At 43.4% G+C, this 72,089-nt stretch overlaps 1 protein-coding gene across 2 annotated transcripts; it reads left to right on the forward strand.

Annotated features, from left to right (window-relative positions):
• Window positions 1–294: 294 nt before the first annotated feature.
• On the forward strand, window positions 295–39,888 carry Ppp4r2 (protein phosphatase 4 regulatory subunit 2). 2 transcript variants are annotated; one of them, XM_052174439.1, is made up of 9 exons: window positions 296–575; window positions 1,394–1,475; window positions 21,722–21,892; window positions 31,395–31,488; window positions 33,153–33,190; window positions 34,379–34,453; window positions 34,769–34,912; window positions 35,597–35,889; window positions 36,193–39,888. In XM_052174439.1, the coding sequence occupies exons 1-9, from the start codon at window positions 542–544 to the stop codon at window positions 36,504–36,506; spliced, it is 1,245 nt and encodes a 414-aa protein (XP_052030399.1). In that variant the 5' UTR covers window positions 296–541; the 3' UTR covers window positions 36,507–39,888. The 2 variants fall into 2 exon arrangements, with proteins under 2 accessions (XP_052030400.1, XP_052030399.1); XM_052174440.1 differs by lacking the exon at window positions 34,769–34,912 and having other exon boundaries at window positions 295–575.
• Window positions 39,889–72,089: the final 32,201 nt, after the last annotated feature.

The following is a 72,089-nucleotide window of genomic DNA, read 5'->3' on the forward strand; positions in this document are numbered from 1 at the left end:
GAGCCCTAGTAATGACAGTAACAGTACACAAGGGACCACAAAAGTGGTCGGCACCAGCGCCTTCAGGGTATGGATGGGTAAACGGAGGCTCAGAGAAGCGATGTGAACACACTCTTTCTGCTCGGCAGCATCTGCAGCGTGCAAGGACAGCCGCGGGCTCCGAACTCGCGCCTCAGTCCCTCGCGCCTCCGCAGCGCACGCGCACTGGGCGTGCCGGGAGCGAACCTGGGCGTGTGTGGGTGTGTGCGCGCGCGCGCGCAGCGGGCGCGAGGACGACAGCTGTGGAGAGCGTGCGCGCGCTGACGTGCCGGGCGCCATGTTGGAGGGCTGGTGGTAGCGGCTCGGGGAGGTTCTCGCTCCGTCCGTCTCGCTCCGTCTCTCGCTTCCCCCCGGCTCCCTTCGGGACCCCCCTCCCCGATCGCCGGCGTGTGGCGGAGTGTGTGCGAGGGCGGGGCGGGCGTCCGGGGGGCGGGGGGCGGGCGCCGCGGCCCCCGGGACGGCGGCCGAGGGAGGCGCCGGCGGCGAGGGACTGCGCGGCGCCATGGACGTCGAGAGGCTGCAGGAGGCGCTGAAAGGTGGGGGTCGCCGCGCTGCCGGCCGCGCGCTCGGGCGGAGGCCGCCCGCGCCTGTCCGCTGTCGCCCGCGCCGGGCTTTGTGTGGGCTGCGGGCGTGGGGGGAGGGGAGCGCCTAGCACCGGCGCGGCCTCGTCGTCGTCGTCGTGCGGCGGCGGCGACGGCCTCCGGGCCTGCCGAGGCTCGCACTCACCGTGCTGGGGCCGAGGCTTGGCAAGCAACAGGCTCGAGAACACGGCTTCCCAAACTTGGAACCGCGGGGCCCCGGCGTTCTGAGGACTCCCCTCCCCCGCCCCCGCCTTGGACGTGCAGGGGCTTTTGGAGGATGGCGGCTTAGTTGGGTGGCTTTAGTGACTTGGGGCTGGATTCATTCAGATACACGCTGCGGAGGTCCGGGCTCGGGTCGGATGCCGGGGCTCCCCGGCGCCACTCTTGGGGAACACTGAAGGATCGTCGGTGAGGTGGAGTGCCCCCTTTAGGAGAATTTGCACTGCCGGTGGCAAAGGGTGCTATGGAGGTAGGGATTCAGGCGTGCGTGTTTGTGGGTGAGAGGCTGATTTTCTTTCTTAAAAAAATATTTTTTGAGACAATTTTTCTGTGTAGCCCTGGCTGTTCTGGAACTCGCTCTGTAGACCAGGCTGGCCTCTAACTTAAGAGATCCGCCTGCTTCTGCCTCCCAAGTGCTGGGATTAAAGATGTGTCCCACAGGCGCCGAGCTGAGGCAGATTTTCTTAATTGTTTGCAAAGGTATAGAAAGAGTTTGAATGAAGTTTTCCTGGCGAGGACATAGTGATAACCCTTCTTTTCTTTTTCTTATCTAGATTTTGAGAAGAGAGGGAAAAAGGAAGTTTGTCCTGTACTGGATCAATTTCTCTGTCATGTAGCTAAAACTGGAGAAACAATGTAAGTAGAGAACGTGGGTTCATTGTCCCAGACCTACCTGTCATTCACAGTTGCTCAGGAATGTGGGAGAAAGAGGATTTCGGAAGGCTCCTGTAATAGATGTGTCAAAATGGGAGGCCCTGGGGATAGGTGAGATAGCCTAACAGGCTAAGGTGCTTGATACCAGGCCTGAGGACTTGCCGTTGATCTGGGAGAGCCACATAATAGAAGAGAGCTGACTCCCAAAAGTTGTCCTTTGACTCATACACAAATCAAATCAAAAAATGAATCTAATGAAAAAAAATGGAGATGCTTTAAAGATAACAGTAAAGGTGAGAATCCTGCGTATTGCATAACAATTGGTAAGAATTTATCAGAGTTTTGTAGATTTCTGTGCTTTGGCACAAAGAATTTTGCTTTTGGCAAAGTTGGAAAGAACCTAAGAAAAAATGTTCTATTGTGTGGCTTTGATACAGTTTCAGGGATTTGTTGTGGACTTTTTTTTTTTGTACTGTTACTTACCCAGCCTTTTGTTTTCTTACTGATCCTTGTGGTTGTTTGAAGTCTAGCTTGTATTTATTGCCTTGAGGACTTAAGGTGATTATCTGACACATTCCAGATGGTGAGGTTGTCACTGTCCTGACTTTCTAGGTTAGCTAGCTTACATATGCCCAACATCTTACTAGGCTCCTTTCCAAATGTTGATCAACTTATACTGTATTTTTTTCAAAAGGAAGAATCTGGTTCTATAGCTTGTGTGGGAAAAGTTGCTTTCACAGTTTGGCTCGGTTACTCTGGAGGATAACCCTTCTTTGTACACTACTTCGAGTAGTGTGGGGGTGGGGAGCAGGAAAGAGGAAAGATTATTTTGGGTTCATTGTTGGTGAGCTGTTTGCTTAGTTTGAATATAACACTCAGCAAGTGATTATATAGCTTCTCTGTCATCACTATTTAGTCATGGCCTGTAGCCCTGGCTGGCCTCAACCAACAACTATGTAGACCAGGCTGGATTTGAACTCAGTGGTCTGTATTGCACCTGCCTTCTTAATTAAAGTCTTCGGTATCCAAGCCAGGCTGTTTTTATCCTTTGAGAATCTTTGCAATCTCCATTTAGCTCAGATGGTTTGGAGCTCATTAGGTAGCCCAGACTGAGTTCATACTCTAGTCAGTCTTGTCTCGGCCACCAAGTGCTGGGGTTACAGATGTGACTGCCACCTCGGCCCCTCATTGTTGTCGCCAGCGTCTTAGTATTATGACCAGAGGGCACTGGAGCTGGAACTTAGTGCTTCATGTGCTAGACAGGAGCCACAACACTGAATTACATTCTCAGTCCCCTTAAAGATTTATCTTGAATCCTTTAATCCCAGCACTCGAGGCAGAGACAGAAGCAGAGGCAGACACAGGCGATTCTCTTGTGAGTTCTACAGAGTGAACTTGGCTCTACAGAGTGAGTACTGGGACAGCCAGGGCTGCACAGAGAAACCCTGTCTCGAAAAAAAAAAATTGAGAGTTGCCCACTCTGGCTTTGAACTTAGGGTCCTTCCGCTTTTTTCATCTCTGTAGTGCTAGGATTGTATGCATGCCCCAACACGCTCAGATCTCTGTCTTTATTAACAAGTACTCATTCGTTAAAGATTCATTTATGGTTGTAGTTTAGCTTTTTAATAACTAGCTGCATTTTAGGAAGAAATAGCTGTTGTAGTGTATAATTTAGTAGTTATAAAGCAGAACCTTTTCAGGGGGTTGTTAAAATCTATGTCAACCGAATGTGACTATGATTCGTTCACTTAATATTTCTTTGCATATCTGTTTTAAGAATGGGATCCTTGCAGGACATGGTGAACACCTTTTGTCCCAGAAGAAGATAAAAGGCACAGACAAGTAGATTTTTTTCCAGTTCAAGTACAGCCTGGTCTACAAAATTCTATGATACCCAAGGCTACATAGTGAGACTCTGTCTTGATTGGGGAGAAGGGAACCCTTTAGTGAAAAAAATCATTTATCAGGGTGGAGAGATGGCTCAGTGGTTAAGATCTGACTGCTCTTCCAAGGGACCCAGATTTGATTATTGGCACCCACTTGAAGGCTTACTAAGTCTCTGGAACTCCAGTTCCAGGGGATCTGATGACTTCTGGCCTTCAAGGGCACAGAACACATATGGTGTACATTGAAACATGTAAGCAAATACTCAAAATGAATGCAAGTCACTAGTTATATAGGAAAGCCGAAAAATGACTAGGTAGCATTTTTCAAAAGTAATACCTAAATGAGTCCCTAAAATATCATTGTTTATATTGCCTCTCTACTCTTGAGCTGTTGACCAGACTGAATTATTTCAGTGTCATCACAAGAAAAGCATTTTATTTCTTGAAAGTTGGTTTTTTTGTTTTGTTTTTCTGGTTTTTTTGTTGTTGTTGTTGTTGTTGTTGTTTGTTTTTTTTTGTTTTGTTTTGTTTTTTGACAAAAGATTATCTTAGCTTTGCGCTGGTGACTACTCACACCTTTGATCCCAGTACTTGGAAGGTAGAGGCAGGTGGATCTCTTGAGTTTAAGGCCAGCCTGATCTACAGAGTGAGTTCCAGGACAAAGCAGAGAAATCCTGTTTGGGGGATTGGAGAGGGATATCTTATACAAATTGCCTGTAGTTGATCTGCTCTGATTTAGAAATTGAACTTTCTACTCACTACATTGTTGGGATATTGTATATTTAGATGTTTGTTTTAAAATGATTGGTGCTTTTATATTCTTTATTATACTTAGTGGAGTTTGGACAATATGCATATTTTTTTCCAAACTAGGTGTAGCCCTTCTTTGCTTGCTTGTTTTTCACTAGTTCTGGGGGTGGAGCCTGGGTCTTGCATATGTTAGCCCAGTGCCCACCCATAGAGTCGCAAGTGCAGAACCAGAGAGCAATTACTCTAACTGGTTCTGGAATTGATATTTATATCTTTCTGTGTGCCAGGCAGGTGCTGTACCGCTGAGCAACATCCCCAGTCCAATACTGAGCTTCTCCCCCTCACAGGGTTTCTCTGTGTAGCCCTGACTGTCCTGAAACTCACTCTGTAGACCAGGCTGGCCTTGAACTCAGAAATCCACCGGCCTCTGACTCCCAAGTGCTGGGATTAAAAGCTGTCAGCCTTTTTTATGAAATTTGTCCACAACAAATTCCCTGGTTCTGGAGATTGAATGATTGGATCAGTATATCTCACAATTACTATATGAATCTATTTTACAGGAGAAAAGGTGGAAATAATGCTAATGTTACTTCCACGAAACAAGAATGTTAAAAATTTTTAAGGTTTATTTAATTTGTATTTTGGTTTTTCAAGATTGGTTCCTGGCTATTCTGGAAAACATTCTGTAGATCAGGCTGGCTTCAAGCTCACAGAGATCTTACTGCCTCTGTTTCCCTAGTACTGGGATTAAAGATGTGTGCCACTCCTTGCTAGGCCTTAAGGCTTATTTTTAATGTGTATGGGTGTTTTCCCTGCATATATCAACGTGCACTGTGTGAATGCTGTGCCTGCCAGGATCTGAAGTGACTGTCTGGAGTTTCAGGGGTTTGAGCTGCCCATGGATCTTTGGAGATGAATTCAGGTGCCCTTAACTGACAAGCATCCTAGCTGCAAGAAATCTCCAGCTCTAAGAAAGTTATTTTCTAACAAAATGCACCCACTTGGTAGTGCTTTCTGCTCTACCTGTTTTAAGGCAGGGTCATATTTAGGCACGCTTGTCTCTGTATATGGGGTTGGTTTCTGGACATGAGCTTTGTTATTGCCACGTTTAGGAGCTCAGTGAGCACAAGTGGTCCCTACATATCTTCTCTAGACTCACTGGTGGAGTGGCCAAGAATATTTCATTTGTAACTGCTGCTCTCAAGTTGGGCTGCCATGACTCTGGTGATACCTGTTGGACCTTGTGTGTGTGTGGGGGGGGGGGGTGGAGTGGGGGAGAGAGATGATTCTTAGTTGAAGGCTTTGACCTCTGTAGCATTGTTTCCTTTTGAACAGGTAGGTCCCAGCAGTGCACAGTTTGTTAGCTATTCTTGACCCTTTGGGGTTTTTTGGCTTTTTATTTTGCTGTCTAATCTGTCTGACGGGGACTTTGAGAGACCAACAAAGCCAACTGCCATTCTTTTTGGTTTCTTTTTTTCTTTTTCTTCCTTTTTTTTTTAAAGGAAAACTTAAATTGTTGCTAGACCAGTGTTGTGTGACAGAACTTTTCCTGGGGAACAATCTACTTACCCCCAATAAAGGAGTCCACAACAGACCAAACTACAGGTACCACCAAAGTCCCATTTGGTGAACCAGTGAATTTTGTTGGGGTTACTTAGGAACAGAATAACTCAGAGACAGCTGCATTACTACCAAGGCCCACCCCAGGATGACTTGACAGCTCACAAAATTTGGTAAACCTGGAGCACACTGCGGAGCCTGCAGGCAGTACAACAGGTTGGGCAGTGTACTTTCCTTGGGTTTCAGTTGCTCTAAACCTTTTCCAAGCAGCTCTGCTGGCTCCTGCTTCTTCCAGAGAGCTGGTCTCAGAGCCTGTGAAGCTCAGCTCCTCCCTGAGGGACTCACTCTCAGCTTTATTGTTTACTCAGTCAGGGATTGGCCTGGTGAATCTGGTCGGCTTCAGGGAGTTCTTGCTTTGTTTACCTCTTTGTTTAAAGAGCTTGCCTGCAGCATGGAATGTTTTGGTCATGGAGGAAACTTACACAGCAGCCAGTTAAAATAATGCTAGTACCTCAAACAGTATGGAAATAACATGCAAAAACTCAGACCACTACTTGGTGATAAATAATAGCTGTCATACAGCTTGCAGTGTGGCTGTGATGGGAATTAGAGGTAGTCTAGCAATTATCCAGGTTAGCCTGGAACTTACTTTATAGTGTAGGTTGGCTCCAGCTGGCAGGCCTGTCTAACCCTCCTTATGTTTATATAGTTACTACTTCAGGAAGGAAATAAGTTAGGTAACTTAAAAGTAGTCACTAGTCACTAGGAAGCTCTGATCTACAGCATTACAGTGTGAAGCTGGTAGGTCTTTTATAAATTTTAAGGTGGGGACTATTTTGTCTGTACTGAAAATATTTTTAACTTATTAGTAATCATGTAATGCTGGAACATACTGATTTTTCAGTCTTAATTTTTTTTTTTTTGATATATCACACTTAAAGTGTGGAAGTCAGAGGACACCTTGCAAGAATCAATTATAATACTTTTACCACGTGGTGCCAGAATCAAACTCAGGTTGATTGTGTTCTATCTTACTAGCCACAGTTTTTGTTTTGTTATTTTTTGAAAGAAACTATAGATTAAAGGCTTTGTTCCCCCCCCCCCCCCTTCCTCAGGTCTGTTAATTTTCCCTTTCATTTTAAGGGTGTAACATTGAATTCAGAGATCCTGTCTCTGCCTCCCAAGTGGCTGAGATTAAAGGCATATGCCACCAAGTCTGCCTGGCAGTTTTTTTCCCCCTTAGGTAAAACTTTGCTCTGTAGCCCAGACTGCCCTTTGACTTGTGACTAAGGTTTAGCCTCCTTAGTACTAAAATTGCAGGTGAGCATATGCCTGCTTCTAGTGGGAACTTCTGCTTTGGGTTAACTGTTTCCCACAGAACCTCAATAAAGACAGATTTCATGAACATATTTTGTATTAGACATCAAGTATTTCCTGTGCATAACTTGCCTTAGTCTTTGTGCTGTTTTCTGTGAAGTATGTATTGTTTAAAATGGGGCTAGGCTTACAATTATATGTATAGACGATAAGCAGTAGTTATCCTTGGGCATGGACAACAAACAGTATCAGGTCCTATCAAAACTCATTTCTTGATGCACCACTTGTGCTGTGTTCACTTGTGTAACATCTTCCCTCTTCACTGCAGCAATCCTACTTAAAACCACCATTAGAATTTATTATCATTGTTTGAGGTTGCCATTGCTTACCTAAATTGACTTCATATACCTACCTGCTTTCCTTCCTTTGTGGTACATATAGTACATGACCTGATGTCTGAGCCCTGTGGATGGGATGGGTGTTGGTGCAGGTATTGGAAGGTTGTGTTTGGTGATGCTTGAACAGTTTGGCATCGACCCATGTGCTCTTAACATTTTTATTTTGACATTACTAGTAACTTCAAAGCCAGAACACTTTTGTGTAAATTTATTTATTTATTTTTTTGCAGAGGCATAAATTTGATATGACATTGATGATTAGACATGCTATTTTAGTTTGTAAACCTAGCTTATTTTATGAAAAAGGCATAAATTGTGGAAATAATTGAAATTTGAGGGATATGAGAGGTTTCACTGATATTGGCATAGGTTTTGCTCTACTGTCTCTATAAAAAGAGAAGATAAGGTGACGTCTTATCAACCATTATCAAATTGTCTTTTAGGTTTTGCATGCTAACAGGAATTTGTTTTTTATAGATTTTTTTTTAAAGTTATGCTTGTATTTTAGGGATATTTGCACAATACTTTGTAGTTATTTGAGATTACTTTATTCTATATCTACCAGTTCTGGGCATGGAGACTGGTCTAACTTTTTAAGGGTTTTACAAGCAGTATTTCTTGATAGAACAATCTTGAATGTAGGTAGAATTTTGAGCTTTTTTTTTTTTTTTTTTTGAGACAGTATCTTGTAGCTCAAATTGGCTTTTTTGTTTGTTTGTTTTTTGTTTTGTTTTTTTTCCGAGACAGGGTTTCTCTGTATAGCCCTGGCTGTCTTTGAACTCCCTCTGTAGACCAGGCCAGAATCAGAAATCCACCTGCCTCTGCCTTCTGAGTGCTAGGATTAAAGGCATGCACTACCACCACCCAGCTTCAAATTGTCTTTGAACTTTGTATATAACCAAGGATGGCCTTGAGCTTCCTGCTTCCACCTTTGTAAAGTCGGGATTAGAGGTTTGTGCTACTGTACCTGGACTATATTTGAAGGTATTTATTGAGTCCATGAGCTCACAGTGCTGTTGTCTTCAATTTTGGTATTTTCTAATCTTTGCTCCTATTTGATAGACTCATAATTTCTTTGTTGCTTGGCTTTCTTGTATTTTCTATGGTCTGTGGTCTTACTGTACCACTCACTCTAGGATAGGATTGAAATCATTGGCACAGCCCGAGTGTGGCAACTTTAAAAACATAGTTGATGGTTCTAGAGAGATGGTTCAATGGTTAAGATAATTTATTCTTGCAGAGGTCTTTGTTCACTTCCTAGTACCCACATGCTTCAAAAAACATTTTTGTAATTAGTTCCAGGGGAGCGTACATCTGACCTCCATGGGCCCTGCATTGTGTGCACATGGTACATGTGCATACATGCAGACAAAGCATTCATACTGATAAAATAAATCTTATTTAAAACTTAAAAAGAGTATATGTTATCAATATTTTAGGGTTTTCTTTTTTTCTCCCTGAGACAAGGTCTCTGTGTAGCCTTGGCTGTCTTGGTACTTTCTCTGTAGACTACTAGGTTAGACTCTAAGCCCAGAGATGCACCTGCCTCTGCCTCCTGAGTGCTGGGATTAAAGGTATGTGCCACTACCACCCAGCATATTTAAGACTGTTCAAAGAGCTCTCTACAAACAGTCCTGCATCACTTGATGGCAATATTTTTCTGAGAACCTTGTTGGGAATTGATACTATTTTTAAACATCAGAGATTGCACTTACAAACATAGGTGGTGGAGGTTCTCTTGGTGTCTGAGTCTGCAGCTGGCACTATGCAGTTTGCTGGTATATAGTCAACTTTAGCTAGACTAGCTTTAACTAGAGACATTCTCTAGCAATAAAATATATGTAGGCCAGTGAGTCACATGTTCTTAACAAGAATTATGTACCATAGTAACCATAAATGCATTACTGTTCTAAACTACACAGTGTGGTGGGCTCTTGGGAAACTCATGGACTATCCTATCCCGCCTGTGTTGCATTATTTTGATGGCATGGCTGTGCCATCATACTAGGCAATAGGAATTTTCTTATTTTCATTTTCATTTCATATTTCTTACTCTGTTGATGACTAAGCCATAGTTATGTATGGTGTATGACTGAATTTACAAGCCGAATTTTTTATGGTTGTATTTCTAAATAGAAACTTCCATGAATATATGTGTTGATAGTTTTTTTTTAAACTCATGGTTCTGTAACTGAGTGGGCAGAGCTTGACTTGTTCTCCAGTGTGGCACACAGCTAGGTTAACAGAAGAAAAAACTTAAAAAAAAATGTACGTTGAATAAAACTCACGTGCATAGTAGTGCTGAGAGGTGTAGGGGGGAGGGGTTGATGCAGATGTTGGTTTTCAATGGCTATCCACATATATCTATATCTAATCCTTACCTGATCAGTAGATAGGTAGGTACTTGGGTAGATCTGGAACTCACTATGTAGACCAGGCTGTCATAATTCATAGAGAGCTACCTGCCTATGTGGTTGCAGTGCTAGTATTAAGTGGCCACTTTTGACTTTTGAGGTAAGTTCTCTTGCTGGGACCCTGGACTAATTATGGTAGTGCTCATTGCTTAGGTTAGGTTAGGTTGCTGACTACAGGCCCTAGGAATCCTGCCTTCATCTCTCCAACACTGGGGTTACACAATTACCCATCACAGTGCCTAGTTTTTTCTCCAGACCCAAGACAGTATTTTAACTTCAGAAAACAATAGAAAATATCTGAACCTTGACTGTGTTATGTGTAAATATTTGGAGATAAGTTTGCCTTGTTTACTTTCAAGTTCTGTATGTCCAGAATCTGTCCATTCTTTAATCAGTTTATTCATTTCTTAGACCTTAGATTGTCAAAGAATACAATGATCTTGCCTGTTAAAATCTCATTTTACTGTGTTATATTTTGTATTATGAATATTTTGTTAAAAACATGTCTCAGGCCAACCCAGTCTCCTTTGGCTGTCTGATAATTATCATCAGGGGTGTGTGTGGGGTGTGTGTGAGTGATTTTAGTGGTTTTTCTTTTCTTTTCTTTTTTTTTTTTTTTTTTTTGAGTCAGGGTGTCTAGTCCTGGATGGCCTGTATTGCTGGGGTTAAAGCACGCACTACCGCGCTTAGTAGTTTTAGAATTTTTATTGGACCTGGATCTCTTGTAGCCCAGGAAGACTTGAACTCTTTGTCCTTATTTGCCACCCATAGTCTGTCTTTAGCTTCTAAATTCTAGAATAATAGGCTTGTATCGCTTTATTTGTGTATGTGTTTATTTGGGACTAGGCTTATTTTGTAGTCCCAGCAGTCCTTGCACCTGTTAGGTTTATGCAAGGCTGGCCAAGAACTTGTTATAACTTTTGTTGCTGTCTCTCCAACGTTGTGATTATAGGCGTGCAACTACCATATCAAGCTGGGATCGTGCTTTTTGTATTATTGGTCCTTTAAAATGAAGACTTAACTATTTTAGCTTGAGCTGATATAACAACATAGAGGCTGCATGGCTTAGTGAGCAGGTCTTTTTCCCAGTTTCTTAGACTATGAAATCTAAGATGAGGATGTCCTGTGATGGTGAAACTTTGTTATCTGCCTTGTCAGTATTTCATCACACTTCAGAAAATGTCAGCTTCTCATGTCTCTAGGCTCTAACCTAATCATGAAGGTCCCATGCAGATGTCCTTAATTAGCTGTCTCCACAAGTCATTGCATTGAAGTTTAAGGGCTTCAGATTGTGAATATTGTAAGGTCTCATAATTGAGTTAATACTGTGCAGTGATTGAACCTCAGGTTTACTGATTAAATTGGAGTGTGGGTGCATTGTTGAAGATGATTTTCTTGCAAGTTATATTGAGTTGTGGAAACATTTTAGCTCTTCCTTCCTCTGTCTTTAAAAGAGCTATGAGAAGGGGCTTGGATTTGTTGAGTATAATCTGTGTGGCTACTTAGGTATTCAATAGCCTGTACATGTGTGATGCTTTGTAGCCCTTGATTCTCCTACCTTTGCCTCTCAAGCAACTGCTATAGTAGATGTGTGCCCCTGGGCCTGACCAAAAATGTAGTTCTTTAAGAGAAATGTTTCACATAGGTTTTTAGATGAGTCTAGGACCAGTTCCCTACATTTATATAGGGAGGAGTGTGTGTGTGTGTGTGTGTGTGTTTCTGTCTGTCTGTCTGTCTGTCTGTCTGTCTGTCTGTCTGTGTTGTATATGGTGTGAGTATGTAGGTCAGAGAATAACTTAAAATGTCTGTCTTCACCTTGAGGCAGGGTCTTTATCACTGTGTAGACCAGGGAAGTTGGTATCTTAGGGGCTTGGGAAGACAGATGCTTAGTGAGTCAGTGTCATGTTGTCTGTATTAGCCTAGCATTCTAAAGTGTCCACGTACATAACAGGGGAAAATGTAAAATTGAAATTAGCTTTAAATATTTACATTTATGAACTTTTCTTCTGTTTATGAATATTTATGTAAATTCTTCTATGATTTTGACATAATTATAACTTAATCCAACAATGGCTTGTCTTAGGGTTTCCTTCCATTGCTGTGAAGATCCATCATGACCATGGCAACTCTTAGAAAACATTTGATGAGGCTGTTGGCTTGTTTGTTGTTTAGGGATGTTCAAAATGTGTGTGTCGTTTCAGGTTAATAGGGTTTATGGGGAAAATCTTAATTTGTGACTAATTGAGATTGTACAAAGTGCTACATTAAAGCTCAGACTCTCTGAATGCTAAGTGAACCTTTAAGTTAGGTAATCTGCTAGGGTGGGTGTTTAAATGGCTCATTTGGGAGTGTTCACAAAGACTGGAGTTAATGTGATAGTTCCACAACATGTTTAGTATTAAACTATAGGAAATAAAATTTTAAATTGTAATGGGAAAGTCAGAAGAGACCCTCCACCTGTCATTTCTGGTTGAAACAGAAGCATTCTAAATGTTATCCTAAAAGAGTTTAGAAAGTACCATAATAAGTTTAAGGACTTTTGCATAATTTATTTTGATTGACTTAAATCCAAAAGGAAATAAGAAAAGAGGAGAAATATATTTTGTGGAAGGAATCAGGCCTTGGGTGAGGGGAGGAGAAGGCACCTGTGGAGGACAAGGCATTGGAGTCCGGAGAGCTGGTCCTTGGGCTGCTGCCTGGAGGCTGGCTGGTGTGCTTCAACCGCTTTTTCTTTCAGTTTCCTTTCTGTTCCACTTTCAGAGGCAGTGATTGATCCATTTGCCTTAATCCACTTTTTTGAGGGCATCTGGTGTTTTTTTGGGCATTTTTTAGGGCATAATACCACCAGAATTCAAGAGAAACAGCTGGCAAGGGGTTGGGGGCAGGGAGCACGGGAAATTCCCATGTTTAAGTCTTTCCAGAAGAGTAGTGAGTACAAATGAGTTGAGGAGCCAACTCCTGTATATACACTGTAGCCAGCTGTGCAGAGCGCTCAGTTGATCACTAAGTAAAGTCCATCAGTAAGGGTTACAGTTGCAACTTTGTGGCAGTGAGAAGAGCAGAGTCTGCCTTGAGGATCCAGATACAGTCAGAACCTCAGTCTGTAGAAGTCTTTGAGTTAGTGGTGTGTACTTAAAGTTTTTATGGCAAGGATGTTTCCCCTAGAAAGTGTCCCCCACCCCACCCCAATGAAGACTGTGCTGACTGGAACTCAGAGATCTGCCTTCCTCTTCCAAGCACTGGGAATAAAACTGTGAGCCACTTAGCCTAAGAAAGGTAGTGACTTTCTCATACATACTTTTTAGAATCAAGGTATCTGATGTTTTTTAAATTTCATTTATTTTTATTTTCATTTATATGAGTATACTGGAAATGTCTTCAGATAGAGCAGAAGAGGGCATTGGATCCCATTACAAATAGTTGTGAGCCACCATGTGGTTGCTGGAAATTGAACTCAGGGCATCTGGAAGAGCATTCAGTGCTCTTAAATGCTGAGCCATCTCTCCAGCCTCGTATCTGATGCTTTAACAGAGTTACAACGTGTGTTTCAGTAAGTAAATTGGGTCAGGTTCCTGGGAAGAATTAGCAGTTTTTACTAGTTATTACAAGGAAGTGGGGGACTACAGTGATTAAGAATAAATCATGAAATGCAATGCTACTGATTGCTGTGGGCATCAGAAATTTTAGTAAAGACATTGAATTTTTAATGTAGAAAGACTAGAAGTGTTGCTTAATGATTTTGTGCAAGAAAGAGAATCCATGGCTTTGTCCTTTGGAATCTTAGAACATTTAGGAAAAAACATTCCTCAGGAAACTACTATGGTGTGTTAAGTTTGTGGAACTGAAACTTGCAATAGGGGAAATAAGATTATCAGACAATTTGGGGTTTTCCATCTGGGACCATTCCCTATACACTCTTCCATTGTTTTTTTGATTTTTTAAAAGCTCAGGCTTTAAAAAAAAAGTCTTTGTGAATTACAGTTTCATTTGCTCACTTTAGACATCATATTGAAAAATCTTCATGAATTCTCTGAAGTTTAAGTGTGTGTGTGTGTGTGTGTGTGTGTGTGTGTGTGTGTGTGTGTGTGTGTGTATGCCTGCTTAAGTTTTGGCTTTCTGTTTTCCTGTTCCCTCATCACAGTGACTATATACTTCTCCTTTCTGGGTGCCCAGATTCAAAAGCATTCTAAAGTCTCTCTGGAAACCTCCTTTCCCATGTTATTGCTTATGATAGGACACTTGATAACTTAGTTGTGTGTGATTAGCCGTGCTGATGCTTTTGGTTTAGAGTGTGAGCTTCATGGAGCCATCTGGACCCTTCACCTGTAGTTACAAGGTAATGTAGAGATGCATACTTTTTGATGTTCTCCTGTACTTAAACTGTAGTTGGAGTGTGCAGCATTTTCACTGACTAGGGAGGGGCTGGAGTGGGATGACCATGACATTATTTCTGACCTCTTGAAAACTTTACTCTTAGTGAATTGAAATCCATGTTTGAAACAGAGACTGCATTAACAAAGAAATTGAACTGTGAATGGTTGTGCTGAATTTTTAGGTATGGTAAAGGAGATGTGGGTGCTGTTGATATTCTTTGTTATTTTCTCCCCTTCATTGGAGCTTTAACTGAACCTAGCACTCAGCACAACTGTACACAGCTCTACCACTGAGCTTGCAGCCCTGTAAAGGCACAGCTTGAATTCAGGCTAAAGAATAATGGTGCTTTGGAATAAGTGGCAGCCAGAGGTAGTAAAAATTGGTTTGTGTATATATTTTCAGACAGGGTCTCATTGTGTAGCCCTGGCTGCTGTTGGTAGAGCAGACTGACCTTGTGTCTGTTTCCTGAGTGCTGAGTACCACCATACCCAGCTTTCTGTTGTGCTGTTTTTGAAACATTTTCAGTGGCCCTGACTGGCTTATCATTTATAATGTACCATATAGTTCAGGCTGGCCTTGAACTTCCAGAAATCCCCTAGTTTCTGCCTTACAGGTATGTACTATCATGCTTGGGTCTCAGCTATATTCTTTATATGTTTTAAAGATATAAATAGATGTTTTGACAGAAAGATATGATGGGGAAAGGAGTCAATAGTGAATTAGGGATTTCATCACAGGGAGAAGAAAAATATGCAGGAACTATTGATGGGAAAAACCCAGTTTGGTGTTGGACACTTTTAGCAAAGTGGAAACATGGTTTCCAAATGTGGTTGGATGGATGAGTCTTAGAAATAAGGTCTGATTGACATATGTAGGTATAAAAGCCAGGCTGGATGAAACCTTTATCATAAAGAAAAGGTAGGCTGTGCTCCTGAATACTGCAGCGCTGAACATTTGAAAATGAGGAAGGATGGTAACTTTGCAGAATGCTCCTTGTAGAACAGGGAAGTTGAGGTGTTAGAATTAACCACTGAGGCCTGGAAAGATGGCTCTGCAGTTAAGAGCACTGGTTGCTCTTCCAGAGCAATTCCCAGCAACCATATGGTGTCTCACAATCATTTGTAATGGGATGTGATGTCCTCTTCTGGTGTGTGAAGACAGCTACAGTGTACTTATATAAATACAATCTTACACTTGATCTTAGCCAAGATATAAATACAATCTTAAAAAAATAAATATAATCACTAGATATAGCAACATGGAGGGTGCTGGTGATCCTGATGGGGACAAATTTGATTTAGTGGTAGAGCTAGCTGTAAGCCTGATGGGGAGATATCACTATGGGGATTTGGCTACATAAGACAATGAAGAAATGTGGTGGGAACTAGGAGAGGACCGTAAAGGAAAAAATGAAGATGGGAGGAATAGGTAGGTGGGGTGATTTACCAATGAAGTATTATGTAGGTATGTGATAAGGGGGAGATTGCTCATTGTTGTGCATTGGTGAGTATGTAGAAAGCTGGGCATTTCTTCCCTAATGCTTCAGTTTTAGAAAAGAAACAGGAAGTGAAGCCATCTAACTGGACAATAAGGAGGTTGTTTGAAGTACTACTGAAAGAGTGACAATAGGGTGGGTGTGAAGTACATAAATGTCTTCCCTCATCAAGCACTGTAGAAGTAAATTTCACTGAGTTGGACAAAGCTAAGAAGACATTTCTTTTGGTTGTTATTTTCTGTACTGTCTGTCATTTGACATATTGCCTTTATCTTTAAATAAAGAAATATAAATGAGTTAGGAATCAATACTGAGAATTTTCTCCTTAATAAAAGGGAATGCTTACAGTGCTTCCGAAAGTATTTCTAGGGCAGAGACTTCCTGAAGTTACCTATTATGTGACAGTATGTTATGACCTCAACAAGTCTATTTTGCTGGGTGGGGGTGGCACATACCTTTAATTGCAGCATTGGGTGGGGAGCAATCTGATCTCTTAAGTTCAAGATCAGCCTGGTCTAGAGTGAGTCCCAGAACAGCCAGGACTACACAGAAACTCTGTCTTGAAAAACAAAATATAAAAAAGTCTTTAACTGACCCATTTTACTATTATTAATGTCATCTCAAATGTTACCCTCAACCCCAAGTTCTTATATTTCTTTCAACTTTATTACTTTTAAAATTTTATTTTATGTGTGTGAGTGTTTTGCCTGTATGTATGTATATGTCCATGCACCACATGCATACCTGGTGTTGTAGAGGTCAAAAGAGACCATCAAATCTCCTGGTATTGGATTTACAAATGGTTGTCAACCACAGTGTGAGTAATGTAAACTTAATCCCACCCTTCTGCAAGAGCAGCAAATGTCAGTAGTCTAATAGCTAAAGAGGGGAGCATAATACGTCTTCTTAAAGTAGTGGTTTTCAACCTTCCGAATGCTGTGATCCTTGGATAGGGTTCCTCATGTAGTAACATTCAAACATGAGATTATTCTCATTGCTACTTCATGACTGTAATTTTGCTACTATACTTAGGCAATCCCTCTGAAAGATTCATTTGATACCCCCTACACCAAGGGTCATGAACTACAGGTTGAGAAACACTGTATTAAAGCATATTCATTCCTGTTAGATATATTCATTATTTAACACATCAATCTTGAGGTGAAACATGCATCTGATAAAAATATAAACACAATTTAATTAGGAGCCATGGTTGACCACTTTTAGTCAGTGTCATATGTATAGACTGCTTCTGCATCATTCCTTGGCTTTTGTGATCTTTGGAAAGGCTGGTCCAAGCAGCCCCATTATACATGCTTGAGGCAGGATTGTCTGTTAGGATTATAGGCAAGGGCTTCCATGCTTGTGTGATGGACATAATGTGTAGTGGAAATCAGGATAACTTGCAGGAACTTATTTTTCCTGCCTTGTAGGTTCCAGGGATTGAACTCAGGTCATCAGGCTTGGCAACAAGCTCCTTTACCTGTTTATCTTGGTGACAGAAAGAGCCATTCTTGATTGTTTATTTCAAATTGATTGCCTGGAGATTTTAAATTCCACCATGTCATAAAGATAGGAATCTTCATCTTACAACTAAGCCGACAATTTTTATAATAAAGGTACTCTTAATAATTTTGATTTATTTTTGATCTTCATTTTTCTAGGTACTATGCCATCACTTTATTTCGTTGAGCAAGTGAATGCTAGAGAGGAAACTGGTTTCTGCTTTCATTGTTTAAGTGGTATCACCTTATGATGCTGGATAGTTTGGGCATATAGTTAAATCATCTCTGGGTTTGAAGGTGTCTTCCTATTCTTCTTATGACATTGACTTTTTATACATCTGAGGTCCTCTGACAGTGTTTCATCAGTGAAATATCGGGGTGCTTTTTGTAGGGTTCAAGATAATGTACTTTATATTGTGCCTTGATATATATATATATGTGTGTGTGTGTGTGTGTGTCTTGTCAACTCTTAGTGTGGCTACTTTCTTTTTTTGTTTGTTTGTTTGTTTGTTTGTTTTTGTGTGTGTTTTTTGTTTTTAGAGTCAGGTTTTCTCTGTGTAGTCCTGGCTGCCCTGGAACTCACTCTGTAGACCAGGCTGGCCTCAACTCAAAAATCTGCCTGCCTCTGCCTCCCAAGTGCTGGGATTAAAGGCATGCGCCACCACTGCCCACCTTTATTTTTTTTTTTTATCTTTTTTTTTAGTGTGGCTACTTTCACTTACCCTTAAACTCTTTGAATGTGAAAACTGATAGTCATCCTTTGATGTCTTCAAGGTATTGCTATAGGAGCCCTGTTGATACCAAATTCTGGATGATCAAGTTCCTTAATATTTATTATGTTCAACCTACAGACGTCTTTCATGTGTTGCTTATCTTGATGACCTCAGTAATGTGATAAAATATCCTCACCTAAAGCAACTTAGTTTGGGTTATAGTGTCATAGTGACACCTTGTGGTGGTGCAAGGGCATCACAGGCAGACTAAGGTGGATGTTTTTAAAGGTCAAGTGCTAGAGTATTTTATTTTTGTTTTTGTTTTCCAAGACAGGGTTTCTCTGTTTAGCCCTGGTTGTCCCGGAACTCCCTCTGTAGACCAAGCTGGCCTCAAACTCAGAAATCCACCTGCCTCTGCCTCCCAAGTGCTGGGATTAAAGGTGTGTGACCCCCCTTCCAGAGTATTTATTTTAAATGAACCATCTATACTTTAGAATTTATCTTTTCACCTGTATGTTATGTCTCACTGAGATTTCAGTTGGAGGTTCTGGGTTTCCTGCTTTCATTTTTCATTGTAGTCCTCAGCAGAAGGGATTAAGGATTGTTGTGGTTCTTAACCGGTGGCAGTTCATTTAGCAGTGTCTAGAGGCACAGTTGTTACTTCTGAGGCGTGACTGGTGCTCCTGGCACAGGTGAATAGTGGTTGGCCATGCTGCAGAAAATTAAATCACATAAGGCAGCTTGTCATAACATAGGAGTCTGTGGCCCACAGTGCCAACATGGCTGAGTATGAGAAATTCCTTTTTTTTTTTTTTTTTTTTTTTTTACTTCTTATACTGGCTTTACTCAAGTCTTTGACCTTTTCGGTTTTTTGTTTTTTTTTTAAGCTCATCTTTTTAAGGGCCAGCCTATAGTTTGGACTGTGTCCTGACGGCCTTGTGCCATAGTTCTAAATCACTTGATCTTTTTGTAGCTTCTGTTTATTAGCACTAAAATCTCTGTTGTGAAAAGTCTACTTATTATTTAAAGTCTTTTGAAGTTAATTTTGCTAATTATGGATCTTCCTCTTCTATTTCTTCAGGAAATTTTATGTTGAGATATGCTAGCCTGGAACTAGGTTCCAGTGATCTCAGCCTCTTGAACTGAGATCACAGTCTGTGATACCACTTCGGGACTCTTTAACTGCTCTTGACCTTGTTGTGGGTTGTTAAATGAAAAGGATGGGGTGGCTTATCTCATATAGCCCTTGCTGACCTTGAATTTCTGATCTTGTTTTCCATTTCCCAACTGCTGGGGTTATAGATCTACGTCAGCATGCCCCACTTATGTAGTTTTAGGGATCAAGCTAAGGGCATCTACCGCATCTCCAGCCCCAGATTTTAAAAAAAAAACAAAAAAAAAACCAAGACCGAGTTTCTGATAGTACTGTTAGTGTAATTTCGTACGCTTCTGGATTGCTGTTAGGTTGTCATCAGTTCCATCCATCATTGCTTTCAATGTCATTATTAATTAATACATCATCAACACAGTGAAGATGCCTGACTCCTGATTCAAGACTTGACCTTTTGAATCACTTGCTTACAGAAGTATAGATAGAGGGTATACACTACTCTCCTAGTTTACCGGGCAGCTAGAAAGTTGTATGTCTAGCATTTTTATGTATGTATGTTATAGTGAATTATTACACTATTTTATAATTATATTTAAGCAGTGGACTTAAATGAAATTACTGTCTGCACAAGAAAATAAGTAATATCCCTAACTTTTGTGTCTCCTAAAACTTAAGATTGTTTGTTTAGGTATCATCTTCATTTTCTTACACTAATGATAAAATGTGAGGATAAAAAGGTCTGGTACTATTCCTAGGGGGACATGAACGAGCCTCTACTCATGCTTGATTAGGAACCAATGTCAGATCAAAGTAAAGACTACCACCACCAAAGTCCAGCTTGGTGAGCACTGGCTCATTTACACATACTGGTTGTTTAATCAATGTTCTACTGCTGTGAAGAGACAACCATGACCATGGCAACTCCTATAAAGGAAAGTATTTAGTTAGGGGTTGCTTATACTTTAGGTAGTAGTTCTCAACCTTTCTAATGCTGTGTCCCTTTATAAATAGTTTCTCATGTTATACTGATCCTCAACAATAAAATTATTTTCCTTCCTGCTTCATAACTGTAATTTTGCTCCTGTTGAGTTGTGATGTAAATCTGTTTTCTGGTGGTCTTAGATGACCTGTTACTTGTGAAAGGATGTTTAGTCCCCAATGGGTCTCAACTCACAAGTTGAGAAACACTGGTTTAGAAGTTTATCCATTATGAGCTTAGTGGCATGCAGGCAGGCAGAATGTTAGAGAAGGAACTGAAAGTTCTATGTTACCATCCACAGGCAGCTAGGAAGAGACAGACACTGGGCCTGGCATGAGCTTTTAAAACTCCAAAGATTTACTTCTTCCAACAAGGCTGCACCCACTTGAGCAAGGCCACACTTCTAATCCCTGTCAAGTAGCAGCAGTACCTAGTGACCAAGTATTCAGATACACTGATCTCCACACTGATGGTACTTAAAGAAGTATGGAGGAAGGGCCAAAAGCTCACCGCAGGATGGGTGGCTGGTAACCCATGGACCTGGAAATAAAGAATGTACTGTGCTGACTGTTAGCACAGTCAGAGGGTGTGTCTTCCAGGCAGTGTGGCCTTGGAGTGAGATTGTGCTAGAGAGATGGCTTAGTGGTTAAGAACGTTTGTTATTCTTACACGAGGACCTGAGTTTTGATTTTCAACACCCATATGACAACTCATAACTGTCTGCAAACTTCAGTTTCAGGAAATCTTGACACACTCTTGTGGCCTCCTTGAGCACCAGGCACCCAGGGGGTTCACAAGCAAACATTCATACAAAACACCCATATATATTAAAAATAAAAGTTGTTAGTGCTTATATGAGCTTGGGAGAAGTTGGTCAGTGTTAGGATTTCAGGTACTTGTGAAACAGCTTGAGTTGTTTATTGTCTGGGTCTCAAGGGGCATCCCTTAACAACTTCCTGAGTCTTAACAGCTTCCTTCAAAGATGGAGGAACATTTTATCCTGGAGGAAATTACACACAACAATGATTAGAGATGGAAAATGCTTATTTTTCCCATTCATGTGTGCATATTTGTGTGCATATCTAAGGATGATGTTGGAATTGATTTTTCCACGTTATTTGTTGAGTAGAGCAGTGTCTCTTGTTGAACCCAGAGCTTGCTGATGAGACTTAACAGGCTAGTGAGCTAGCTTCAGGTATCCCATCTTTACCTTCTAAGTACTGTAAGTACAATAGGCAGGCTACCATACCTACCTGGTTCCTGGTTCTGGGAATCAAAACTCTTGTCCTGTTGCTTGAGCTCTTGGTCCCTTAAACACTGAGCCATCTTCCCAGCTTAGGCAGTTGTGCTCTTTATTTATTACTGTGTCAGACTGGCTGGGGCCAGCACCCTGAGTACCTCAGGTGACGGCTGACTGACAGTGTCAGGTGGGGTGAATTAAAGTTATTTTGGCTTATTTTGGTTGGTTGTTTATATTGTGTGAGTCAAGATCTCACTGTATGGCACCTGATTGGCCTGGAACTTAAATTGTAGACAAAACTGCCCATAAACTCAGAGCTCTCCCTGCCTCAGTCTCCCGGGTGCTGGAATTACAGGTGTATGCCACCAAACCTGACATATTCTTTACTTTAAGCATTATAGCAAGGAAATTATGAACACCTTTATAATGTCTGTATTTGTGTTTAGTGTTAAGCAATTGTTAATGTTTTGTGACTTTTTTTTATAGGATTCAGTGGTCCCAATTTAAAGGCTATTTCATTTTCAAACTGGAGAAAGTGATGGATGATTTCAGAACTTCAGCTCCTGAACCAAGAGGTCCTCCCAATCCTAATGTTGAATATATTCCCTTTGATGAAATGAAGGAAAGAATACTGAAAATTGTCACTGGATTTAATGGGTATGCACATAATAATAGTAATAATAATATTTTCAAGAGTTAATTTTAACAAAGATTTTTTTCTTAAGTTTTGCTATATCTGATTGATAATTGATTTTTATCTTTAGTGATTGCCAAATATTGGTTCATAAATATTTTAAATGTTTACAATCTTGAAAAAAACTTAAACTGTTATGAGTTTCGAGGGTGTTCAGACTTTAAACATGCTTGATAGCAGTGATATTCCTTTATCAAAATATATTTTAGTATTTCTTGTGTTTACTTGGTATTATCTTGATATACTTGAGAGGTGTGTTTATACTTAAGAGGTATGCTTATTTTAGAGATTATGTGTCCTCCTATCTTCCAATAACTAAACACTTTTAACCTTTTGTAAAACATTGAAAACACCAGGAACACTGAGTGTGATATTTTAGACACGTTGCTGTGCTTGATATCCATTGCTGTGTTTTATCTTTCCTGAAGGGAAGATGACATTTGTGAGGTTGAGTGGCTGAACAGGCTGCATTTGGCACTGGCAATTTGAAGCTTGTGATAACTGTGAAATATAGTGAATTGGTTCATGTTATTAAAGTTCCTGTTCACTGGTAGGATTTATGTGAAGAAGTTTTAATTCTATGTTTTCATTGCCAGAAATAGCATGATTCTTTTGGGGGATGGTATTTGGGACAGGGTCTTACCATATAGCCCTGGCTAGCCTTGGAAATTCACAGAGATCCACTGCCTCCTTATCCTTTGTTGAGATTTAAGGTGGGTACCACCATTCTCAGCTGATTATTCCTATTTTAAATTTAGATATTTGCCTACAATATCAGAAGTTTATGCTTTGACATTGGGTCTATTAATAAAACTTATTTTTCCAGGAGATACCATGCCTGGTGTTTAGTGTCATCAGACTAGTTTTCCCTGGGACTCTGGAATGGGAGGAGACTTATCTTGACCATGTACCTGTAGTTGTTATTTAACCACATGCCTGGTCATTATGAGTTTAGTTGGGACTTAAAAAAGAATCACATACCAGGAAGAAGCCACATGTTATGTTTCTTTTATTTTTGAACTGGGTGTATGCAGAATAAACAGACTTCCTTTGTAGAATATTTGTGTTTGTGCATATGTGTACATACACAAAATGCATAGACATTCCAAATATATGGGAGTTAAAATGAATTATACCATCGTATTGTGAATATTGAGCTAACTTATGAATTAGTAAAAGCAAATATTCTTAATTGTATTAAAGTTAGACTAGATATCAGATAAGCAGGTTATTAGATAAAGCTAAAATATTTATAATTTTTAACCTGTTGAAACATATATTCATCTACTTCAGATGATTTGAAGTCATTAAATGCCTAAAAGCGCACTAAAGCATAATTGCTCTTACAGTGCTTCTCATCTTTGAGCCATAAGTATTTTAATTCCAGTTTTCAGAATGTCTGTTTTTGAATCATTTACTCTAATTAAGAGGATCTAAGTTTTAATTAGTTACCACTAACTATGTTATGAATTTTCATTTTATACCTGCGTTTTTGGTTTATAATTATATATTTACAAGTTGAAACATGATAACCTTTTGTTTGTAAGTTCTGAATATAGATTTTGATAGATTAAAAAGCATACCTTTTTGCTTTCCATCCAGTTTATTTTCTTTCTTTTTTAATAATATTGTGTTTGTGATGTGTACCTATGTGTATGCTCATCTGTAGTTTCCTGTGGCCACCAAAGGTCTGTCAGAATGTCATCTTCAATTGCTTACTAGCCCTGGAATTCATTGATTGGCTAGTGATAGAGCTCCGGGGATCCACTTGTCTCTGCTTAGCAGCATTTGGGATACAAATGTGTGCTACCTACCACCTAAGTGTGCTGCCTATCCAAATTCAGGTCCTTGGGTTGAAGCACAGCAAATACTTTACCCACTGAGTCCTTCCCCAGGACTGTTCATCAGTTGGGAATCTTCTTTCTAGTATACATTAGTTATGTTTTAATAGGTTGTTTTTGATAAAAGTGATGTATCTTTAGATCCCCAAATACCAGAAATATGTATAGAAAATGTATTGGAATCATGGTGTATGCTAGTTGTATATTCATTTTACAAAATATCTGATACCTCCGTGATCAGTAAGTATATGTATAGCCAGTGTGGTGGCTCATTACATTTGTCATCCCAGCACTCAGGAGGCTGGGATGATTTAAGACTGAATGCTGGGGCTGGAGAAATGGCTCAGCAGTAAAGAGCACCGACTGCTCTTCCAGGGGTCCTGAGTTTAATACCCAGCAGCCACATGGTAGCTCATAACCATCTGTAATGAGAATATGATGCCCTCTTCTAGTATGTCTGAAGACAGTGACAATGTACTCACACACATGAAATAAATAAATATTTTTTCTTTAAAAAAAAAAAAAAAAAAAGACTACTGACCAGCCTGTGCTACATGGTTAAGATCTTCTGTCTTAGAACCAGAAAGGAGAGGGGCTTGAGCCATGGCTCAGTTGTTAAAAAAGTGTACTTCCAGAGGGCCACAGTATGGTTCCCAGCACCCATATCAGGCCTTTCAAAAACCACCAGGCTGTGGTAGTCCACATTAATCCAGCACTTGGGAGGCAGAGGCAGGCAGATGGCTTGAGTTGGAGATGACCCTGGTGATATCCCAGTAGAATGCACTAGCCAATCAGTGAGTTCCAGCACAGACAGACTACACAGACAAAACCTGTGTGTGTGTTTTCAGGGGACAACCATCTGCAAAACAGCTGTAACTCAAGAGGGTTGGATGCTTTCTTTTGGCTTCTACTAACATGCCCATGCGTATATGCACATGTACACACAAATTGTTGTTTTTTAAAAACCAAAAAGGAAAATATGTAAACAGCTCAGAATATGCCTTTTTCTCTCTAGAGATAGGTAGGCTTTAAAAAAAAGAAGGTTATGTGGGGTCAGGGGAGCAGTGCTGTGAACCATGCTTGTTTGTAGTATCGTTTTACAGAACATCTGTAACTGATTTATCGCTCTAGGCAAGGACATATCACAAACAGACTGTTACCTTTGTGTGTGTGCTCCTGATGCCACAGATTGAACTCAAGCCCATCGCAGATTCTGGGCCAGCACTTTACCACTGAGCTACCTCTTAGCCCTAGCACAAAATGCCCATGTATACATGCTCTGTGTCAACTGAAGTTACTGTAGGTTTGTGTGTATCTCTTCTGTCTGCAGTCAAGGTGCCAGTTTGTACTTTTGTAAAATAAAAAAAAAAATTCTTACTTAATTGCTTTTGTGAATGGGTATTTTGTTAGCATGTATGTTTGTACACTGCATGCATGGTGCCCTTGGAAGCCAGAATACTGCATCAGAATTCCTAGGACTGGATGTTTATGAGTTTCCATGTGGGTTCTGGTCCTCTGCAAAGCAGCCATTGATCTTACTGCTGAGCCATCTCTCCAGCCTTGTTCTGTTCGTATTGCTGCTGTGCTTTCAGTTTTATTTAAAAGCTAAAAATTAAGTGCTTTATAGAATCTTAACACATGCCATTATTTTCTAAACTATTATTGTAAATTTTGATTAATTTTTGCTCTTTGAATTGCAAGTTGTCTATGTATTTTAATTCTTTTATTGAAAGTAGATTGTTTTCCATACAGTATATTCTGATTATGGCTTCCCATCTCTATTCATACCATTCTCTTTAGTCTCTCCTGAGAAAACAAACAGGCATCTAAGGAATAATAATAAAGTAAAATAAGATAAAAAACAAATTTGAATAGGACAAAACAAACAGTAGATAAAACAAGGAACACATATACATATACACTCACACACAGGGATCGCATGAAAAAAGAAAACTGTAAACCGTAATTTTATATATTCATAAAGGACCTCTAAAATTAAAAAGAAGGCCCTGACACAACATTATGAACAACTTCTCAAGATGATATTGGGTTCATTTTGTGTTGACCCGCTGCTCGGAATGGGGGCCTATCCTTGCTTTGTTTTCTCCAGGGGAGTCTCTCTGAAATGAAAACTAATTTTTAATTTGTAAGTGGCTATCAATTGCAGATTTTGTTTGTTTATTTTTGTTTTGTTTTTTTGGAGACAAGGTTTCTCTGTAGCCCTGGCTGTCCTGGGACTCACTCTGTAGACCAGGCTGTCCTTGTACTCAGATATCCGCCTGCCTCTGCCTCCCAAGTGCTGAGATTAAAGGCGTACACCACCACTGCCCTGCAGGCGGATAATTTTTTGGTTAGGGATCAGGGTGTGTATCCAGTTCTCCCAGTTCTAGGAGTTCTCTGATGCAGACTCTACCTGCTTCCACAGTCTGTAAATGTACAGCATTCACTCAATTTGTGTGTAGAAGGCCTCAGTTCCTTGGTGTCTTCCAACTCTTCCAGCTCTTACCACTCTTTTTGGTAAGTTCTCCTTCAGAGTTCTCTGATCCCTGAGTGGAGAGATTTGATAGAGACATTCCCTTTTAGGGCTAAGGGTTCTAAAGTCTTACTCTGCACATTGTCTGACCATGGAACTCTGTATTTGTTCTTAACTGTTGGGGGGGGAAGCTTCTCTGATGGTGGCTCAGCATGGTACTACTGATTCATGAGGACAGTAGAACACCATTGGGAGTCATTTTATTGCTGTGTTCTTTTAGCAGAACAATTGGCTTTTCCAGTTTAAGATAGACCAGGTTCTTGGCCATCCAAATGTTGTCGGGTGTGGGTTCCTGGGTTCCATCTCATGGAGTAGGCCTTAAATCCAATCAGGTATTGGTTGGTTGCTCCCCACAGGCTTTATGCCATTAATGTAGAAGTATATCTTAAGAGTAGGTCACCATTAACATTGTAAATTGAAAGGTTTGTAGCTGGGTTAGTTTTTCCTTTTTGGTAGGATGTAGAGTACTTTGTGGTGTCATGAACACTAGTTCATACAGGTAAATGCTCTAGGTGGTATCAGCTGGTCTTTGTTAGGTGAGTCACGCGGGTATTGTCTTCAGCAGTAGGGATTTACCCTCTGTTTTATGGAAAGCAGCCAATAGCCTGGGTTCTTTGGGGGTTTCCATGGGGTCCCTTCGGCCAACAACTTGATTAGATGTAACCTATCCTTAGAACTAGAGGTTTATTTGGGATGATGAGCTGTTTAAGTGGGGCTTTGTCTCTCCTGGTTTTTGGTATTTCATTTAGATTTTATATGTGTATATTTTGTGTATATTTCAAGAAGCTTTTACTTTATGGTTATTTTTTAAAGATTTATTTATTGTTATATGTAAGTACACTGTAGCTGTCTTTAGACACACCAGAAGAGGGCATCAGATCCCGTTACAGATGGTTGTGAGCCACCGTGTGGTTGCTGGGATTTGAACTCGGACCTTTGGAAGAGCAGTCAGTGCTCTTAACCACTGAGCCATCTCTCCAGCCCACTTTATGGGTTTTTGTACCTCTCTCTTTCCCCTCTCCCTTCCCATTTTATCCTTATTTTAGTAAATTTTGTGTATGTAAATTTTTTGTTCTTTGAATTTCAAGTTGTCTACTAACTTTTCCCTTTTAAAAATTAGAATAATAAGACTTATTTTTTTAAATTACCTGAACTCTTGGCTTCTTTAAACAAGGCCATAGAAGACTGTAGATCTAGACCGACTGGTAGGTTCTCAGGTGTGCTGAGAACCTGGATAATTGTTTTTTGTGTACGTAACAGCATCAGTGAATCTATTCATTAAAATGTACTTAGTTTTTCTCTTCCTTTTTTGTGGTATAATTAGTTAAGAATTGGTATAATTTGATACTCCTTCTTATCCTATTCCCTCACCTTGCCTTGTGATGATAGGTCTTGGTATGATAATCACATAAAATTCTTAAAATTGGAAAATAGGATTTATACAAAGCAAGTTAATATTTGGTGTACTTTAGAGTACTAAAAGCACTTGTAGCGATGATTAACTTGGTTAAAAGCTTTGACATACAGAAGACTGATTTTGTGATTTGGGCTGATACAAATATTAATGTACTTGCATCCTTGGCTTTTTGCCAATTGGTTCATTAATTGCTAAGCCTTTGTATAGAAAGAACATGCTGCTTCAAATAAAGATAATGTTATTAGGCTTGTGATTCTAAATTGTATGAGATAATAAAATTAGGAATCTATTCAGCTTTTATTTAAGACAGTACCATATATGGAGTGAGATTGTGAGTGAATGTGTTTGACATGACAAGGACCCAGGAGAGTGGTAAAGTTCTAGTAAATGTGCATATATGCAGAAAGAATCCATAGTAACTTTCCTCTTCTGGATATTTATGGCCTGAAGACAGCTCTCCTACAGACTGTTTTCCTGAGGTTAAATACCTCCTTGTTCCCCTGTAAATACTAATAAACATGAGCTTCCAGGGTGCTACAGCTTTTCTCTGAGAGCACAGGCCTCCTGGTCTTACCTTTTCTGTGTCAGTGTGTCTTTATGTTTGTCCTTTCATTCCTCACTGCTCCCAGTCAGGCTTGTGCGGCCGCATCCTACACAGCTTACATGGTATCTTCCCGCTGTGTGTCTGGCTGGTCTGGAATTTGCAGCTCCATCTGCTTTGCTCCTGAGAGCTTTTAATGTTGTGCCCTGCCACACCCAGCTTCTGTTTAGTTTTTGATGATATTTGTTAGATAGACTGAGTAGAAAAGACAGACATACTAAAAAGCTGCATGCTACACATAAAGTAAACAGATCTTTGGGCCTTTTTTCCCCTGAGAATTTACATACAAAATCACATTTACATAACTTTCACCTCTTTCTTTCCTCCTGAATTTCCTCTCAAATTCATCACCTTTTTGTTTTCTGGATTTTTTTTTTTTTTTTTTTTTTGAGACAGGGTTTCTCTGTGTAGTCCTGGCTGTCCTGGAGGTCACTCTGTAGACCAGGCTGGCCTCGAACTCAGAAATCCGCCTGCCTCTGCCTCCTAGAGTGCTGGGATTACAGGTGTGCATCACCACCACCCGGCTTTATCACCTTTTAGAGTGTGTGTGTTTGTGTGTGTACACACAGCATACTAAGTTGATCTACTGTTGCTCCTATATGTATGCGTTTTGGGCTAATCACTTGGGATTGGATAATTTATCAGGGGTCTCATTCCTGGAAAAGACTGATTTTCTCTTTTAGTATCCCTTTGTTGTCTGTAACTTTTTATTTTTATTTTATGTGTATATATATGTACCTGAGTATAGGTTTGTGGACCTCATGCATGCAGGAATAGTTTAAGGTCAAAATCCAGATCTTTTGCTCTTAACCACTGGGTTTGTCTGTGCTTCTTCATCTGGGGGAAGGGCCTTGTATATATTCCCCCATTAGTGTGGGCACATCTGCTAATGTTGACATTATGCAAGTCTTGTTTAGACAGCAATACTGTTGAGACTTAATGATGCAGCTTCCCTGTTAAGTCTAGAAGACCCTGTTCAGCAGCAGATATTTTTGTTCTCTGGCTCTTGAAAATCTTTCCACCCCCTCTTCTCCAGTGTTCCTGATCCTTAGGTGCAAGGGTTGCATTGTAGATGTATCCGTTGTGGATTTTGTATTTTGAACATTTGTGAATTTCTGTAATGGTAATAGGGCAGGGTAATAGATAATGGGTCTAATTTCAATTTTTCACATGTGGACATTCAGTTTCCCAGCACCATTTGTTGAAGATGCTGTCTTCCTATTCATTGTGAAGTTTTTGGCATCTTTGTCAAGTATGGGATGACAGTAACACGGCACACATTTGGGTCTTCTGTTTTGTTCCATTGATCTACATGTCTGCTACTGTCAGTTTGATGTTTTCTCATTAGGCTGGCTGATGTCATGGCCATCTGCCTGGCTTTGTACTCAGGTTGTTTCTTTGGTGCACTTGGCATTGTTTTATGTGTCAGGCAAGTTGCTTCTTAGTTTGCATTCTTTGGCAGAACAACTTTCAGATGACTGCTGATTGAATAAAGATAGAGCCTTGGATTTTAATCAGAAAACATTTGCTATATTATGAACAACATTTCCTTTAAACATTTTCTAATCGTACTCTGATATAATGCAAGAAATATTATTGGTTCTAAGAGTGTAAGTTTTGGCAGGTGTGGTCATGCATTGCATACCTTAGTCTGAACTGGGGAGGCAGAGGCAGAACTCTGAATTCAATGCCAGCCTGGTCTGTAAAGCAAGTCCAGGCAAGCCAGGGCTCTGTTACACAGTGAAACCCTGTCTTCCCCTTTCCCCCTGAAAGAATGCAAGTTTTGCTAAGTATGGTGGCACAATGTTTTTAATCGTAGCACTGTGTATGCAGAAGCAGGCAGATACTGAGTTCGAGGTCAGCCCGGTCTACAAAAGTGAGACCTTGTCTTTTAAAAAAGCATGAATTTAAGTGTAGCTTACTCAGTAAACCACTATGATTTGTATCAGATGTGTGAGGTACAGCAAAGATGTGTTGGTTTTGAAGTTAGAGAAATTGGGTTCAGGTTATGGCATCGTCACACATTACCTGCATTGCTTGTAGGGTGACTATTGTGTGTGAAAATGAAGGCACTGTGAACATTGTGCATCTGAGGCTTTGCAATTCTAGTCATAAGCAGCATAAGTAGGTTTTAATGGAAAACACTGAAATCCAAAGATCTATTTTGTGCATTTTTCAGCATGTCATTTGAAGTTATATTACACTTAGCTGTAGTTTTGTTGATTGCTAATAATTCTGTGAGTCCAAAACCTTTTTTTAAAATGTATTTGTTTGTATATGTTGTTTTGCCTGCGTGTATGTCTGTGTACTGCATGCATACCTGCTTCTCACAGAGACCAGGCAGTGTTATTGGATTCCTTGGGACTAGAGTTATGAACTGCTGTGTGGATCCTGGGAATCAAACCCTTCCTCTGGAAGAGCAGCCAAAGCTCTTGACTCCGTTTTTCGCATTTCCTCCAAACTCTTTGTAAAACGATTATTATTCAAAGTCTTATTTCAAGAATTTCACTCTTTTGGGTTTGCTGTAATTGAGGGAAAACTGCGTTCTGGTAAAAGAGTTTGGTATATTTAACCCCACAAGTTCTTAGAAAATAGTAAAGTTTGACTAAATGTATAATATGATATATATAAAGTTGTAGTAATGGAGCAGAGTCTATTTAAAATACTTTTTGTGTCAGTACTAATTTATTATACTCTAGTCACAGAAACAACCATTTATAATGTTCAGTAAAATGTTTGGGAGCAGGAGAAAGTTTGAGAAACTTTCTGTTTGTAAATAAACTAACAATTATTACTTAGGTTATCTCTTTTATAAAAAAGTTCAGATTGAGTGGTCATAGTTTAAAATATTGTACTAATCTTTTTCTGGAACGTGTTTTAAAGCATTCTGTTTTTTGTATTTTTTTAAATTTTTTTATTTTTATTTATTTATTTATTTTTTGCTCTAAGTGACTCTGACATTCATTCTTCTGTAGCTTAGCACATATGACTTGATAAAGCTTTGATAGCACGTGGTACCTGTGAAGCTCCTAATTTCTCACTGATGGCCTCAAACTATAAAATTATTTTGCAGTATCCCTTTTACTATTCAACGACTATGTGAATTGCTAACAGATCCAAGGAGAAATTATACAGGAACAGACAAATTTCTCAGAGGAGTAGAAAAGGTACGTATTCTCATGAGAGTTAAGTCTGAAGAAAGCGGCTTATTTACTTTTTTTTTTTTTAAAGATTTATTTATTATTATATGTAAGTACACTGTAGCTGTCTTCAGACACTGGAAGAGGGTATCAGATCTCATTACGATGGCTGTGAGCCACCATGTGGTTGCTAGGATTTGAACTCAGGACCTTTGGAAGAGCAGTCAGTGCTCTTAACCGCTGAGCCATCTTTCTAGCCCCCGGCTTATTTACTTTTATTTTGCTTTTTATTATTTATTAAGCATGAAAAACAAAACAAAAAAACAAACCACCAGAGAGACATGAGAATTAATAGTACACTGTAAATGTCACTGTGACATTCCAAAAGTCAGAAGCACACAACTTTGGAAACTTGAGTATAAAACCATTTAAGTGATAGACATTGTCTAGAAAGATCCAGTTCAGATTATGGGTGGAAGGTAACAAAGGAAAGACTATTTTGGAGAATGGAAATAATACACAAAAATATGTATGGTAGTTGAGTTTTAAAACTTAATTCTACTGTTCATTATAATTTTTGTTTGTTTCAAAATCAGTCCTTTTACTCTGGGAAAAGGAGCCTAAGACCATTATTAACTTTGGGAGTTTTCAGTAGTTAGGGCTTATCAGACTCATATTTTGCAGAGTCTTTATGTTATCTAACGAAGGACAACTTCAGGGTTCATTAGTACTTCAGCTTAAGGATCCAGAGTAATTGTGTTTTGAAGGTTTTTATTTTCTTTGGATGAACAGACAGGGTATCACTGCCTGCATTTGCCAAATCAGTGTTATGATATTTTACATTCTGAGCCAGGGATTTAAACACAATTGAATGATAGGGCTGTGAGCCTACCTTAAAAGTACTTTTCTGGTGTAATCGCCAAAGGAGGTTTGGTTTCACTTTGGGTTCCAAAATATGGTTTAAAAAAAAATCTAAGAATTATTTAAAAAACGAATCAACATTCTTCCTTACAATATGATGGCGAGTTTCCAGGGGTCATAATGCCACTTAATCTGATTTAAATTATTGGAATTGTTCTTCCTGTTAAGAAACACTTAATCATTTTTTAATTAATTTATTTTTATTTGATACATTCTTTATTTACATTTCAAATGATTTCCCCTTTTCTTGATCCCCCTCCCCAAAAGTCCCATAAGCCCTCTTCTCTCCCCCTGTTCCCCCATCCAACCCTTCCCTCTTCCCTGTTCTGGTATTCCCCTACACTGCTGCCCTGAACCTTTCCAGAACCAGGGGCCACTCATTCCTTCTTCTTGGACATCATTTGATATGTCATTTGATTGTGTCTTGGGTGTTCCAAGCTTCTAGGCTAATATCCACTTATCAGTGAGTGTATACCATGAGTGTATGAATTCATGTAAACACTTAATCTTGGTGTAGTGATATAAGCCTCTAATTCCAGCCCTTGGGGGTCAAGATAAATGAGAATATGGTGGAGCAAGCCAGCAGCTGTTGCAGTCAGACCTGCATGTTGCTGCTCTTACTTTTTCCTTTATTGGCTTTCATTTTAACCAGTTGCTTTGAGTTGAAGTAAATTTGCCCATGAGGCTGATTGTGAAAGCCTCCCACAAGGGGTTAATATTTTATGTTCTGTATTTTCCTCTTACTGACATACTGGTTTCTGTTATTTCAGAATGTGATGGTTGTTAGCTGCGTTTGTCCTTCTTCAGAGTAAGTATAGAAGAGTTTTTTCTGCTTTTGATATTACCATATTCTAGTTATTTTAATAGTGTTATTTAAATAATCTGTATTTAGTTATTTCATACGTAACTAAACATGATAGCATTCATTGTGAAATCTACCACCTGGTCCCTGAGGTGGAATGTTGCCAAAATGCTGTTCAGTAATGTTTCCAGTAGAAAGATTTGAACCAAAGAGATGGTTCTGTTACTCCAGTTCTGGATATATAGATTTGTTCCTAGGGGTGACAGGAGTGGAATAAGATACTTCATGGTATGCTCCGTGATGGACAAAGTATTCCTAATTGTCAAAATATCTATATCCAAATTAAGGACTTGGCTCCAGGCATCTGTTAGCCCATGGCCTTGTTAGCATTTAGGGCACGTGCATAATTCTTTGTTGCATGTGGATGTCCTAGAAATTGCAGAAGGCTAGTGCACCCTTACCCCAACCTCACCCCAGCACAGTTAGAGACTGGAGCCTGACAAGGGCTAGGAAGAAGACACTGCTGCTTGCATAGATCCACTGACTTACTTAAAAACCAAAATTTTATTTTTAGAACTCTTGACTTTTCTTACTAAATCAGATACTGAGATAATCCATTGATGCTTCTTGGTAGACAAACCAAAATATTATGCTATAAAATTGATTTCCTTTTGAATGAAATGTTTTGCTTTTCTAGTATGTGTGTGTGCTGATGTGTTTGAATTTGACAGCTGTGTTACAAAAGATCTTCTAGACTTAGATTTTTCTTTTTAATGTATTTATTTTGCTTCTTATGTATGTGAGTGTTTTTACCTGAATGAATGAATGTATGTATGTATGTATGTATGTATGTATGTATGCTTTGAGTATGCCATGGAGTTCAGAAAGGGGGCCTTAGCTCTTCTGGAGAAGGGGTTAATGGTTGTGAGCCACCATGTAGGTGCTGGGGACAGAACCCAAGTCCTCTGGAAGAGCAGCTTGGGCACTTTCTGTTGAGCCATCTCTCCAGCCCTATACCCAAATTCTTACAAATTGCCATATACGACCCTCCTTTCTTCTCTTTCTTCCTTTAAGGTGATATTTTATTTTGAAGCATGGTCTTAACTCACAGAGCTTCACTTGCCTCTGTCTTTGAGTGTTAGGATTAAAGTCATGTACTGCCATGCTCACCTGAAGTGTTTTCTTTTATTACAGGAAGAACAATTCTAATAGTTTAAATAGAATGAATGGTGTTATGTTTCCTGGAAACTCACCAAACTATACTGACAGGTGAGTGTATTATGGTTTGTTTTGTTTTGTTTTTTAAATTGTTCAGGGTGTCTGTTTTTTGGTAGTATTTGAATTAAGGCTCAGTATATTTTTTTAAATACATATTTTATGAGGAAGATATATGATATATGTTTATCTTAGACACCAGGCTACATTTGCTAATATAGGATAAGGCACAGATCCAAAAGTCAAAATTATTACAGATACTTGTGATGTGTACTTTGGAAGGGGTGATTGTGTGTAGTTATTTTTATTGTTTATTACTAGATTTTTATTTCTAAAAGTAGAAAATTATGTTCATTTATTTCATTATAGGTCTAATATAAACGGGCCAGGAACACCTAGGCCACTTAATCGACCAAAGCTTTCTTTGTCAGCCCCCTTGACAACAAATGGTTTGCCTGAGAGCACAGATAGCAGAGATCCAGACCTGCAGCTAAGTGAAGAGAAAGGCCACAGGTTTGTGTGTTTTGTAGTTAAAGAGAGAGAAACGCATAGAAATCTAACATCCGTTAAAGGTTTTATAGCACTATTTACTATTCACAAGGTGGAATGGACCTTCTGTACTTAATGGGCTCCATTTATGGGTTTGAAAGACTCAACCAGAAGACCAAAAGTAATTGGGGAAAAAGTTTTCATCTGTCCCTGTTAGGTGTAGACTTTGTCCCCTATGCCCAGAGTGTTAATTTGCATTAGGTATTATGTCACCTAGCATTGATTCACATCTAAGGGAGATAATATGATTCTGTGTGTACGTATAAAGGAGCCTCTGTGCATATACTTTGAGGTCTTTAGGTTTTGGTGCCCTGGGGGTCCTGAACTTCTCATGGGTCCTGAGGGATGGAACAGGCCTTAAAGTGACTGAAGGAGATAATGGCTTCTGTATTGCATCAGTACAGCTGAAGGTGAATAGAGACAAGATTTTCCAGAATTTTCCAGAAAGCTCATAGAATCTGACAAATTGGTCCTAATGGGAATATTCATGAAACAGAAACAGTTTGAGTTGCTTTGGAAATCATTTTCTTAATACAGATACTAATATTTAATTTCACAGTCAGTTTGTTAAAGTCTTTAAAATTAGACGTAAAAATGTAGATTATGCTGAAAATAATTTTATTAATGACACTAAAAAACCATCTGCAGTGATTCTTCAGCCTCTGAATCAGAAGTTTCCTCACTGAGTCCTGTTAAAAATAAACATCCAGATGACGATGCTGTGGAATCTGAGGAGCATGAGGTGAAAAGACTGAAGTTTGACAAAGAAGGTGACGTCCGAGAGACAGCTAGCCAAACAGTGTCCAGTGAAATCTCTTCAGTTAGAGCAGAGGAAACAGAAGCAGCATCTTCCCCCCCTGAGAAGGACAGAGAAAGTCGAACCAGGCAGCATTGTACAGAAGAGGAAGAGGAGGAGGAGGAGGAGGAAGAAGAGGAGGAAGGTGAGAGAGGGGGTGGTGATCACCCCTCCTTCCCCAGGATGCACTCGGGGCTCCTCAGCTGCCTCTGGGCTCGTGTCCCACCTGTGTGTGCTTGCTGCTGAGTTTGAGGAGCTGTAGACACAGGAATCACGAAACTTGGCTGGGTGTGTCTTGAAATTTTTGTTTTGTTTTTCAAGACAGGGTTTCTCTGTGTAGCCCTGGCTGTTCTGGAACTCCAGACTGGCCTGGAACTCAGAAGTCTGCCTACCTCTGCCTCCCAAGTGCTTGAAAATAAATTTAACTACAACATATGCTTATTTCTAGAATCATTTATGACACCAAGAGAAATGGTCCCAGAAGGAAAAAATCAAGAAAAGGAATCTGATGACGCCTTAACTGTGAACGAAGAGACTTCAGAGGAGAGCCATCAGACGGAGGGCTCTGGTGTGTCTCCAGCTCAGACAGACTCCGCTTCAGAAAGGAGTGACAGTGCAGGGGCCTCGAGGAGTGGCTCTGACTGCCGGGAGACACAGGAGTCAGGGCCTCCTCCTTCCAGTAAAACTGGAGAAAGTTTGTCAGTCCTCATGGAAAATGTCGAAGCCACAGAAGTCACAGATGAACCAATGGAACAAGACTAACTACTTAAAAACACGTAGAGGCAGTATTTTACAGGCAGTTCTGGTTTTACACTGTATAAAACTTTTAAGTAATAAATAAAGTGGACCTTTAGTTTTACAAGAGAAGCAGGCTGTAAAATAAAGAACCTTAAGAGTAAACCCTGACAGTTGTCTGTGGGAGAGCTATGAGCGCCAGCTCCTCTGGGTCCCGCTCAGTGCTGATTTTCTGGTTTTGTTTGGTTTTTTGTTTGTTTTTTCCTGGTGTACTCAAATCAGTGGTTTGTGTATAGATTTTTTTTTTAATTTAGAATTAAAGTTTTTAAACTGGAAGATAATTATAATTTTCAAAACTTTAAAGATGATCTCATTTGGCTTATATATACACAAGGAAGATTTTTGTCTTGTCTCTAGCAGTTTCCATATTTTGGTCATAGTTTAAACATGTTAACATGTGAATTATAGGGTTTCATGTGGTTTCAGATTTTTTATTGTTCGACTATACAATGGAACTTTAAGTCATATATACATATATAGATTATCCTAAGGGGAATGTTATATTTTTCTGTTTCTATAAGAGATGAATACAGTGGATACTTTTTTATTGGTAATGACTGAGTTCACTTCTTTCAGAAGACATTTTCTTTCTCTTCTGAGTAATTGAGACAAAAAATCTGGCCCCTGTGAAACCCTGGGAATCTTTAAGTGTTGAAATACCAGGTTAAACACATTCCAGGAGACCTGTGCAAACTGAATCCCTTTGTATACTTCTAAGGTGCCTGAGAAAAAGACTTCCTTATTTATGAGAGAGTGTGCTTTATCTTGGGAGTTGCGCTCAAGCATTAGCTTACTGTTTGCAGAATGAGTGCTTAGGAGCCTGACATGAAACCATCTCAGAAGAGCCCACAGGGCAGTCCCATGACATTCGATTGCTTTTCTGAACATTGTCAACATTACATCTGTCTTTCTGAATTATCCTGTACGCGCATGGCACTGGTGTGAAACATCACTGTACTGGAACAGTAGAGTACTTCAGTAATGAACCTGAGCTAAAATGACTGGAGCTTTAGAGGTACACAGAAACCACCATGATTTGTATAACATTTTGAAGTAAATATTTTTGGACATGCTTCTTCAACAGCCAGTGTTATATTTTTCAGATCAACACAAAGCACAATGGTTACTACTCTATAAACTCAATATTTTCAAATTCACATATTTAAAGTCATGCAAGCTGCAACTTCCCTGTCAGAATTACTGGCTGCCAAATTTATACCTGTTTCTTCAGCTGTACTTTTTGATATTTAGAATTTTTAAATTTCTGTAAAGTAGATTTTGTAGACTGTAATGTGTTCACTGCCTTTGTGAAACGGTATATAATTGTATAATTTCGTGTGTAACTGAATGCTTGGGCTTTCAATACAGTATTCATATAAAGCAATAAATATTAATGTTATGAAATATTGGAGTACATTTTTATCAAAATACAAAAGAGTCCGTTTTTAGTTTCAGACATCTGAGGTACAGGGATGGACTTAATAGCTGATGCAAACAGTTTCTCACACTGTATCCTAAGTTTCTGGTGATTCCAAGGGAACCACAAGGTTTGGATTCTGACCTCTTAGACATTACTATTGCTACAAAGATAATTGGCTCCGTTTGTTCATAAAGTAATATACTACTGAGACCTTCAGGTTCACAGCAGCTGGGGTGATATAGTTATGAATCTGTCTAGTGAAACTGGATGTTGATTTACTGCACCTAAGAGGCGTGAAAATCAAATGTAACTTCAAAGTTTTTGGTAAAAATGTTAAAATGGAGCAAATTTTAAGTGACAGTCATTTGTAATGGCCTCTTACTCTATTTAGTTGAGGGATTGCCAGGAAGAGCAGATTTTAAACATTTTAGGTTTAGAGTTTTTGAGATTTTCCGTAGGATATCTATGAGGTTGTCAATAACCCTGTTCTCTAAGCTCCTGTGACCTTTGATAGTCTTTATTTATGGTGCCACGGGCCATTCACAAATCAGTTTGCTGCTGGTTAAAAGTTGAAGATTGAGCATCGGGAGTGGAGGTCTGTGGTTTCATGTGTAAACTTGCAATTGCTATCTTTGCAAGGGGAAATTATTTCTTTATTAAATAAAGTACAATTAATAATGGTGAATGTACCAAAATGACATCACTCAATTCTATGAGAGGTCTGCATTTTAATCTATAGTTTAATAGCTTTAATATTTATTAGCTATTCCTATGTTGATCATAGATGAAAGTTGTTGCTGTTTATACAGATACACATAGGATATTGATGAAGGGTCTCTCTGGGGCAGTTGCAATATTTCATCAGGTTGTAAAACCATGTTCAGGCTGTGGATGCATTGGCCCCTTGGAAGTCCATTTTCACAAGTATTGTTAGATGTACTAACAGGAGACTGCAGGAAAGCATCCGTTCTAACAAGAAGTGAGTCATTAGTGGATGATGAAAAGGCGCATTTCCTTAACGGAGAAGACCCAAGGGGGGCAGGGTCAGGATGTGGGTGGCCGAAGTAACTGGCCCTCAGATGTTGACCAGATCTCTAACCTGGTTCTCCATTCCCAAGCCTGACTCGAGAACTGGGCAATGCCACTGAGGAGACAGTAGAAGTATGACATGGTTTTGCCACTTTTCCCTTTTAAAAATGAAAACATTTTTGAAAACTCTTCAGTTCTGAAAATGTAGCAGAACAGGAGTAGTGAAAATATATTTTGAGTGTTACAGATAAATTTAATCCACTTAATATTTGTCACAACTACAGCCTTCCCCTATGTAGCCAGAGCAATGGAGTTACAACTCTTTGGCTTTGGAAAGCTATTCCAGAAATCCTGCCTCAGAAAGTCTTAAAGCATTGAGATCCCTGTGTTTTATTTTGGCAGTGTAGATAGGCATGTATTTATGCATTTGTAAAATCAAATTTTTTCAAATAATGTGTGTAATGTACTAGCTTAAATGGTCCTGGGCAGAGCCTAAAGCTGCTGCAATATTTTGAATGTGAAACCTGTATTGAGGGTGGAAATGTACATGCAGAGCCAAAGCAGATTATTCTGGGGAGTGTTTCAAATTGTCTTTTGAGCAGGAGTTTCTTAGATCTATTGGTTTTGACAAACTGAGGGTCAATTCTTGAGATTTGTGCTAATCATAAGATGAATGGATGCAAAAACACCTTGTAATTTCATATGGAATTATGAAAATTAGCTTGATGGGGGTTATTGGCCTAGCGAGGATGCTAGTATGTACTGGCTAGTATACATATATTTCACATTTAAAAAATAAATTCGGACACCAGAATTTTCTTTCAATTTGGAGCCTAGATCGATCACTTTGCCAAATAAATGTATTATTTTCATAATGCAATAAAGTGTAAATTAGAAGAATGTTTTCATGTGTGGAATCACTTTATTTACTATTCTGATATATCTGCTTCTTCCCCGTTGTCCTTCAGTTGAGGAGCCACAGGGAGGAAGTCTAATACATGACTTAAGTACTCAAAAGCGATGGGCGGGTGCTGGCAGGGAGACAGGTAACCTGCATGGGCGAGCCGAGGCCTGTGTGCAGGTCTTTGTTGACGTAATGTGCATTAGTTTGCAGGCACTGACTTAGGTCGGGGGCGGGGGATCTGAGAAAACCCACCTTAAGGCACCTGGTTGGATGCGAGCATCCGGATTTCTCATTTCTCATTCCCACTTGAACTTTGTGATGCCACAAAATTGGCACTAATAGCAGAAATTTAGAGTTGACTTGTACTACCAGGAATTGGGTGGCCTTTGACTTCCTAAGGTGAAGCTAGTGAAACTGGCTTTAGTTTTAGAGTTTATGGTCTTTGGGTTCAGTGTACAAAATTTCACTACCCAGAAATGAGTAGTGAAAAATACATTTTAAATGTCGATTATTAGATACTTTTAATCCTGGGTTCAGTTCCTAGCATCCATTTGTTGGTTCACAATCATTCCTGGGGAGTGGGGGGTCTGACTTCCTCCTTATTCCTATTCCTCCATAGGAATGTGGTAGAGACACATGCACACAAAACATCTCTACACATAGAAAGGGGGGCAACTAAGAATTAGGTAGTTGGATGTTTGGTTATGAGGGAGGGAGGTCAGGATAATCTGCCCTCATGTCTTGTCAAGAACACAAGATATGTTAAGTCTCTTCAGCCCCTCTTACCCTCTGGTTTCTGGATAGCTTACACCCAGCAACAACATAAAACAACAAATTGAATTTCTGTCTTGATGCTTTTATGTCCACATATCTCACTTAAACCCTTCCCGGCCAGCATATGCCCTTACCCAGGGAGCACAGCACCAGGGATGTGGGATGGCCAAGTGCAGGGAAGGGTTTGAATTCTAACTGCCACAACTTGTTGCCTGTGCAATCACCGAAAACAAGAGGGCAGTCTGTTAGGAACCATAAACGGCTCCAGTGCTGTAAAGTGCTAGTTGCTATGTCCATGTAAGGTCAGGCCTAGCACTGAGTAGTACTGTAGTGTGTTCACACAGAGTACTCATGACTGCCTGCTGGGACTTGCCGTAGGGAACATGTGGCACACATTGAGGACCCCCCCCCCCCCCACACACACACACACTCCTTTTATCCAGTAGATCTTTGTGAAATGTCTGAATCGGTGCCTAAAAGCTGCACCCCCCATCATTTTAGCAGCCCTTTACCCACCTCATAGTCACACAAACCATGACTTCTGCAGTGTCCTGTTAAGTGGTTTTGTGGTATTTCAACTTGTGGCCAGCTCAGGCAGCTTAAGCAGTCCCTTCCCTCATTCCCCGGACAACTGCAAAAGCCATTAAACGTCATTGCTTAGAGAATGGTTCAGGGGGCTGGAGAGATGGCTCAGCAAGTAAGAGCACTGATTGCTCTTCCAAAGGTCCTGAGTTCAAATCCTAGCAACCATGGTGGCTCACAACCATCCATAACGAGATCTGACGCCTTCTTCTGGTGTATCTGAAGATAGCTACAGCATACTTACATATAAGAAGAAATGAATCTTTCTGGGGCTGGAGCAACCAGGGCCATTGCGAGCAGAGCTTCTGCGTTCAATTCCCAGCAACCACATGATGGCTCACAACCATCTGTACAGCTACAATGTACTCAAACACATAAAATAGAAATGTCTTAAAAAAAAAAAAAAAAAGAATAGGTCAGGCAAGATGTGATGCAACGTCTATGGTGGAAAGGACGGAGACAGCTTATTATCTATCTGCATGGTAAACCCAATGTTATATTTCACCGTATGTGGCAAGGTGCCCTGGTATTTAAGTGTAATGTACACTAGCTTGCTTCTCTGGTGCTGTGATCAGCACCAACTAAAAGCATTGTGTGGGAAGAAAGGGTTTATTTTGGTTTCAGGTCACTGTCCACCATCAAGGGACACCACAGGAGACAGGACTGAAGCAGAGACTGTGAAGGAACACTGCTTGCTGGCTGGGTCCCCAAGCCCCAGCCTGGTCGGCTATCATTCTTAGACAGCTTGGGCCCAACTGCCTAGAGTGTAAACTGTCCACAGTGGTCTGGGCCCTTCAGCATCCACTAGGAATTGTAGAAAGTGCCCCACAGACATGGTCACAGGCCAGTGTGATGGAGATCATTTTCCAGCTGGGGGTGCCTCTTCCTAGGCAGGTCATGTTGAAGATCAAACCTAGCCTTCGCAATAAGAATGTAACAGGTGGCCACTTGCCTTCCTGCTGTCCCTCCATACACCCCAGCTCGTCAGCAACCCCAGCTCACCATGCTGGTCTCCTAACATGACAGTCTCACTTCTTCTGAGAAATCTCATTTTTTTTTTTTTTTTTTTTTTGGTTTTCTTGTTTTGTTTTGTTTTGTTTTTTTCGAGACAGGGTTTCTCTGTGTAGCCCTGGCTATCCTGGAACTCACTCTGTAGACCAGGCTGGCCTCGAACTCAGAAATCCGCCTGCCTCTGCCTCCCAAGTGCTGCGATTAAAGGTGTGTGCCACCACTGCCCGGCTAGGAATCTTTTTCCATTGCTTACACTGGTTTGTCATCTGAGGAATGACCCCATAGGAAAGCAAAACTTGGTGGTCAGTGTCCTGTTCTTAGGTTCTGCAACTCATGGCTGCTGCTCGTTAAGAAAACCCAGAACTTCACTCACTTGCACAAAGGCCGGTGCCGGGCTTTACCAGTGGCTCTGCCACTCCTTGCCACTGTTGGATTTTTGGAAATTGGGTTAACTCCTTGTCTCTGGAGAGAATCTTCTAGAAAACATGGTCTATGGTGATTCTCCTCGGTACACATGCTCCACCAGCTAGAGCAACTCCAGTGTGAACATTGTGCCTTCTCTAGGTGGGACCAGCTGTGAGATCTAGAGACATGTCTGCATTTCCAAGTTGAGATTTGGGACTTAGGTTTCTCTAGAATAGCCAACGATTCGTGTGACAGACATTCATTGCTTCATAATGTTAAATCCCAGCTGGGAGATTCCAGAGTTACTGGTAGCCAAAGGAGATACATACATGTTAAGGTGGCAGTGAGTGAGCCGGGCGGTGGTGGCGCACGCCTGTAATCCCAGCACTTGGGAGGCAGAGGCAGGCGGATTTCTGAGTTCGAGGCCAGCCTGGTCTACAGAGTGAGTTCCAGGACAGCCAGGGCTACACAGAGAAACCCTGTCTTGACCCCCCCCCCAAAAAAAAGTGGCAGTGAGTGCTTGACCCTCAACGTGAGAGCACACAATGGAAAGTGTCCTTCTGTAGGATGCCTGAACTAGCACTCTGAGTACAGTGTGACTGTCCTCCATAAGTACACAGAAGAGGGCGTCGGTCGGATCCCACTGCAGAGGGTTGTGAGCCACCGTGTGGTTAATGGGAATTGAACCCAGGACCTCTGGAAGAACAGTCAGTGCTTTTAAGCACTGAGCCACCTCTTCAACCCTTACCTTTTTTTTTTTTAAAGTATTTATGCTGGTTTATTCTTTGTGGGGGTGGGGAATGAGCTGTTGTTGCATGCAAGTGGCGACTAGAGAGAAACTTGCAGGAGTCCCGTTCTCGCCACTTTCTGTGGAGGCTTCAGGGATCAAACTCAAGGAGAGGGCTCAGGCTTGAGCAGCAAGCGCCGTCGCCTGCTGAGCCACATTTTTGAAGATGCTTGTATGTATTTTAGTCGTGGAGCTGATGGCGTGTCCACCAAGAGTTGGTTCTTAAATCCACCCTGGCTGCGAGGTCTGGGACGAATGGCGTAAACAAGAACGATAATGCTTTCCTCGGTTCTATTAAAGCTGGCACAGAAATCTGCAACGTGGGAGACTGAGGCAGGAAGGGTTAGAGTTCGAGGTCAGCCGGGGCTGCACAGTGAGACCCCGTCACAAACAGAACAGAGCATTTGCAAGCGTTCCTGGTGTCTTCTGAGTAATGGGAAAGGGACCATTTTATAATGCACAGACGTGATGTCATTTTACTCTTAGAATTGACAGCAAGAAGTTCCACTTCTTAGCTACAAGTCATGTAACCTGGAATAAAGGTCATACGGTAGCTATTTTGCAGGAGCACGGTGAGGTGACCATTTTCTCCTTACCCACTTCAGCCCCAGGAAGTAGATACTGCCATTGTCTCTACTATAGAGATAAGACAATGTCTCAGAGAGGTCGATTCATTTCTCTAGTGACACACACAGCTGTATGAACACTGAATAGGATCTTATGATCAGTTTTTCCTTTTGTCTCAAACTTTTCTTGCCTGTACAAGGGATAGTTGTCATCATCTTGTGCTTATTAAAAAGCTCTTTCCAGTCCCCTTTTCCCTATTTCTTCCAAACTCATCAACTGATCTTAGTAATGGCATTATCCAAGTCCCATGGGAAGTAATCAATATATAAAAATAGGTGGAGTCAGATACCTCTCTACTGCTACAGAGGCTTGGTTACTCCTCTCTCTCTCTCTCTCTCTCTCTCTCTCTCTCTCTCTCTCTCTCTCTCTGTCTGTCTCTCTCTGTGTCTCTGTGTCTCTGTGTCTCTGTCTCTCTCTCTCTCACACACACACATGCGCCACCACAGGTATGCATACCTGGGCATGTATATGGAACTAGAGATCAATGCCTGGTGTTTTCCTCCATTGTTTCCGCCTTGCTTTTTGAGACATGGTCTTTCTCTGAACCTGAAGCTTGTTGCTTTGCGGAGAAAGCAAACGCCCAGCGATCCTCCTGGGCTCCGCTAGGCCCCAGGCTGCTGGGATTACAGATGCCGCGCCTGGCATTGATGAAGGTGCTGGGTATCTGGCTGACCTCAGGCCCTCCTGCTCGCAGGTGAGCATTTACAGACCCGTGAGAACCAGCGTCCACAGCCAGGTGAGCATTTACCGACCTGTGAGAACCAGCGTCCACAGCCCATCTTCACTCCTTTGAAGGTTCCATTGAAGACAGACTTTCTGAAGGCTTCAGCTGACAGGATGATCAGTTTCTTCAGTGGATGCTCACTGCTGTGCATTTCACCCAACTGTGACATAAAAACAAACTCAGGACAAAGACTGTTTGAATCTCAGTCGTTATAAAGCCTCAGACACCAAGAAGAAATCATACGTCTTGTTACTGTTATCACTGTCCCAACAGGTAGCTTCTTAGCCTGCCTCCCCAAATACGTGTTCCCACTTTGAGTTTTACATTTTAGACAGAGGTGACTTTTTAAGAAAAGTCGCCAGTTTTCCAATATACCAGATGGAGCAGATGCATGGCCTCGTGGTGCCCCCTTGTGGTCATAAATCTATCTGCAACATGGTGTTGGTTTTTTTCTTTTCTTCTTTGTTTTTATTTTATTTACATTTCAAATGATTTCCCCTTTCCTGGCTCCCCACTCCCAGAAAGTCCCATAAGCCCTCTTCCCTCCCCCTATTCCCCCATCCAACCCTTCCCACTTCCCTGTTCTGGTATTCCCCTATACTGTTGCACGGAGCCTTTCCAGAACCAGGGGCCACTCCTCCGTTCTTCTTGGACATGAATTGATATGTGGATTATGTCTTGGGTAGTCCAAGTTTCTAGGCTAATATCTGCTTATCAGTGAGTGTATACCATGATTGATCTAAAAATGAAGAACAGAAGGAATAAAGGAAGGAAGGAAGGACGAAAGGATGGGAGGGAGGGAGGTCTTATATATGTTTTTAGTCAGCACATTTTAAGGTGTGACAGACCCACCAAAACAATACAATTCATCCAACTTTAACCTCTGCACAAAATGGACAGTTTCCTCCGTGTTCTCCACTAGTCTTACGGGTGAGAGCTGCCAAAACATTTTGAGTGGCCACTATGAGGCAGCGAAGGGAAGCCGCGTGCATGTGTGAGAACCAGGGCCTGGACCCAGGAAGCCAGCGGAGAGGTGGAGAGGGTGTGAGCACAAGGACCAGGGCTGGGCTGCGCTCACTGCGTGCTCACTGCGTGCACAACGCAAAATGAGATTCGAGATTCCTTCCTTGTTGTCTGTGCACCGGGCCTCTGCTATCACAGGGATCCGATTTCAAAGACAGAGAGGCGCAAGTAAGCAAAACGCAGAGAATAAAGACAGTTTCAGAAGGGGAAGTGCAGGAGAGGGAAGGGAATAAACCTGCGAAGTTTGTTAACAGGACTGTCCAGACCCTCAGTGTGCAGTTAGAGATGACCCCTGGGCTGGTGAAATGGCCCAGGGCATAAAAGTGCTTGACCTGCCACCCTGGGGATCCGAATTCCACTTTAAGAAGATGGTAGAAAGGGAGAACTGACTCCTAGACGTCTTCCTCTGACCTTCACGGGTGTGCTGGGGTGCTCGCACCTGAATTCACACATACACACACATCCTACATCGCCTCTCTCTGTCTCGTGGTCTGTCTGTCTGTCTCTGTCTCTCTCTCATACACACACAAATTTTAAAAATCAAAGCTGAAAAGTCCTTCCCTCATCAACAGCCTTGTGACACTTGCCATTGCAGAGCAAGCTATGAAGAGAGTCTTAAATCTAAAGCTACCGTCACGAATAGCCCCTATAATAACATGGAGAAATCAAGCGCCTCCTCCCCGGAAGCGCCACCCGACTGCAGCTTTCACGGTGCTGGAAGATGCAGAGCATACTTCTGGAGTAGAAACGTCATCCTCAGACTCATGCCTCTGCAGACTCTTTAAGCTAAGACAGCTGCAGGAAAACCCTGTTTGAATAGGTTTGCCACGCCCCGCCCCCCGCCCCGCCCCGCCCCCGCCCCCGCCCCGCCCCAACCCCTATACTCAGGGGTCTGATTGCTTGGCTCACAACGAGTGCCACTATTAGGAGGCGTGGCTTTGTTGGAGGAAGGGTATCTCTGTTGGGGTGGGCTTTGAGGTCTTTAGGCTCAAGTTCTGTCCAGTGTGGAATTCTCCGTCCCCTTCTGTGGATTAAGATGTAGAACTCTTGGCTCCTCCAGTACCATGCCTGTCTGGATGCTGCCATGTTTCCAGCCATGATGATAATGGACTGAACCTCCGAACCTGTAAGCCAGCCCTAGTTAGATGTTTTTTTTTTTTTTTTTTTTAAGCGAAGCCTGGGTCATGGCGTCTCTTCACAGCAATGAAACCCTAAGTAAGACACACTCACCAATGCAGTAGAGGCATAAATGTTATGGGGGTAGCCAACCTCCTTTTGTTTGTGTCTAAGGCCTGTTCTATGAGATGGAACTCATACTTGGCACCATTAGTAGGGTCACAGACTGTGGCTAGATGGACCGTAGGTCCCGGAGGGAACCTAAGACTACGGACATAGTATAATATAGCAAGCACTCCCAGTACTCACTGTGTCTCTCAGCCTTCAGAGGAGCCTCTTCTCGCAATAGATGGCGATTGATTCTAAGACACTCAACTTAGTCTGGCCCATGCCTGGAGAAGACGAGATTGTGGAGTGTTTACCCCTAAACGGGACGTATCTATCACACACCTATAGCCGAGGCTCCATGATCTTCGAGGGACAGGAGGCAGAAAGATTGTGAGAGTCAGAGGTGTTGGGCAACCAAGAAAGCAGCCTTTTCCAGACACATCAGGAGAGTTACACGGATAAACTCACAGTAATTGTGACAGCATACACAAGCCCTTCATAAACTCAATATGAACTGGAGGTGGATGGGAGTCCCACCTCTAGCTGAGGGGAGTCAGATATCTTTCAAGTTGTTAACCCTGGTAGGGTGAAAAAACACAGGGCGGTTCTCATGCCCAAGAGTACTCAGGCAACAGAAACTGAGTCAGATTTCTTTCTCTTTTTTTGTATTTTTTTTTATTCGATGTATTCTTTATTTACATTTCAAATGATTTCCCATTTTCTGGGTCCCCACTCCCCACAAGTCCCATAAGCCCTCTTCCTTCCCCCTCTTCCTCCATCTACCCCTTCCCACTTCCCTGGTATTCCCCTATACTGTTGCATTGAGTCTTTCCAGAACCAGGGGCCACTCCTCCGTTCTTTTTGGACATCATTTAATATGTGGATTATTTCATGGGTATTCCAAGTTTCTAGGTTAATATCCACTCAAGTTGTTAACCCTGGTAGGGTAACAAAACAGAATGGTTCCCATGCCCAATGGTACTCAGGCACCAGAAACTGAACTCAATGGTTTAAAAAACAGGAAGAAAACTAAAAACTGAGTTTAGGAAGGTGAAGATAGAGAGGGTGGATCTTGGAGTTGGGGGAAGAGAGGTCAATTTGATCAAGACACATTATATAGGAGAGATGGCTCGGTGGTTAAAAACAAGAGATGGGTGTCCACAGGGCGGCTCACAATCACCTATAACCCCAGAACCAAAGGGTCCGACACCCTCTCTGGCCCCCTCAGGCACCGAATGCGTGTAGTACACAGAAAATGCACACTCATGAAACGCCCATACACACAGAATGAACACAAACAACTCTTTAAAAATACATTGTATGGCATTCTCAAGGAATTAATTAAAACCTTGCTTAAAAACTCTTTCTCCAGGGCTGGAGAGATGGCTCAGAGGTTAAGAGCACTGACTTGCTCTTCTAGAGGACCCAGGTTCAATTCCCAGCAACCACATGGTGGCTCACAACCATCTGTAATGGGATCTGATACCTCTGAAGACAGTGACAGTGTACTAACGTACATAAAATAAATAAATTAATAAATACAAAAAATAACTCTTCATCCATATGCAATTTGAATTTCCCTCCGTGTACTGAGCACAGGTGTGGGAAGGCGCGGGTGGGCTAGCCAGGCCACCTTTGATGCACTCTGTGAGGGGAAGGATCCAGGAGTGGGTCTGTGCTGGGGCTGCCCGGGGCTTTCTGAGGGTCTGTGGATGAGTGTTCCCTGCCTGCTGCTTCCTTCTGGTGTCCGCTTTCCCACAGCCTCAGCAGACACACCTGGTGACAGAGGGCAGCCTCCCAGGTGTCTGAGCAGCAGGCTATTGGGAAAAAAACCACACGGGCTCCTGCCCAGGTTCCTTTGTCCATGGCTTCCGTGTACACCGGCTCACTGCTGTTTTCCACAGTGGCAGAACAGGCTTTGCTGACAAAAAGGGACCTTCAGGGACTTCACCCTTAGCAGGCGGAGCAGGGTGACTCCAGATCTGGACCTGTCTGGAGTGAAATCCCAGCTCTTATTCTGGAAGGCCTGGAGATTTCAGAGAGAGAAATGTCTGCACTTGGCCTGACTTAGGTAAGGCTGATAACACCCCAGTTGTCAAGTGGGGGTCATCCTGTCCTGGGAGAGTCATCTGAGGATGAAGCAGTGCAGGGAGTGTGACCCCATGGTTGCGTGTGGGCCCACCAACTACCCACACCTAGCCACCCACACCCAGCCACCCACACCCAGCCAGCCAGCCACACCCAGCCACCCACACCCCGTCACCCACACTTGACCACCCACACCCAGCCACCCACACCCAGCCACCCACCCACACTTGTGTTTTGAGCTAGAGTCTGCTCTCAGGGAGAGGAGGCCCTGCAGTGCCTCTTCTCTCATAGGCACTCTTTCCCATACAGAGTACAAAATGATGTTCTTACACAGTGGCATTCTGGAGCTACGGCAGGAGGATGGAGAGTTTGAGGCTAGTCTGGGCTACATGGTGAGTTTCAGACTATCCTGGGTCAAGACACCCAATGTCACTGGGGCTGGGGTGTGCTTGTACCCCACAGCAGAGTTCCCCTGTGGCTCTGTCACTTGCTGTTACCTCGTAAGCTGTTTCAAGCTTCAGTTTCCTCAGTGAAGAAAGCTTGCTCCTGGCAGGGAGTGACATTCCCAGGCTGGTTGGTGGCACCGTGGCACCAGCTTGACCCAGGTGGTGGAGGGTGGGGTGTAGGGAGGGAGTTCCAGGACAGCCAGGACTACACAGAGAAACCCTGTTTCAGGAAAAAAAAAAGTGTTTTGCTTGCTTGTATATATGTATGTATGTATGTATGTATGTATGCATACATGTATGTATACATGCATTTATACCACAAACATGTAGGATGCTAGAAGAGGCTGCTGGATCCTCTAGAACTGAGGTTTTTTTTGTTTTTTTTTTTAAAGATTTATTTATTTATTATATGTAAGTACACTGTAGCTGTCTTCAGACACACCAGAAGAGGGCATCAGATCTCATTACAGATGGTTGTGAGCCACCATGTGGTTGCTGGGAATTGAACTCAGGACCTTCGGAAGAGTAGTCAGTGCTCTTAACCACTGAGCCATCTCTCCAGCCCTAGAACTGAGTTAATAGACTAGTGTGAGCTACCAGGTAGGTGCTGGGAACTGAACCCCGGGGATCTGGAAGAGAAACCAGCGAGCGTTCTTAGTCTCTGAGCGGTCTCCCCAGCAGCACCTACAGCAGCTCTTTAGGCTGGGTGGTCGCTTGGCCCTGCCCTGCACCCTTCCCTGCCCACGGTTTTAAGATAGGGTTTTAAGCCCAGGTTGGCTTTGAACTCACGGTAACACCCTGGTCCCAGCTTCCCGAGAGCTGTCATTGCAGATGTGTGCCAATACACCCGTTCCCTCTTTCAGTGTTCCTTTTCCAAAGAATTTTTACCTGAAGAACTTCCAGATGGCTGAGAAGCACCCTAAGAAATGTTCAACATCATTAGTCATTAGGGAAATGCAAATCAAAACAACCCTGAGATTTCACCTCACACCAGTCAGAATGGCTAAGGGATAAAAACTCAGGAGACAGCAGGTGTTGGCGAGGATGTGGAGAAAGAGGAACACTCCTCCACTGCTGGTGGGATTGCAAGATGGTACAACCACTTTGGAAATCACTCTGGCTGTTCCTCAGAAAACTGGGCATGACACTTCCAGAGGACCCTGCTATACCACTCCTGGACATATACCCAGAGGATTCCCTGTCATGCAATGACCCGTGCTCCACTATGTTCATAGCAGCCTTGTTTATAATAGCCAGAGCTGGAAAGAACCCAGATGCCCCTCGAGGGAAGAATGGATACAGAAAATGTGGTATATTTACACAATGGAATACTACTCAGCAATTAGAAACAATGAATTCATGAAATTCTTAGGCAAATGGTTGGAACTGGAAAATATCATCCTAAGTGAGGTAACCCAATCACAAAAGAATACACATGGAATGCAATCACTGATAAGTGGATATTAATTAGCCCAGAAGCTCTGAATTCCCCAGACACAATTAGCATATCAAATGATACCTAAGAAGAAGGAAGGAGAGGGCCCTGGTTCTGAAAAGGCTTGATCCAGCATTGTAGGGGAGTACCAGGACAGAGAAATGGGAGGGGGTGATTGGGAAATGGGTGAAGGGAAGAGGGCTTATGATGGGGAGGGGGGAAACCAGAAAAGGGGAAATCATTCGGAATGTAAATAAAGAATATAGAAAAGTTTTAAAAATTAAAAAAAAAAGTTTGAAAACCAATCGTGGGAAGTCTGGAGCTGGGTCCTTTCTTAGATCCGCGGGGTGAATGAGAGAGAGTCGTCTTAGATCTGCAGACCCTTTGACGCCTTTGGCTCTGGATGCTGGCTTGCTGGGAACCTGCATTCTAACAAGCGGGAGGCAGGCGGCGCTCTGAGGCACGGCGGAGCCTGGGAACTGTCCGGCCAAGCTCTCTTCCAGCTGTCAGCTCCTCCTTTGCCTAAAGTGGCTTCTTCACTGCAGGACCAGTGGCCAGCGGCTGGCTCAGCGGGTGGTTCCCAGAACGGGGTCGCATCTTCAGCTTCGTCCTGGAGCCGACTCGAGACCCCTGTCTCCTAAGTCTCAGTGGAGCCCACGGAGTGAGCCACACTGGGTTGCCCTGCACACCCGCACCCCGGCCCTCCCCACCCCCTGTGTTTAACAAGCCCTCCAGAGGCTTCTGTGGCTGGCCGAGGTTTGAGCAGCAAGTGGCGCATGCCAGTTTTTGGTTCTGCACATGGAGCCCTAGAGTTTGAACTGTGTTCAACCGTTTTCTCCAGTTGTGAGGCATTTAGTGTAAAATCCTTTTGGGAAGTAAATCTTTGAAGAGAACCCCGTACAAGGACTGTATCCTCTTGTAGCAATTAATTAATTAAATTGGTGGCTCTGGGGGATCGAACCCAGGACTTGAAGCATGCCAGGCAAATGCTCCACCACTGAGCTACATTGCCAGCTTCTTAATCAGATTTATGATACAAATGGGGGCGGGGCAATGCCCAGTTCCTCCCCACGCCAGCCTCTTGAGCCAGCTACTGTACACTGCTTAAGGGAGCACTTCTGTTTGTATTTATATTACAAACCGAATAGCCACTTGCAGGGGGTGCGTTGGGGGAAGGGCGCTTCCCATGACGTCATCTCCCCCCCCCCCCCTTCTCACTCTCCTGTGCCCACAGCCGCTGCTCCAGACCGTGCCTTGTCCCCTACACTCATCCTACTCCTGGGTGTGAAATCTTCGGATCGATGTTCTCACCGATGAACCTCTGCCTAGTTTGTGGCCACCCGAGGGTCAGCAAGGTGTCCTTTGGACTGCAAGGGATGTCAGAGGGTGGGACTCAGAAACCCAGCTGCTGATCCCAAACACACCTGGGAAATTTTCAGTGTTGGAAACATCATCAAGAGATACAGGAGCAGTGGCCTTCTGGTTGGAATCGTGTACAAAGCGGTCGAAGGACTCGAACTTAGTGCGTCTCCCGAGGGAACCTCCACCGTCCTAATGACCCTGTACCCTGATTGGCCCACCGTACACTCGACTGAGGCTGTCTCTCTGGCTTGGCAACCTGTGTTTTCTGCCTCAAGCTCCGGCTTCCCTTCCTTCTCAGGCCTGATGGATTTCTGTGGAAATCACCCCCGTGTGTTCTGTGCCTTCCCACTAATTGGCAGCAGCCTCATCAAAGGAGGCTTTGCTTACGAAAATGTTGGCAGCCAGAGGAGGCTCGGAGCTCAGATCCGGTCTTCTTACAGGAGGAAACTCTTTCTTCCCCAACCTAAACAAAGCCCAGGACTTCCCCCAGTCCCTTCCCCCCCCCCCCCCCCCCCCCCCCCCGCAGGCACAAGTTGGCTTTGAAATCCAAGGAAAAGGGTTCAGGTGTAGCCTTATTTTGGCACAAGCCCTAATTCCTGTTATTTTAAGAGTTTATGCACATTAGCCGTCTTCCCACATAAGACTTAATAAAAGTCATGTGCGTTCCCTTCTCGGGTTAAAGTTCATCGTCTTGTCTCCAAGGCCAGCTGGATCCTGATGTTGCAGTTCATATTCTGGCCACGAGAGGGCGCACGATGCTTTGCGAAACACCCGAATTTTCCCCACTTTTCTGGCAAATCTCCTCCCTTAGCTCCCCCACCCCTCATCTTGCAGGTTGTTGCTACATGTGGAGTCGCTAATGAGAGATACAACCAGAGATTGTTGCAGGGAATTTGAGACTTCAAGGAGAGATGAGGCCACTAGTGTTGTTCTGTAAATAATTAACACCGCTGGTCAGCAGGTGGGTGTGGCCCGTGCTGACCGTAATCATTGGCATTTAAAAGTTTAAGTGGACAGTGGCTAGAGGCCGGTTTCCTACCATAATGAGTAAGTTAGAATCTGCTTCCCCAGGCCCCGTTAGTTGCTAAGAACTGACCTTTGAGCTGGGCTGTAAAGAAGCACAGATTAATAACATTTTGGTCCCCAGAACTCGTGTGATAATTATCTTAGGCGGTCTGCAGCAGCAGCAAAGGGATCTCAGTCAGACCTTTCAGGGTAGAATTAGGAGTTTGGAAGTCCAGGGAGGACAGACGGGTGCCTGTCGTAGCTGGGCTCCTTTGGACAGACTTGTGGGCCCTTTAAGGGTGTTGCTTAATGTTCGTGACATTCTGATAAGGCAAGAATCTTTTTTACCATTGTTTACTTGTTTATAATTAAAATTTTTATTTTATGTATGTGAGGCCCCCCCCCCTGCATGTATGGAACCCCATTACATGGGAGCAGTACCCCATTGATGCCAGAAGAGGGCATCAGATTCCTTGGACCTGGTGGTCTAAAAACCTTTCTATAGTTTGCTGGGAACTGAACCTGGGCCTCCCGCAAGAGCGTCTGGTTATCCTTAACGACGGAGTCATCTCTCTAGCCCTCATTCTTGTTTTTAGAGAACAGAATGGGTGTAAAATAGCTGAATATTTATTTGCTCAGTTCTTTTAGTGGCAGAATCCTGATCTGATTCCTGTGTGGCGTGGCTCCCTCTCTGTTGTATGCAAGACAGTGGGAAAGGTAGGGATGGGAAGAGGCAGGGACAAGGCAGACAAAAGTCTCTGTCATCATGGGGTTTACACTCTAGACTGGACTAACCAAGAAACCTATACACACACACAAACACATGCATATACACATATACATACACTACACAAACACATACACTACACAAACATATACAAATACATACACATATACATACACAAACACAAACACATACACATACACCTATACATATACATACACTACACAAACACATACACATACACAAACACAAACACAAACACATACACATACACATATACATATACATACACTACACACATACACATACACAAACACATACACATACACAAACACATACACATACACAAACACATACACATACACATACACTACACAAACACATACACATACACATACACAAACACATACACATACACAAACACATACACAAACACATAAACATACACAAACACATACACAAACACAAACACATACACATACACATACACAAACACATACACATACACAAACACATACACAAACACATACACAAACACATACACATACACTACACAAACACATACACTACACAAACACATACACAAACACATACACATACACAAACACATACATACACATACACATACACAAACACATACATAAACACATACACATACACAAACACACATACACATACACAAACACATACACATACACATATACATTCGTGGCCTTGCACATGCTCGGTGTATTAGTCACTCTCTCATTCATTGGTGGAATATAATACCTGGTCAAGTAAATGAAGTACTGGGCATAGTGGATAAGTGGTTGAAATCTCAGCACTTGGGAGGCATGGCCAAGGGCAGGGGTCGAGGGGGCTGGGGTAGGGGCAGGGGCAGGGGCAGGGGCAGGGGCAGGGGCAGGGGCAGGGGCAGGGGCAGGGGCAGTCAGACCTCTACGAGTTCGAGGCCAACCTTATCTACATACTGAGTTTCATGACAGCCAAAACCAGGTAGACAGACCACGTCTTGAAACATAAATAAATAAATAAATAAATAAATAGATAGATAGATAAATAAATAGAAAAGAATGTATCTTAAGGGGAAGAAGCGTTTCTCCAGCGAAGGGCAGGCCATCCTGCTGCAGTCACCAGCTCCTGAAGCAGCTGCTCGCACAGCATCCGCAGTAAGGAAGCAGAGCGTCGTCTCCTTCGGCCCTCAGCTCAGTTTCTCCTTGTCGAGTCAGAGACCCCCGGCCCGGGGGATGGTCCTGTCCACATTTACAGTGAGTCCTTCCTTCTTTGATAACCTGAACTAGATAGAGAATCCTTCCTGGATATTTTCGTCCTAAAAGACTCTAGGTCCTGTGAGGTTGACAAAATCAGCTCTTGCACTGGTCCGGGGGCTGTACCACTGGCTACACCCTGGCCCCAAGGTGCTTACTACACGAGAGAAGCAAACAGAGAGCTTTGATGGGCAGCGTTGTAGGCGCAGTGCCCAGAGAGAGTCTACGACTGCGTGGAGGAGAGGGGATGGGGAAAAGATACCTAAGGAGAAGGCTCCATCTATGGGAGGAGCATCCCAGAAACCGAGTCCAGCCTGTGCAAAGGCCCTGACACGGTCTGGGCTGGGTGAAGTGCATGGAAAAACAACAAACAAGCAACAAGACAGGCGCGCGATGCTGGCCTCTAATCCTGCACCCTCATGCCATACCATGGACCCCCAAACTGTCTCCCGTGAGCCCGTCTTTGCCAGGCATATGTGTTGCTGTCAGACACAAGACAAGCCTGTGGCTAGATTCCAGCTCATGTCACCTTTTTCAAAAAAAGAAAAAAACCCGCATTTAATTCATCCTTCCTGGCCTCCCTGGTTCCCAAAGGAAGGCCCAGCTGCCAGCTCCCTCTTTATTATAATCTCCCTCTGGCCTCCTCCATCTGCTTTGGACCCGGGTAGGAGCTGGCACCGTCATCCCTGGACCATCAAGCCCTACTTCTTGTTTAACCTGCTGAGCTGCGACACCGGCCTCGGTTCAAGGGCAAGCCGGGCCTTGGGGATGGCCACACCCTAGAGGAAAAGAGATGTGGGCCAGGTGGAGGCTGCGGCGAGGAGGGTGATCACGTGGGTGGACTGACATGACAGTGGTGGGAAGAGATGAAGGGCGTGCCGCTCAGCTGTCCATCAACGGGACCTGGCCAGCTGGATTCTGATTTCTTAGCACCATGGAGTCTCTAGCAGCCATTAGAATAAGGATCGGATGCCGTATCTGGCCTAAAGAGTTAGATTCCAAAGTCTCCATTAGACGTTGTGTGGGGACCATTCCGAGGGACATCTGTATGCAGCGGAATCAGCTCAGAACGGAAGAAGGGGTGTAGAGCTGAAGGTTCCGACTGAAGTTAGGGTACAGTCACTGCTCAGCGTCCCGATGGCGGTTAAGGGACACATGGCTCAGGGGTGTTCATGTTTCCCTTAGCGGTGTGCCTTGCTCTCCCGGTTTGCCCTCAGCCGGGGCTATAGCCCCGGATCAGCTGGTAAAGTGCTCTCTGAGCAAGTGTGAGGATCCCAGTTGGCTCCCCAGTGCCTACCGGGTGCTATGCGCCTATAACCGAGCCCGAGCACCGGGGCGGCAGAGACGCCCGGGACTTGCTCGCCAGACAGTCTAGCTGACTTGGGAAACTCTGGGGAACCCAGGCTCAAAAAAAAAAAAAAAAGGGTGGAGAGAAATTGACAAAGACATTTGATGTTGACTTAACATGCACACAGATATAGGTTTGCATATACACAGACACATATACATATGTTCTTTATTTTTATTTTATTTTTTTGGTTTTTTGGATTTGGTTTTTTTTTTTTTCGAGACAGGGTTTCTCTGTATAGCCCTGACTGTCCTGGAACTCACTCTGTAGACCAGGCTGGCCTCGAATTCAGAAATCTGCCTGCCTCTGCCTCCCAGAGTGCTAGGATTACAGGCATGTGCCACCACCGGCCGGTTTATACATATGTTCTAAACACATGAAATTAAAGTCCTGTCATATGTTTTAGCAAATGAGTGAAAACCTTTGTAAACTGTAACATTTATTTTGGTAGGTGCTAAAGAATGTATATAAAATAACATGTGTATGTATATATGTGTGTGTGTATGTATATGTCTGTAAATATATAAATATGTAATATGTAACACACATTTTATGCACATACAATATTTCTATGCACACACTATATCTTTATCTGTGTGTGTGTGTGTGTGTGATGTGTGTATTTAGTTGATTGAGCCACTGGATTCCTGTTACACCGATCATATATATATCTGCTCAGTTCTTATCTGAGTCTATCAGTGAAGAAACAAAGGAAGCACCAGAGAGAGTGACTAACTTTCCTGAGATCACACAGCTTGTGCTAGGGAAGGATTTGAACTCAGATCCTAGCTCCAGAGCCGCAGTGTTGCTAGCCTCATGCAGGGTTTGTGCCACAGGACTCCTCAGAGCCTTAATGCCCTATTACACATTGTGATTTTCTAAAGGGGGTTCACCAGACCACAGCACCCTGCTTCAGGAACTGACAGCCCTTGGAGCTTCAGAAGAGGTCTCTGAGGAACTAGGTCATCGCTCAGTGGTAGAGCACACGTCTAGCAGACTCATAGCACCACACGAAGCACAGTTAGAGAATCAAAAAGCAAACCATAAGTTCTCTGTGTTATTTTAGTAATTTCAGCGGATTTTATTTTAAAAGAATCCACTGTACACAAGACTCCCCCTTCCCCAGGATTGAGCTATCATTCCAAACCCTAGCACAAAATGAACATCACTTTGTAACTCTACCTAACTGATGTTGTATCAGATCCATGGGGTTTGTTTTCCTTTCTTGGGACTGACAGGTCCAGGTTGGGGTTTATTGGTAGCGCCCCGCCTTGCTGTGTCTAGGGTAATGTCTGCAGCTCCACTTCCGCAGGTCTGGCGGCAGCTGAAGATGAATCCCAAGCTGCAGGGCGTCTCTTGCAGAAGCCACAACGCATCTAAGTTCTGGGCACCTGGAGGGAGAGGGGCCTCCGTCTCAGCGTGGCTGGCTACACTGACTCTGTTCAATAAGCAACCAGAGGCATCCAGGCATGTGAGTGAGCGAGTGAGCGAGCCAGCGCCCTTCCTGTGGCATCCCCCCACCTCCACCCCCCTCTGCCCCTCTCCCCCTCCTGGCAGGGAGCTTGGTTGTGCTCTGCTGGGAACCATTTTTCATCGTGTGTCTCAGCTCACTGATCTACTCTGAGGTAAGCACTCAACACATGCCAGAGTGATTTCAGAGAACACAGGGGCACACACTTCTCTACAGCAACCCCCATCCCCCGCCCTGGCTCACTAGCTTGGTCCCACTGCCTTGGGACCACCAAGCGATGCCCCCCTCCTTGCCTCCTGACAGCTATCTATTCAAGCCCTGTCTTGAGTCACACATTCCAGTGACTTCATACGAACGGGGTTGCATAACGTAGCCATTGGGGTTTGGATTCTTTATTCAGCATGGCATTTGAGTTCACGTATGTTGTTGCAGGTATCAGTATAGCACTCCTTTTTGTGGGCTGCATAATATTCCACTAAAGATCTACTGCACCAACTCTAAATATATTTATGCTCCTAGTGGCACTGCTGCTGGTTTAATTCAGAAAGGCTTCTTGTGGTGGGTGGAGGGAATGCAGAACGTCCTGACCACCTAATGGGCACAGCTCAGCCCTAAATGGGACATCTATTTCACTCCCTCAAGGGCTCAGGGAAGATTGTAAGAGCCCGAGGGTGTGGTGGAATGCTGTGGAATGCTGTCTCCTGGACATGATGTGATATGAACTCATGGTGGCTGTGGGTACCTGAATAAGAACTGTGCATGTCAGGCCCTGCCACACCTCATCAAGGACAGAGGAGACCTCACAAGGCACCGCCCCTCCACGGGGATCTATAGGCAGTCAGTGTTGCTGGGAAGGACATTTCTGAGTGGTGGAGTCATGGTCCCTTAGACGACCTCTCGCCTGTGCGCTATAAACTCCCCTAAACTAGGGAATTATAAGAAAACAGAGACAGGGATGTTGTTGAGAATAGCGGGGGTGAGGGGGTGTGTGGAGGGGGGAAGGGTTATCAGGAATGTTGGTGGGGACAAGGGAGAGGGAGGTGAGGTTCAGTAGGGGGGATGAATAAGATCAAAACACACACACACACACACACACACACACACACACACGTATGTATAAAAATGTCATTGCGAAACCCGTTATTGTGTGTAGTTGATGTAGGACAATAAAAAATTAGTCCAGGAGCTCGAGAGGGCTAAGCACATACTAGTCTTTCAGAAGACCCAAGTTTGGTTCTTAGCATCCATGTGGGTAGATTACAGCTGCCTGTGACTTCAGCTCCGAGGGGTTCTGAACCCTCTTCTGGAGTCTGAGAGCATCTTAACTCACACAAATGCATCTTCATACACGGACACAAAGGTACCCACGAAGACAAAACAGCAGGCCTTTAAGCAGATACCATTCCACTCTAGATGCGTGTGTGAATCTATAAACACGGTGTGTGCAGTGCACACAGGATATGTGCTGCTCCTTTAGAAGATCTGCATCCACATTTATATACGCATAGGTGGCATCATCTGCCCATTTGCCTGTTCGCCTCTGACAGTTCCACTGCGTCACCGAGGAAGTGTCCTTGGCTCTTTGAGCCTCAGTCTTTTGCTCTGTGGCAGTAACTGTCCCCTAGGAAGAGGAGTGGCGCAGGTGTTACCTGTCTGGCAGCATTCCAGGTGCATCCTGAAAGTGTCCATAGCACCCGCAAATCTCACTGATGACGTTTTTTGTCTCAATTTAGTGTTTCTCAGAAGTAGAATCTTTGGTAAAGATTTGCTTCCGGGTAGCTTATTTAGGAAGCAATCCCAAAGAGTCCTCTTGGGAGGTAAGATTCAGAAAGGGACAGAGCCCAGCTGGGAGGGTTGTCCATCCCCCCTCACTCCTGGGAACTCTGGCCTGCTGAGCGTAGAATCATCTCGATAGGGGACCGAGGTCTGAGGTCTGAGCATCTAGTCCCAAAAGTCTGGTGTAATCCATGCAAGGTTCATCCAGGGGGTGGGAGAGCCCCCGTGCTCCCCACTAAAAGCCACAGCGCCGTCTGGCACAGCAGTTGTGGTTTGTGTGAGGCCTGAGTGCTGGGCAGTGGGCAGCTTGGCGGATGTGGGCGTCCAGGCTGTACCATCTGCTGTGTGCATGCGTGTATGAGCGTCCAGCACTCACTCCAGTCCCTGCTCTCCCGCTTCGAGGACCCTGCAGGACATCCCCTTATCGGGAAAGCAGGCAGCACAGCAGGCTTGGTGTCTCAGCTTTGTTCTAACTTCTGACAGAGCCTAGTTGTTTTGGAAATGCTCCCCTGGCTGATTCACGGTGACGCCCGGATCCTGTGTGGTACAACCCCTTAGCGAAGTGCTCAACCCTGGGCCCTCAGAGACCCACCCAGCACGTGCTGTGGTCCCTGCTCCCTGGGCTGTTCCAGACTGAGTGCGGAAGCCCCTGAGAATAATCTGTGCTCAAGCCTATTCATATCATGGAGATAATTTCAAATTAATTATCTGTGTAGATGAATGAGTAGACCGACGGCGTCTAAGAGGATACAAGTATAAAAGTGGTCATTCCTCAGAGAACAGAGACGGACATTTCGGCACATTCGGAGTTTCTCACTCGCGTGGCAGTGAAATGCTTTTAGGTTCTGTCTCCTTTGGTGGGCAGTGTTGACTGTGGATCTCCTCACCTGCCTCCAGCTCCTTCCCCACCTCCTCTGCTCTGGACTCTGGAAAGCACCTCAGTGACATTTCTAGCTTCCTTCAGAGGTGGCTGTGTCTGTGACCCAGTTTTTATCAAGGACAGGTCAAAGTCCTTTGGGCATGGGGAATGGTTAGGAGAACAGCCGTCTTGCAAGCGTGCATCTTTTCCTCTCTGGACTGCAGATACAACAACTGGAGATTCAGCAGCCATTTTTTGTAGCCATAAGGCTGGACATCATTTGCCGAGGTAAGAGAGACATGGTTGGGTCTTTTGTGATGTCACAGAGATATAGCACTGATGCAGAAGGATCTGTCTATTGGATTTACAATATAACTAAATATTTCACTTAAACTGTTGTTACTTGAAATCTAAAACATTTATAATGTATACGGCTTCTTTTCTTTTGATTTCACGACTCCCGGGTAGATACATTAAGGGTATGGCCTAAGCAAGAAAAATGATGAACAGTTCCAACTAGGTGGACCGTCATTAAAATGCTGATCAATATCAACTAGGGGACACTACAGCACTGGTTATCATCAATTAGGGGACCCATCTGTCTTAGTCAGGGTTTCTATTCCTGCACAAACATCATGACCAAGAAGCAAGTTGGGGAGGAAAGGGTTTATTGAGCTTATACTTCCATGTTGCAGCTCATCACTAAAGGAAGTCAGGACTGGAACTCAAGCAGATCAGGAAGCAGGAGCTGATGCAGAGGCCATGGAGGGATGTTTCTTACTGGCTTGCTTCCACTGGCTTGCTCAGCCTGCTCTCTTATAGAACCCAAGAGCACCAGCCCAGGGATGGTACCACCCACAAGGGGCCCTCACCACTTGATCACTAATTGAGAAAATGCCCCACAGCTGGATCTCATGGAGGCACTTCCCCAACTGAAGTTCCTTTCTCTGTGATAACTCCAGCCTGTGTCAGGTTGACACACAAAACTAGCCAGTACAATTGACCCTTTGTCAACTTGACACACAAATACATCACTATTAAGCCTCAACCCTTACTTTCTTATTCATCCCCAAGATCTAAATTACTTTAAAAGTCCCACAGTCTTTACATATTAAAAGTTCAATCACCTTAAAATGTCCAATATCTTTAAAATTCAAAGTCTTTTAAAAATTCAAAGTCTTTTAACTGTGGGCTCCACTAAAATACTTTCTTCCTTCAAGAGGGAAACATATCAGGGCACAGTCACAACCAAAAGCAAAACTCAAACTCCAATGGTTCAATGTCTGGGATCCAACTCACAATCTTCCGGGCTTCTCCAAGGGTGTGGGTCACTTCTCCAGCTCTGCCCTTTGTAGCACACAGCTTGTCTTCTAGGCTCCAGCTGCCTGTACTCCACTGCTGCTGCTGTTCTTGGTGGTTATCTCATGGTACTGGCATCTCCAAAACACTGCTGACTTCTACTGTAATTAGGTTTCACCAATAGCCTCTCATAGGCTCTCTTCATGGTGACAAGCCTCTGCTCCTATGCATGACCCCTTCAAGTCCTGGGCCATCAATTGCAACTGAGGCTGCACCTTCACCAATGGCCTTCATGGTCTCTCACTGTGCCAAGAGCCTCAGCTGCTCTTCATGACCCCTTCATGCCTTCAAAACCAGTACCATCTGGGTGACTCTTACACAGTACCAAGTTGAGCCACAGCACAAAATACAACTGTGGCTATCTCTGGAACACACTCTCTGTGCTCTCAGAAAACACTTCCAAGAAGATTTCATCTTAGTGACACTGGTCTCTTCTTAATCACCGCTAATTTCTTAGCTCCAGCTAACCAGCATCAATAGTTCCAGTAACACGAAGGTTTGCTTTAGTGGTTCTGGTATCTTGTTACTCACAGCTGATTTTTCAGCCCCAGCTAACCAAAACCACAGAATCTTCACAATCAAAACATGGCCACTGTAAGAGTCTTTAATCTTCCCTCTGAAATTTCAAAAGCCAGGCCTCCATCTTTTGCACTGTTCTTAACATTGTCTTCCAAGCTTCTACAGAACTTTCCACTGAGCTCTTAATATTCTAATGGCTTATCTAGCTCTAAGTTCCAAAGTCCTTCCACAATCCTCCCCCAAATATGGTCAGGTTGTCACAGGAATACCCCACTACGCTGGTACCAATTTGTCTTAGTCAGGGTTTCTATTCCTGCACAAACATCATGACCAAGAAGCAAGTTGGGGAGGAAAGGGTTTATTGAGCTTACACTTCCACGTTGCAGTTTATCACTAAAGGAAGTCAGGACTGGAACTCAAGCAGGTCAGGAAGCAGGAGCTGATGCAGAGGTCATGGAGGGATGTTTCTTACTGGCTTGCTTTCCCTGGCTTGCTCAGCCTGCTCTCTTATAGAACCCAAGAGCACCAGCCCAAAGGTGGTACCACCCATAAGGGGCCCTCTCCACTTGATCACTAATTAAGAAAATGCCCCACAGCTGGATCTCATGGAGGCACTTCCCCAGCTGAAGCTCCTTTCTCTGTGATAACTCCAGCCTGTGCCAAATTGACACACAAAACTAGCCAGTACACCATCCTCAAAGGTGCTGCATACTATCAACTGGGGAACCCATCTTCAAACATATTGGTCACTATCAACCAGGGGACCCATCCTCAAAGGCACTGGCCATTGTCAACTAGAGGACCATCCTCAAAGGCATTGGTTACTATCAACTGGGAGACCCATCCCCAAGGCCCTGATTAGCATCAACTAGGGGACCATATCCTCAAAGGCATTGGTCATTGATCAAGGTGTTGGCACCTTCATATGACACAACTGAAAATGTCTGGTTCTGTGTGTGACCCAGTGTATTACAAGAAAAACATTAGTCAAACCCACTATGTGGGAGAGCCTGCTGGGTACCTAGCTAGTACTTCTGAGCACTGTCAAGGTCTTGAACGAGAGTAATGAGAGAAACTGTCACAGAGAGTAGGAGGCTTGGGGTGGAGTGATCATAGAAACCAAGTGTACGTGGTGGGACAAACATGCATCCAAGAAGAACAGTAATGAAAAAAAAATGGTGACTTTAGCCAGGCATGGTGGTGTGGGCTTTTTGGAAGGCAGAAGTAGGAGGCACTTGAGTTCAGGGCTGTTCTGGGCTATATAGAGATCCTTTCTCAAAAACCTAAAGGTTCAGTGGTTGAGTGCCTGCCTTCTCAATACTTTGAGGAGAAAAAATGTTAATGGAATTCAAATAGAATCTGGAGGTTCGTGAATAAGCTTTGCCAACCACGGCTTAGCTCTGAGAAGCGCGTGGTGCTGATGCTCATGACCAGGAAGCTGAGCAAGGCTCAGCCGCGCAGGCGCGCGCACGTCCTGATGGGGGATTGTCCTGTTATGGCGCTGTCCTGTCAATCACAAAGCTCTTAAGATAGTTAAGTTAAATATACTATGCATGAGTGGCTAATACAGACACTTAACTGGTCAAAGTGCGGTGGATTAGTGAGTATGGAGTACTTAGCTCTGAATGTGGTATCCATACCACACTGTCTCTTCCCAAGGCCCGGGGAACATTGAGAAGAGGGGATGGGCAGATTTTGAGAGCTGGAGGAAGGAAAGGGCAGCTGTGGCACAATGTCTTCTGTACACTGTTGGACGTAACCCTGTGGCCATCAGTCATGTAGGGCCACGCCCCAGGACCCTAGTGTTCTGGCTGGACTCCACCCCCACAGTCACCTGGCTACAGCCAGCTTTGCCACGCCCCACAGTTCCTGGCAACAGCCAGGTAGCGTCCTACTATAAAATGTGCTGCATGACCCCTCCTCGCTCTCTCTTGTCCTCTCTTCTTGTCTCTTGTCCCCCTGCCTCCCTCTCTCTCCATTCTCTTTCCATGTGGCCATGGGCGGCTCTAACATCTCTTATCTCTTCTTTCCCTCTTTACTTTTCTATCTCTTTTCTTCTCCCCTACTTTTCTATAATAAAGCTTTAAAATCATGGGCTGTCTCTTCTTATCTAAACCTGCTCTGTGTTGGAGCAATGAACAGGCCGCTCAGCGTTTCCAACCCCTGCCCCGCCCCCGCCCCGCCCCCAGCCGGGTCGCCTCCCACAATAGGTAAACAGGCCCAAGGACTCCTCCCTCCCTACCTCCTCCACAGGTACATGCGTGCATCAGGGGCCCCAGCAGTACAGGACAGGTCCCTGTTCTCATGATCTCACAAAGCCTGTGGCTGCTTACATGACCTTCCCAATATCAGTCAGCCAAACTTCCAGCACAAACCAGGGAGGGTCACAAAGCTTACCCCCCCTCCCACCCCCACGAGGAATTCTTGGCAGTTAATGGCCACCCAGTGGCCACCAGATGAGGAAGAGTTAGTTTTCTTCAGAGGCATGGTCTGTGGTAGGGTGTCCATGTTCCAGTGGATGGCTCCAAATCCACTTGCCAATGGGCGGCACTAGTTGGACTCAAATGAGTTATATAGAAAAGAGCCCAGAGGGCGCAAGAAGTTGGGAGGGGAACACGGTGGGGAGGGAGTCTGGGAGGAATCTCAGGGGGCAACAGGGTAAAAATCACCATACCACATGGAACCCTCAAAGAATAAATGAAAAATATATTAAAGCCCCATGCACACATTCTTTATTGTTTTGGGGTCTCATTTGTGCAGGCTTGGGTTTAACGCGCCGACTACCAGCTGTTTGAGATGTTGGGCCTTCCAGGGCACAGCCAGTGTCCGCCCAAGCTTCATCCTTTGTTTTCACGGACAAAGGATAATTTTACAGCATCCTCCCTCCCTTCTCAGGCACCTCCTGGCTACTCGACCCCAGAGATGTTCATGCCTTTTACCAAATTTTTTCATTTACTTAAAATTTACATTTGTATAGTTTACTTATTTTAAATTGATGCAATTACATTTTACCATTTAATTTGTAATTTGATTAGTTTCATTAATTGAAATTTATATTCAATTTTGATTTTTTTTATGTTATTATTTTATGTCCTGGAAAGGATGGCAAACAAAGGCAGAGTGGTCATGGTTGGCACAGTTGGTCCTCTGAGATCATGGCTGCTCCCCTCCTGGGGTCGGGGTGGCCTCTCCTCAGCGTTACTCTCAGCAGCTGGGACAGGCACAGTAGACCATCCAGGCACACACAGGGCTTGGCACATGGGTGGAGGGTGTGCTGAAGACTTGGCTGGAGTTCCTGGCTGGGATGCCCTGGGTTTTGGCAGAAGGTACCAAGCTGTTCCGTGTGTTCCTGGAGCTGGGGACATCTGTGGTGTGGTCAGAGCAGATGCCCACCTGGCAAGGCACCCAGAGGACAGCAGACCCAAGACTTGGGGACCAGGCTCGCTGACACTGTGGGAGCAGCTGGGTCTAGCCACAGTTGCAGCTCAGGATTTCTCCTGTAAAGAGCCCAGGGAACTCCTTTGTTTTCAAAGCCACATCAAGCTGGCTTTCTGCTTCAGTCGCTAGGAACCGCAAGACTTGTTGAAAGTCAGTGCCTGACTTTCCAAGTTGCAGGGTTGTCCCTGACCTTACCCTTGACCCTTTCACAGTCCTTAGAATAAAACCTTCACTGCCACTTTCTTGTGTAAGATTCTGGGCTCAGCGCTCAAGAGTCCTTGCTTTGGCTCTTTCCTGCTATGGGCAAAGCATAAGTCCCACAAATCCTGAGACTCCTCAGAGCCTCAGGTTCCTTGTTTGTACAATATAAATAGCTGGACCTCAAAGGGTTGTTACACTGGGCTGGGGGTGGCATTTAGCGGTAGAGTGCTTTTCTGGCCTACATGAGGACCAAGTTTAATCCCTAGTGCTGCCAAGGAGCTGCTGAGAGGATGAAAAGTCACGCGTGATCGGTCCACGGGAAACGCCCAAGTTGTGCTTATTTTTATCAGTTACTGTTAATAAATGCAGAACGATGGAAGGCAGCAAGCCTGCTTTCTTCTCTTTGTGTGTTCTGTGTGTTCCGTGTGCTTGCCGTGCAGATGGGAGTTGGGAGAATTTCAGAAGAAAGTACTGAGGGCCGCTCTCTGCTTCTAGGAATCAAAAGTGAATAAGGAACCCCATGGTTCCTTGGGGATGGAAGGGCTTAAAGGTACACCCAGAGCAAATGGTGGACACATCTGAGCTAACATGGGGTCAGCTCATTAACACAGCACACTTCACATAGAGGCTGCTCTGGGAGAGTGTGGGAGGGTTCCCAGGGACCAGAAACAGAGATGCCTCTGTTTGGTACCTTTTCCTGGGAAACAAAAGTCCGTTTACTCCAGTACCAATGGCAGACCAAAGACATCACTCCACTCATCTCTAGCTTGGTAAAGTACTGAGTTTGTTTTGATAACTTAGAGGGGAATGGGAGTCTTGAAGGCAGTTGCATTACTGAAAAGCCCCATCACAATCTGGATAACAAGTCAGGAAAGATGTACCCCAGAGATCCCTGCCCAACCGCTGAGAAAGCTTCATTAGTGTGTGTGTGTGTGTGTGTGTGTGTGTAAGGAGGCCAGAAGAAGGACTGGAGTTATAGGCTATTGTGAGCCTTTCTGCCCAACTTGGGCGCTGAGACCCAAACTCAGGTCTTCCACAAGAGCAGTAAGCACTCTCTCTTGACTGCTGAGTGATCTCTTCAGCCACAAATATTTACTTCTCTAACGACGACGCTGGGCCTTGCAAGTCTTATAGCCTTCTGTACCTTGTGAGTTAGTTTCCTCAGCTTTCTGAGAGTTGGTCTGCCTCCTAGGAAGGGCTGTTGCCATTTACAAGAGCCTCCCAGTGTTGGTTCTCACACAGCATGAGTGATAGCGATGAAGAACTTGTCCATTTGATATTGTGAGCAGGCAGAGAGGCATCATGTCTGCAGAGCTGACCCTGGGCCCGAGGGACATGCTTTAAAAGCCAATCATCGTTTGATTGTGTATTGGATGGCCTGCCTCAGAGAAAAGCATTGGTCACACGGCTACTCTCTGGGTATCTGTTACTTTAAGTTAAACCGAAGCCTATGGGATCAGAATTGTCATTGTTTAGATGTTATTTTATGATGTATAGTTTTATAAAAAAAAAAAAACTTAATCTGGGGTAAAAAAAAAGGTCTCTCTAGCTACTTCTAGAACTTTCCTACAACAATGTAGATTTCCTCTTGCCTTTATCCTCTGTCAAACAAAATCACTTAGGAAGCCAAATTTAAGCCATTTCAGGATTGCAGATGTGCAAAATCTTTTATGAGGAACGTTTGACCTGGTTTGTCTTACTAATTAGCAAATATCTCTCCCTTGGATGGAGTGTTTCACCCGACAGCACATTTTTAATCAAGGCGTAAATTTTAGCGAACCAAGGTTCCTAAGAAAACCATGAAATGCCACCTTCAACGGAGGGGTGCACATGTCACAGCAATAACACAGCGGGGACCTGGACGAGAGGGAGTTGTGAGCTCATTTACAGAGGCGACTGAATAGTCCACAGGAAATAATGACTTCCTGCCCTGTCTGAAAATATGACCAACAAATGTCTACAAGGAGATTGCAACAACTCAAGGAGGCAGGACCGCCACTTGGGGATGGATGGGATCAGGGGGCATGCGGAGCTTTAAAGGAGAATTAATTTGAAAAAAACAAAAAACAAAAAACAAAAAACAAAAAAGGAGGCAACCTAAAGCACATTTCTACATGAGCCGTAAGGCTGGAGCCTAGTGGCCTGTAGGACCCACTTAAGAGCTGTGAGCAGCACCAGGGTCACAGGACCAGGAAAGTCTGGTGTCGTTCTGGGGCCTGCAAGTCCCAGAGATGAGCTCTGTTGGGCCGGTGGTAGTTCAGGCTGTGATGCGCACAGCCTCTGCCGGGAAGGTGAGGCTGTGCCAGGGGCACGGCTCCCACAGAACAATGGGAGAGCAATGCTGGCCGAGACTGGAATTGGGCTTGTATATGCTTTGTCCAGCACAGGAACCCAAGCACCTTAAGCCCAGAGGGACATGTTCAACTGCCTGCATGACTGCAGTTATTAGTCAATCTGAGTGTGAGTTTGAGAGTAGCCTGCAGAGAGATTGAGTAATTCAACCGCATCAATCAAAGACTAACTTTTTCATGTCAAAAATGGCACACACATCAGTGCTGGTGAGTAGCTCGGCAGGTGTAAAGGACCTGTGGCCGACACGACAGCCTGAGTCGGATCCCCAGGACCTGTGTGTGTGTGTGTGGTATGTGTAAGAGTGTACATAATGTGTATGTGATATGTGTGATATGTGTGTGTGTATGGTGGTGCATTTCCACAGTGTACATATGGAGGTCATAGGACAACTTTCGGGAGACAATTCTCCTTCTCTGTATGGGTCCTTGGGATATTAGGAATCTGTGCCAAAGGTGGCGCCTACGCCATCATCCTCTGCCTCCAACTCCCTCCGTTTTCCTTCTATCAGCCTCCTTCTCTCTGATCCCTTTCTTCTTTTCTAATTGAGTCCTCAACAGAATCTTAATGATATCTAGAGTTTTATGAAGTAGATTAAAAAAAACCCACACTTCTATTCAAAGTATTTTAAAATATAAAATCCCAAAAGTTAAATGCCCCTTATGACAGTCTCCTGAACACTGGCTTTTTATAGTTTGCTTTTAAAGCGCACACTAACTTACAGTATTGTCCTCACAGGAACAACTGTTCAGCACCTCCCTTTGCTGCCTGTCATATGCCCTTTCCTGGGGAGAGTGGAACAAAGATCTATTCACTTCAGATGCTGCACCCATGGCAGACCAAAGAAAAGAGTGCACCCGAGTCTGGCTTTGGAAACCAATGGGATTTTTGTGTTTACTCACAAAAGCACAGGTGACTCAAAGGAAGCTGTGTCCCTGAGAACGCCCCCCCCCCCCTCCACCCTTCCAGGCCTGGGTGACAAGGTGACACAGATCCCTCCTCTCTTCCAGGCCTGGTGAAGGCTCACAAAGGCTGCATCCCTAGGCTGTCTGCCCTGCTTTGCAGGCAAGTCCACCAGAGATTCCCCTCTCCCTCAGAGTGATTGTTCCCTGCTTACAAAATATCTTTGGGGAGGAGACTTTTGTTGTTGTTGTTTTTTTTTGTTTGTTTGTTTTTTTTGATTTTGTTTTTTTTTTGAGACAGGGTTTCTCTGTATAACCCTGCCTGTCCTGGAACTCACTCTGTAGACCAGGCTGGCCTCGAACTCAGAAATCCGCCTGCCTCTGCCTCCCAGAGTTCTGGGATTAAAGGCGTGTGCCACCACTGCCCGGCTGGGGAGGAGACTTTGAATGCTTGTGGCTTCCTAAGTTTGTTGGATTTTCTGAGTTTCCTTAGCTTGTGAAGTCTAAGGAGCTTGCATCTCCGTCCAGTTCTCTCTTCCCTTCCACTCACAGTGAAGAGTCGCACAGTACTTCCTGTTGGTGGTCATCACTACAATCACCACTACAATCACAACAATCACAACAATCACTACAGTCACAACAATCACTACAATCACTACAATGGCGATTATAGCTCATCATAATCTGCTTTCCTTGCTTCCTAAGGCTGCCCAGGTAACTTTTTCTGGACTTGTAGGTCCCCTGTCATTCTACTTACAGACTGATTATGTGGTACCCTTTGTGTAGATATATCTCTCTCCCCCCTATTCCTCACGGATGAGTGTGTGTGTGTATGTGTGTGTGTTGTGTGCGCGTGTGCATGTGATTGTGCGTTTTTTTAAAAGGCAGATTTTGTATGGCATATCTAGAGGCAACAGAATGTCTATTTCTATGAATTACTTATGTATGGCTATCTATATTGTATGCACTGTGAGAAAGCTATGCAGGTGGAGAGGGCAAAGGCCTGCTCAGTATGGAAAGCTTTGATAAATAAGAAAGAGTCTGGAGCCCACACAGCCATGCTTTGAGCTGAGCTGGAACTGGGCCTGTGGAGACGAGCAGAGGGCTGCTGTGGTGACAGCGCGTCAGTGGAGGGGAAGAGATCCTGTGCCTGGTTGGTGGTTCAGACTCTGAGAGCCCCAAGGGTCCGGTTAGTTGGTTCTGTTGGTCTTCCTGTGGGGTTCCTGTCCTCTTTAGGCCCAGTGGCCTTCCTCCTCTTCTTCCTTAAGAGTCCCCAAGCTCCATCCATTTTTTGGCTGTGGGTGTCTGTATCTGCCTGAGTCAGCTGCTGGGTGGAGCCTCTCAGAGGACAACAGGCTGTATCTAGGCCTCCCCGAACACATGATGCAGATGTGCCCCTTGGTCTTCAGGTGGGTTTTGAACAACGGGAACAGGGGCTACCCTAAAAGCTGTTGCCTGCATGGGCAGATGTGTTCTTCTAGCTGCCTTGTCTGGCCTCAGTGGGAGAGGAAGCGCCTAACCTTGAAGAGATTTGAAGTGCCAGGGTGGAGGGAATAATCGGGGTGGGGGGCACCCACTCAGAGGAGAAGGGGAGGGGGAGGGGTGAAGGATTGTGGGAGGGGGTGACCGGGAAGTGGGCAGTGGATGGGATGTAAAGTGAATATGTAAAAAAAATAAATAAAAAATTGTATTCTTAAAGGATTAAAAAGAATTAGAATGAACCATTAAAAACAAAACAAAGCAAAACCAACAACAACAAAGCAAACCACAAAGATGTTGTCTCAAACAAGGCATCTTCCCCAGAACACACAAGGGTATAGGGAGGGTGATGCTAGAGAAGAAAAGCATCATGATTTCAAATCATGAGGAGAGCCGACCAGAGACAGAAATCAAAACGTCCAAAGTCAAAGAGAAAGGTTGGCTTCCTCTAATTCACTGACTTGGGGAAATGGCTAAGTGGGGAGCACACGTGCTCCTTGTCTGACACATTAACCACTGTGCTTCCTTTCCATTCGAGTGCAGAAGAAACCTCACAGCTCTCTTCTTACTGTCTCAGTCCACTGTAAAGTGGAGCTGACTAGCAGCAGGGCTTGCCTTTTGATCAGAGCTTTTGAGAGCCCTGCTGTATGCGGAGGTGCTGTGCCTTGGATTAACCCACAACTCTGATGTGTTACCTTTATCCCAGCGTTGTGCTGTTGGGAGGTGCTGAGACTTTTAAGAGGTGGGGTCTTTTGGGAGATTGTAGGTCATTTCTCTAGAAGGGGATCATGGGATACCGCTCTCTGCTCTTTACTTCCGGGATGTAGCTTCCTCCACCACAAACCCCTGCAGTGATTTCCTGCCATAGGCCCATAGCAACTGGGCCACTCAGTCATTGACTGAAAGGTTCAAACTGTTCAGCCTCTGTTAGCCTTTCTTCATTTTAGGTTGGTTTTTCTCGGGTATCGGGAAAGCTGAGAATCTAAATGGCGGATTTCACAATAGCCTTGATGG

This window comes from Apodemus sylvaticus, chromosome 2 (genome assembly GCF_947179515.1).
Source record: "Apodemus sylvaticus chromosome 2, mApoSyl1.1, whole genome shotgun sequence".
NCBI lineage: Eukaryota > Metazoa > Chordata > Mammalia > Rodentia > Muridae > Apodemus > Apodemus sylvaticus.

Bases quoted from the DNA above. Each gene is read 5' to 3' on its own strand.
- Ppp4r2 (XM_052174439.1), top strand. From the start codon at position 542: ATGGACGTCGAGAGGCTGCAGGAGGCGCTGAAAG. The intron at 576-1,393 runs GTGGGGGTCGCC...TTTCTTATCTAG, and splicing joins GCTGCAGGAGGCGCTGAAAG to ATTTTGAGAAGAGAGGGAAA. The intron at 1,476-21,721 runs GTAAGTAGAGAA...TTTTTTTTATAG, and splicing joins GCTAAAACTGGAGAAACAAT to GATTCAGTGGTCCCAATTTA.